The following is a 71,058-nucleotide window of genomic DNA, read 5'->3' as shown; positions in this document are numbered from 1 at the left end:
AGGCCCCAGGAAATGCGTTGCGAGCTCTTTTCGCACATCCAAAAGTGCTCCCAAAGGAAGGTTTGGCATACAAGAGAACTCCCCAGGGGAGCATTTACGCAGCCCCACATGCAACTGGACCCTCCGGGATCGCTGTTCCTGAGCAAACCTAAACGTAGCCCTAGCCGTCATCTTAGACGAGTGAAAAATCAGTCCCCAGGAAATGCGTTGAAGCCCCTTTGGACCATCCAAAAGTGCCCCCAAAGGAAGGCTTTGGGTACAAGAGAACTCTGCAGGGTAGCCTTTACGCAGCCCCACATGCAACTGGACCCTCCGGGTTCGCTTTTTCCGAGCATCATTACACATAGCCCTAGCCAGCATCGAAGATGAGTGAAAAATCAGGCCCCAGGAAATGTGTTGCGAGCCCTTTTCGCCCATCCAAAAGTGCCCCCAAAGGAAGGCTTTGGGTACAAGAGAACTCCCCAGGGGAGCCTTTACGCAGCCCCACATGCAACTGGACCCCCCGGGTTCGCTGTTCATGAGCAAACCTAAAGTTAGCCCTAGCCGTCATCAGAGACGAATGAAAAATCAGGCCCCAGGAAACGGGTTCCGAGCCCCTTTCGACCATCCAAAAGTGCCCTCAAAGGAAAGCTTTGGGTACAAGAGAACTCCGCAGGGTAGCCTTTATGCAGCCCCACATGCCACTGGACCCTCCGGGTTCGCTTTTTCCGAGCAACCATATATATATCCCTAGCCGGCATGGGAGAAGACTGAAAAACCGGGCCCCAGAAAACTCGTTGCAAGCCCCTTTGGACCATCCAAAAGTGCCCTCAAAGGAAGGCTTTGGGTACAAGAGAACTCCGCAGGGTAGCCTTTATGCAGCCCCACATGCAACTGGACCCTCCGGGTTCGATTTTTCCGAGCAAACCTAAATGTAGCCCTAGCCGTCATCGGAGACGACTGAAAAATCAGGCCCCAGGAAATGCGTTCCAAGCCCGTTTTTCCCATCCAAAAGTGCCCCCAAAGGAAGGCTTTGGGTAAAAGTGAACTCCCCAGGGGAGACTTTACGCAGCCCCACATGCAACTGGACCCTCCGCGTTCGCTGTTCCTGAGCAAATTTAAACGTAGCCCTAGCCGTCATCGGAGACGACTGAAAAATCAGGCCCCAGGAAATGCGTTGCGAGCCCCTTTGGACCATGCAAAAGTGCCCCCAAAGGAAGGCTTTGGGTACAAGAGAACTCCCCAGGGGAGCCTTTACGCAGCCCCACATGCAACTGGACCCTCCGGGATCGCTATTCCTGAGCAAACCTAAACGTAGCCCTAGGCGTCATCAGAGACGAGTGAAAAATCAGGCCCCAGGAAATGCGTTGCAAGGTCCTTTGGACCATGCAAACGTGCCCCCAAAGGAAGGCTTTGGGTACAAGAGAACTCCCCAGGGGAGCCTTTACGCAGCCCCACATGCAACTGGACCCTCCGGGTTGGATTTTTCCGAGCATCCCTAAACATATCCCTAGCAGGCATGGGAGAAGACTGAAAAACCGGACACCAGAAAACTCGTTGCAAGCCCCTTTGGACCATGCCAAAGTGCCCCCAAAGGAAGGCTTTGGGTACAAGTGAACTCCCCAGGGGAGCCTTTACGCAGCCCCACATGCAACTGGACCCTCCGGGTTCGCTGTTCCTGAGCAAATCTAAATGTAGCCCTAGCCGTCATCGGAGACGAGTGAAAAATCAGGCCCCAGGAAATGCGTTGCGAGCCCCTTTGGACCATGCAAAAGTGCCCCCAAAGGAAGGCTTTGGGTACAAGTGAACTCCCCAGGGGAGCCTTTACGCAGCCCCACATGCAACTGGACTCTCTGGGTTCGCTGTTCCTGAGCAAACCTAAACGTAGCCCTTGCCGTCATCTGAGACGACTGAAAAATCATGCCCCAGGAAATGCGTTGCACGGTTCTTTGGACCATGCAAAAGTGCCCCCAAAGGAAGGCTTTGGGTACAAGAGAACTCCCCATGGGAGCCTTTACGCAGACCCACATGCAACTGGACCCTCCGGGTTGGATTTTTCCGAGCATCCCTAAACATAACCCTAGGCGTCATGGGAGAAGACGGAAAAACCGGGCACCAGAAAACTCGTTGCAAGCCCCTTTGGACCATGCAAAAGTGCCCCCAAAGGAAGGCTTTGGGTACAAGTGAACTCCCCAGGGGAGTCTTTACGCAGCCCCACATGCAACTGGACCCTCCGGGATCGCTGTTCCTTAGCAAACCTAAACTTAGCCCTAGCCGTCATCAGAGACGAGTGAAAAATCAGGCCCCAGGAAACGGGTTCGGAGCCCCTTTCGACCATCCAAAAGTGCCCTCAAAGGAAGGCTTTGGGTACAAGAGAACTACGCAGGGTAGCCTTTATGCAGACCTACATGCCACTGGACCCTCCGGGTTCGCTTTTCCGAGCAACCATAAATATATCCCTAGCAGGCATGGGAGAAGACTGAAAAACCGGGCCCCAGAAAACGCGTTGCTAGCCCCTTTGGACCATGCAAAAGTGCCCCCAAAGGAAGGCTTTGGGTACAAGTGAACTCCCCAGGGGAGCCTTTACGCAGCCACACATGCAACTGGACCCTCCGAGTTCTCTTTTTCCGGCATCCCTAAACATAGCCCTAGCTGTCATCGAAGACGAATGAAAAATCAGGCCCAGGAAATGCGTTGCGAGCCCTTTTGGACCATCCAAAAGTGTCACCAAAGGAAGGCTTTGGGTACAAGTGAACTCCCCAGGGGAGCCTTTACGCAGCCCCACATGAAACTGGACCCTCCGGGATCGCTGTTCCTGAGCAAACCTAAACGTAACCCTAGCCGTCATCTGAGACGAGTGAAAAATCAGGCCCCAGGAAATGCGTTGCGAGCCCTTTTCGCCCATCCAAAAGTGCCCCCAAAGGAAGGCTTTGGGTACAAGTGAACTCCCCAGGGGAGCCTTTACGCAGCCCCACATGCAACTGGACCCTCCGGGTTCGCTGTTCCTGAGCAAACTTAAACGTAGCCCTAGTCGTCATCGGAGACGGGTGAAAAATCAGGCCCCAGGAAATGCGTTGCGAGCTCTTTTCGCACATCCAAAAGTGCCCCCAAAGGAAGGTTTGGCGTACAAGAGAACTCCCCAGGGGAGCATTTACGCAGCCCCACATGCAACTGGACCCTCCGGGATCGCTGTTCCTGAGCAAACCTAAACGTAGCCCTAGCCGTCATCGGAGACGAGTGAAAAATCAGGCCCCAGGAAATGGGTTCCGAGCCCCTTTGGACCATCCAAAAGTGCCCTCAAAGGAAGGCTTTGGGTACAAGAGAACTCCGCAGGGCAGCCTTTATGCAGCCCCACATGCCACTGGACCCTCCGGGTTCGCTTTTTCCGAGCAAACAAATATATATCCCTAGCCGGCATGGGAGAAGACTGAAAAACCGGGCCCCAGAAAACTCGTTGCAAGCCCCTTTGGACCATCCAAAAGTGCCCTCAAAGGAAGGCTTTGGGTACAAGAGAACTCCGCAGGGTAGCCTTTATGCAGCCCCACATGCAACTGGACCCTCCGGGTTCGATTTTTCCGAGCAAACCTAAATGTAGCCCTAGCCGTCATCGGAGACGACTGAAAAATCAGGCCCCAGGAAATGCGTTCCAAGCCCGTTTTTCCCATCCAAATGTGCCCCCAATGGAAGGCTTTGGGTACAAGTGAACTCCCCAGGGGAGCCTTTACGCAGCCCCACATGCAACTGGACCCTCCGGGTTCGCTGTTCCTGAGCAAAACTAAACATAGCCCTAGCCGTCATCGGAGACGACTGAAAAATCAGGCCCCAGGAAATGCGTTGCGAGCCCCTTTGGACCATGCAAAAGTGCCCCCAAAGGAAGGCTTTGGGTACAAGAGAACTCCCCAGGGGAGCCTTTACGCAGCCCCACATGCAACTGGACCCTCCGGGATCGCTATTCCTGAGCAAACCTAAACGTAGCCCTAGGCGTCATCAGAGACGAGTGAAAAATCAGGCCCCAGGAAATGCGTTGCAAGGTCCTTTGGACCATGCAAACGTGCCCCCAAAGGAAGGCTTTGGGTACAAGTGAACTCCCCAGGGGAGACATTACGCAGCCCCACATGCAACTGGACCCTCCGGGTTCGCTGTTCCTGAGCAAACATAAACTTAGCCCTAGCCATCATCAGAGACGAGTGAAAAATCAGGCCCCAGGAAACGGGATCCGAGCCCCTTTGGACCATCCAAAAGTGCCCCCAAAGGAAGGCTTTGGGTACAAGAGAACTCCGCAGGGCAGCCTTTATGCAGCCCCACATGCAACTGGACCCTCCGGGTTCGCTTTTTCCGAGCAAACCTAAATGTAGCCCTAGCCGTCATCGGAGACGAGTGAAAAATCAGGCCCCAGGAAATGCGTTTCGAGCCCTTTTCGCCCATCCAAAAGTGCCCCCAAAGGAAGGCTTTGCGTACAAGTGAACTCCCCAGGGGAGCCTTTACGCAGCCCCACATGCAACTGGACCCTCTGGGTTCGCTGTTCCTGATCAAATCTAAATGTAACCCTAGCCGTCATCGGAGACTAGTGAAAAATCAGGCCCCAGGAAATGCGTTCCAAGCCCCTTTGGACCATGCAAAAGTGCCCCCAAAGGAAGGCTTTGGGTACAAGTGAACTCCCCAGGGGAGCCTTTACGCAGCCCCACATGCAACGGGACCCTCCGGGTTCGCTGTTCCTGAGCAAACTTAAACGTAGCCCTAGCCGTCATCGGAGACGGGTGAAAAATCAGGCCCCAGGAAACGCGTTGCGAGCCCCTTTGGACAATCCAAAAGTGTCACCAAAGGAAGGCTTTGGGTACAAGTGAACTCCCCAGGGGAGCCTTTACGCAGCCCCACATGCAACTGGACCCTCCGGGTTCGCTGTTTCCGAACATACCTAAACATAGGCCTAGCCGGCATCGAAGACGACTGAAAAATCAGGCCCCAGGAAATGCGTTGCGAGCTCTTTTCGCACATCCAAAAGTGCTCCCAAAGGAAGGTTTGGCGTACAAGAGAACTCCCCAGGGGAGCATTTACGCAGCCCCACATGCAACTGGACCCTCCGGGATCGCTGTTCCTGAGCAAACCTAAACGTAGCCCTAGCCGTCATCGGAGACGAGTGAAAAATCAGTCCCCAGGAAATGCGTTGAAGCCCCTTTGGACCATCCAAAAGTGCCCCCAAAGGAAGGCTTTGGGTACAAGAGAACTCTGCAGGGTAGCCTTTACGCAGCCCCACATGCAACTGGACCCTCCGGGATCTCTGTTCCTGAGCAAACCTAAACGTAGCCCTAGCCGTCATCGGAGACGACTGAAAAATCATGCCCCAGGAAATGCGTTGCAAGCCCGTTTGGACCATGCAAACGTGCCCCCAAACGAGGCTTTGGGTACAAGTGAACTCCCCAGGGGAGCCTTTACGCAGCCCCACATGCAACTGGACCCTCCGGGTTCGCTTTTTCCGAGCATCACTACACATAGCCCTAGCCAGCATCGAAGACGAGTGAAAAATCAGGCCCCAGGAAATGCGTTGCGAGCCCTTTTCGCCCATCCAAAAGTGCCCCCAAAGGAAGGCTTTGGGTACAAGAGAACTCCGCAGGGTAGCCTTTACGCAGCCCCACATGCAACTGGACCCCCCGGGTTCGCTTTTTCCGAGCAACAATATATATATCCCTAGCCGGCATGGGAGAAGACTGAAAAACCGGGCCCCAGAAAACGCGTTGCTAGCCCCTTTGGACCATGCAAAAGTGCCCCCAAAGGAAGGCTTTGGGTACAAGTGAACTCCCCAGGGGAGCCTTTACGCAGCCACACATGCAACTGGACCCTCCGCGTTCGCTGTTCCTGAGCAAACCTAAATGTAGCCCTAGCCGTCATCGGAGACGAGTGAAAAATCAGGCCCCAGGAAATGCGTTGCGAGCCCCTTTGGACCATGCAAAAGTGCCCCCAAAGGAAAGCTTTGGGTACAAGTGAACTCCCCCGGGGAGCCTTTACGCAGCCCCACATGCAACTGGACCCTCCGAGTTCTCTTTTTCCGGCATCCCTAAACATAGCCCTAGCTGTCATCGAAGACGAATGAAAAATCAGGCCCAGGAAATGCGTTGCGAGCCCTTTTGGACCATCCAAAAGTGTCACCAAAGGAAGGCTTTGGGTACAAGTGAACTCCCCAGGGGAGCCTTTACGCAGCCCCACATGAAACTGGACCCTCCGGGATCGCTGTTCCTGAGCAAACCTAAACGTAACCCTAGCCGTCATCTGAGACGACTGAAAAATCAGGCCCCAGGAAATGCGTTGCGAGCCCCTTTGGACCATCCAAAAGTGCCCCCAAAGGAAGGCTTTGGGTACAACTGAACTCCCCAGGGAAGCCTTTACGCAGCCCCACATGCAACTAGACCTTCCGTGTTCAATTTTTCCGAGCATCCCTAAACATAGCCCTAGCCGGCATCGAAGACGAATGAAAAATCAGGCCCCAGGAAATGCGTTGCGAGACCTTTGGACCATCCAAAAGTGTCACCAAAGGAAGGCTTTGGGTACAAGAGAACTCCCCAGGGGAGCCTTTACGCAGCCCCACATGCAACTGGACCCTCCGGGTTCGCTGTTCCTGAGCAAATCTAAATGTAGCCCTAGCCGTCATCGGAGACGACTGAAAAATCAGGCCCCAGGAAATGCGTTGCGAGCCCCTTTGGACCATCCAAAAGTGCCCCCAAAGGAAGGCTTTGGGTGCAAGTGAACTCCCCAGGGGAGCCTTTACGCAGCCCCACATGCAACTGGACTCTCTGGGTTCGCTGTTCCTGAGCAAACCTAAACGTAGCCCTTGCCGTCATCTGAGACGACTGAAAAATCATGCCCCAGGAAATGCGTTGCACGGTCCTTTGGACCATGCAAACGTGCCCCCAAAGGAAGGCTTTGGGTACAAGAGAACTCCCCATGGGAGCCTTTACGCAGCCCCACATGCAACTGGACCCTCCGGGTTGGATTTTTCCGAGCATCCCTAAACATAGCCCTAGACGTCATGGGAGAAGACGGAAAAACCGGGCCCCAGAAAACGCGTTGCAAGCCCCTTTGGACCATGCAAAAGTGCCCCCAAAGGAAGGCTTTGGGTACAAGTGAACTCCCCAGGGGAGCCTTTACGCAGCCCCACATGCAACTGGACCCTCCGCGTTCGCTGTTCCTGAGCAAACCTAAACGTAGCCCTAGCCGTCATCGGAGACGAGTGAAAAATCAGGCCCCAGGAAATGCGTTGCGAGCCCCTTTGGACTATCCAAAAGTGCCCCCAAAGGAAGGCTTTGGGTACAAGTGAACTCCCCAGGGGAGCCTTTTCGCAGCCCCACATGCAACTGGACTCTCTGGGTTCACTGTTCCTGAGCAAACCTAAACGTATCCCTAGCCGTCATCGGAGACGACTGAAAAATCAGGCCCCAGGAAATGCGTTCCAAGCCCCTTTGGACCATCCAAAAGTGCCCCCAAAGGAAGGCTTTGGGTACAAGTGAACTCCCCAGGGGAACCTTTACGCAGCCCCATATTCAACTGGACCCTCCGGGTTCGCTGTTCCTGAGCAAAGCTAAACGTAGCCCTAGTCGTCATCGGAGACGAGTGAAAAATCAGGCCCCAGGAAATGCGTTGCGAGCCCCTTCGGACTATCCAAAAGTGCCCCAAAAGGAAGGCTTTGGGTACAAGTGAACTCCCCAGGGGAGCCTTTACGCAGCCCCACATGCAACTGGACCCTCCGGTTTCACTTTTTCGGAGCATCCCTAAACATAGCCCTAGCCGTCATCGAAGACGAGTGAAAAATCAGGCCCCAGGAAATGCGTTGCGAGCCCCTTTTGACAATCCAAAAGTGTCACCAAAGGAAGGCTTTGGATACAAGTGAACTCCCCAGGGGAGCCTTTACGCAGCCCCACATGCCACTTGACCCTCCGGGTTCACTCTTTCCGAACATACCTAAACATATCCCTAGCCGGCATGGGAGAAGACTGAAAAATCAGGCCCCAGGAAATGCGTAGCGAGCCCCTTTGGACCATGCAAATGTGCCCCCAAAGGAAGGCTTTGGGTACAAGTGAACTCCCCCGGGGAGCCTTTACGCAGCCCCACATGCAACTGGACCCTCCGGGTTCTCTTTTTCCGGCATCCCTAAACATAGCCCTAGCTGTCATCGAAGACGAATGAAAAATTAGGCCCCAGGAAATGCGTTGCGAGCCCCTTTGGACCATCCAAAAGTGCCCCCAAAGGAAGGCTTTGGGTACAAGTGAACTCCCCAGGGGAGCCTTTACGCAGCACCACAGGCCACTGGACCCTCCGGGATCGATGTTCCTGAGCAAACCTAAACGTAACCCTAGGCGTCATCGGAGACGAGTGAAAAATCAGGCCCCAGGAAATGCGTTCCAAGCCCCTTTGGACCATCCAAAAGTGCCCCCAAAGGAAGGCTTTGGGTACAACTGAACTCCCCAGGGGAGACTTTACGCAGCCCCACATGCAACTGGACCCTCCGGGTTCGCTGTTCCTGAGCAAACCTAAACTTAGCCCTAGCCATCATCAGAGACGAGTGAAAAAACAGGCCCCAGGAAACGGGTTCCGAGCCCCTTTAAACCATCCAAAAGTGCCCCCAAAGGAAGGCTTTGGGTACAAGTGAACTCCCCAGGGGAGCCTTTACGCAGCCCCACATGCAACTGGACCCTCCGGGTTCGATTTTTACAAGCAACCCTAAATATATCCCTAGCCTGCATGGGAGAAGACTGAAAAACCGGGCCCCAGAAAACGCGTTCCAAGCCCCTTTGGACCATGCAAAAGTGCCCCCAAAGGAAGGCTTTGGGTACAAGAGAACTCCCCAGGGGAGCCTTTACGAAGCCCCACATGCAACTGGACCCTCTGTGTTCGCTGTTCCTGAGCAAACCTAAATGTAGCCCTAGCCGTCATCGGAGACGACTGAAAAATCAGTCCCCAGGAAATGCGTTGCGAGCCCCTTTGGACCATCCAAAAGTGCCCCCTAAGGAAGGCTTTGGGTACAAGTGAACTCCCCAGGGGAGCCTTTACGCAGCCCCACATGCAACTGGACCCTCCGGGTTCTCTTTTTCCGGCACCCCTAAACATAGCCCTAGCTGTCATCGAAGACGAGTGAAAAATCAGGCCCAGGAAATGCGTTGCGAGCCCTTTTGGACCATCCAAAAGTGTCACCAAAGGAATGCTTTGGGTACAAGTGAACTCCCCAGGGGAGCCTTTACGCAGCCCCACATGCCACTGGACCCTCCGGGTTCGCTGTTTCCGAACATACCTAAACATATCCCTAGCAGGCATCGAAGACGACTGAAAAATCAGGCCCCAGGAAATGCGTTGCGAGCCCTTTTCGCCGATCAAAAAGTGCCCCCAAAGGAAGGCTTTGGGTACAACTGAACTCCCCAGGGGAGCCTTTACGCAGCCCCACATGCAACTGGACCTTCCGTGTTCAATTTTTCCGAGCATCCCTAAACATAGCCCTAGCCGGCATCGAAGACGAATGAAAAATCAGGCCCCAGGAAATGCGTTGCGAGCCCTTTTGGACCATCCAACAGTGTCACCAAAGGAAGGCTTTGGGTACAAGAGAACTCCCCATCGGAGCCTTTACGCAGCCCCACATGCAACTGGACCCTCCGGGTTCGCTGTTCCTGAGCAAATCGAAACGTAGCCCTAGCCGTCATCGGAGACTAGTGGAAAATCAGGCCCCAGGAACTGCGTTCCAAGCCCCTTTGGACCATGCAAAAGTGCCCCCAAAGGAAGGCTTTGGGTACAACTGAACTCCCCAGGGGAGCCTTTACGCAGCCCCACATGCAACTGGACCCTCCGGGTTCGCTGTTCATGAGCAAACCTAAACTTAGCCCTAGCCGTCATCAGAGACGAATGAAAAATCAGGCCCCAGGAAACGGGTTCAGAGCCCCTTTGGAACATCCAAAAGTGCCCCCAAAGGAAGGCTTTGGGCACAAGTGAACTCCGCAGGGTAGCCTTTATGTAGCCCCACATGCCACTGAACCCTCCGGGTTCGCTTTTTCCGAGCAACCATATATATATCCCTAGCCGGCATGGGAGAAGACTGAAAAACCGGGCCCCAGAAAACGCGTTGCAAGGCCCTTTGGACCATCCAAAAGTGCCCTCAAAGGAAGGCTTTGGGTACAAGAGAACTCCCCAGGGGAGCCTTTATGCAGCCCCACATGCAACTGGACCCTCCGGGTTCGCTGTTCCTGAGCAAATCTAAACGTAGCCCTAGCCGTCATCAGAGACTAGTGAAAAATCAGGCCCCAGGAAATGCGTTGCAAGCCCCTTTGGACCATGCAAAAGTGCCCCCAAAGGAAGGCTTTGGGTACAACTGAACTCCCCAGGGGAGCCTTTACGCAGCCCCACATGCAACTGGACCTTCCGTGTTCAATTTTTCCGAGCATCCCTAAACATAGCCCTAGCCGTCATCGAAGACGAATGAAAAATCAGGCCCCAGGAAATGCGTTGCGAGCCCCTTTGGACCATCCAAAAGTGTCACCAAAGGAATGCTTTGGGTACAAGAGAACTCCCCAGGGGAGCCTTTACGCAGCCCCACATGCAACTGGACCCTCCGGGTTCGCTGTTTCCGAACATTACTAAACATAAGCCTAGCCGTCATTGAAGACGACTGAAAAATCAGGCCCCAGGAAATGCGTTGCGAGCCCCTTTGGACCATCCAAAAGTGCCCCCAAAGGAAGGCTTTGGATACAAGAGAACTCCCCAGGGGAGCCTTTACGCAGCCCCACATGCAACCGGACTCTCCGGGTTCGCTTTTTCCGAGCATCACAAAACATAGCCCGAGCCGGCACCGAAGACGAGTGAAAAATCAGGCCCCAGGAAATGCGTTTCGAGCCCTTATCGCCCATCCAAAAGTGCCCCCAAAGGAAGGCTTTGGGTACAAGAGAACTCCCCAGGGGAGTCTTTACGCAGCCCCACATGCAACTGGACCCTCCGGGTTCACTGTTCCTTAGGAAACCTAAACTTAGCCCTAGCCGTCATCAGAGACGAGTGAAAAATCAGGCCCCAGGAAAAGGGTTCGGAGCCCCTTTCGACCATCCAAAAGTGCCCCCATAGGAAGGCTTTGGGTACAAGAGAACTCCGCAGGGTAGCCTTTATGCAGCCCCACATGCCACAGGACCCTCCGGGTTCGCTTTTTCTAGCAACCCTAAATATATCCCTAGCCGGCATGGGAGAAGACTGAAAAACCGGGCCCCAGAAAACGCGTTGCAAGCCCCTTTGGACCATCCAAAAGTGCCCCCAAAGGAAGGCTTTGGGTACAAGTGAACTCCCCAGGGGAGCCTTTACGCAGCCCCACATGCAACTGGACCCTCCGGGTTCGCTGTTCCTGAGCAAACCTAAATGTAGCCCTAGCCGTCATCGGAGACGAGTGAAAAATCAGGCCCCAGGAAATGCGTTCCAAGCACCTTTGGACCATGCAAAAGTGCCCCCAAAGGAAGGCTTTGGGTACAAGTGAACTCCCCAGGGGAGCCTTTACGCAGCCCCACATGCAACTGGACCCTCCGGGTTCTCTTTTTCCGGCATCCCTAAACATAGAACTAGCCAGCATCGAAGACGAATGAAAAATCAGGCCCCAGGAAATGCGTTGCGAGCCCTTTTGGACCATCCAAAAGTGTCACCAAAGGAAGGCTTTGGGTACAAGTGAACTCCCCAGGGGAGCCTTTACGCAGCCCCACATGCAACTGGACCCTCCGGGATCGCTGTTCCTGAGCAAACCTTAACGTAGCCCTAGCCGTCATCTGAGACGAGTGAAAAATCAGGCCCCAGGAAATGCGTTGCGAGCCCCTTTGGACCATCCAAAAGTGCCCCCAAAGGAAGGCTTTGGGTACAAGAGAACTCCCCAGGGGAGCCTTTACGGAGCCCCAGATGCAACTGGACCTTCCGTGTTCAATTTTTCCGAGCATCCCTAAACATAGCCCTAGCCGTCATCGAAGACGACTGAAAAATCAGGCCCCAGGAAATGCGTTTCGAGCCCCTTTGGACCATCCAAAAGTGTCACCAAAGGAAGGCTTTGGGTACAAGAGAACTCCCCAGGGGAGCCTTTACGCAGCCCCACATGCAACTGGACCCTCCGGGTTCGCTGTTCCTGAGGAAACCTAAACTTAGCCCTAGCCGTCATTAGAGACGAGTGAAAAATGAGGCCCCAGGAAACGGGTTCCGAGCCGCTTTGGACCATCCAGTAGTGCCCTCAAAGGAAGGCTTTGGGTACAAGAGAACTCCGCAGGGTAGCCATTACGCAGCCCCACATGCCACTGGACCCTCCGGGTTTGCTTTTTCCGAGCAACCATATATATATCCCTAGCCGGCATGGGAGAAGACTGAAAAACCGGGCCCCAGAAAACTCGTTGCAAGCCCCTTTGGACCATCCAAAAGTGCCCTCAAAGGAAGGCTTTGGGTACAAGAGAACTCCCCAGGGGAGCCTTTACGCAGCCCCACATGAAATTGGACCCTCCGTGTTCGCTGTTCCTGAGCAAACCTAAACTTACCCCTAGCCGTCATCAGAGACGAATGAAAAATCAGGCCCCAGGAAACGGGTTCGGAGCCCCTTTCGACCATCCAAAAGTGCCCCCAAAGGAAGGCTTTGGGTACAACAGAACTACGCAGGGTAGCCTTTATGCAGCCCCACATGCCACTGGACCCTCCGGGTTCGCTTTTTCGAGCAACCATAAATATATCCCTAGCCGGCATGGGAGAAGACTGAAAAACCGGGCCTCAGAAAACGCGTTGCAAGCCCCTTTGGACCATGCAAAAGTGCCCCCAAAGGAAGGCTTTGGGTACAAGTGAACTCCCCAGGGGAGCCTTTACGCAGCCCCACATGCAACTGGACCCTCCGGGTTCTCTTTTTCCGGCATCCCTAAACATAGCCCTAGCTGTCATCGAAGACGAATGAAAAATCAGGCCCCAGGAAATGCGTTGCGAACCCTTTTGGACCATCCAAAAGTGTCACCAAAGGAATGCTTTGGGTACAAATGAACTCCCCAGGGGAGCCTTTACGCAGCCCCACATGCAACTGGACCCTCCGGGTTCGCTGTTCCTGAGCAAACCTAAACGTAGCACTAGCCGTCATCGGAGACGACTGAAAAATCAGGCCCCAGGAAATGCGTTCCAAGCCCCTTTAGACCATGCAAAGGTGCCCCCAAAGGAAGGCTTTGGGTACAAGTGAACTCCCCAGGGGAGCCTTTACGCAGCCCCACATGCAACTGGACCCTCCAGGTTCAATTTTTCCGAGCATCCCTAAACATAGCCCTAGCCGGCATCGAAGACGAATGAAAAATCAGGCCCCAGGAAATGCGTTGCGAGACCTTTGGACCATCCAAAAGTGTCACCAAAGGAAGGCTTTGGGTACAAGAGAACTCCCCAGGGGAGCCTTTACGCAGCCCCACATGCAACTGGACCCTCCGGGTTCGCTCTTTCCGAACATACCTAAACATAAGCCTAGCCGTCATCGAAGACGACTGAAAAATCAGGCCCCAGGAAATGCGTTGCGAGCCCCTTTGGACCATCCAAAAGTGCCCCCAAAGGAAGGCTTTGGGTACAAGAGAACTCCCCAGGGGAGCCTTTACGCAGCCCCACATGCAACTGGACCCTCCGGGTTCGATTTTTCCAAGCAACCCTAAATATATCCCTACCCGGCATGGGAGAAGACTGAAAAACCGGGCCCCAGAAAACGCGTTGCAAGCCCCTTTGGACCATGCAAAAGTGCCCCCAAAGGAAGGCTTTGGGTACAAGAGAACTCCCCAGGGGAGCCTTTACGCAGCCCCACATGCAACTGGAACCTCTGGGTTCGCTGTTCCTGAGCAAATCGAAAGGTAGCCCTAGCCGTCATCGGAGACGACTGAAAAATCAGGCCCCAGGAAATGCGTTCCAAGACCCTTTGGACCATCCAAAAGTGCCCCCAAAGGAAGGCTTTGGGTACAAGTGAACTCCCCAGGGGAGCCTTTACGCAGCCCCACATGCAACTGGACCCTCCGGGATCGATGTTCCTGAGCAAACCTAAACGTAACCCTAAGCGTCATCGGAGACGAGTGAAAAATCAGGCCCCAGGAAATGCGTTCCAAGCACCTTTGGACCATGCAAAAGTGCCCCCAAAGGAAGGCTTTGGGTACAAGTGAACTCCCCAGGGGAGACTTTACGCAGCCCCACATGCAACTGGACCCTCCAGGTTCGCTGTTCCTGAGCAAACCTAAACTTAGCCCTAGCCATCATCAGAGACGAGTGAAAAATCAGGCCCCAGGAAACGGGTTCCGAGCCCCTTTGGACCATCCAAAAGTGCCCTCAAAAAAAGGCTTTGGGTACAAGAGAACTCCGCAGGGCAGCCTTTATGCAGCCCCACATGCAACTGGACCCTCCGGGTTCGCTTTTTCCGAGCAAACCTAAATGTAGCCCTAGCCGTCATCGGAGACGAGTGAAAAATCAGTCCCCAGGAAATGCGTTGCGAGCCCTTTTCGCCCATCCAAAAGTGCCCCCAAAGGAAGGCTTTGGGTACAAGAGAACTACGCAGGGTAGCCTTTATGCAGCCCCACATGCCACTGGACCCTCCGGGTTCGCTTTTTCGAGCAACCATAAATATATCCCTAGCCCGCATGGGAGAAGACTGAAAAACCGGACGTCAGAAAACGCGTTGCAAGCCCCTTTGGACCATGCAAAAGTGCCCCCAAAGGAAGGCTTTGGGTAAAAGTGAACTCCCCAGGGGAGCCTTTACGCAGCCCCACATGCAACTGGACCCTCTGGGTTCGCTGTTCCTGAGCAAACCTAAATGTAGCCCTAGCCGTCATCGGAGACGAGTGAAAAATCAGGCCCAAGGAAATGCGTTGCGAGCCCCTTTGGACCATCCAAAAGTGCCCCCAAAGGAAGGCTTTGGGTACAAGAGAACTCCCCATGGGAGCCTTTACGCAGTCCCACATGCAACTGGACCCTCCGGGTTCGATTTTTCCAAGCAACCCTAAATATATCCCTAGCCGGAATGGGAGAAGACTGAAAAACCGGGCCCCAGAAAACGCGTTGCAAGCCCCTTTGGACCATGCAAAAGTGCCCCCAAAAGAAGACTTTGGGTACAAGTGAACCCCGCAGGGGACCCTTTACGCAGCCCCACATGCAACTGGACCCTCCAGGTTCGCTATTCCTGAGCAAAGCTAAACGTAGCCCTAGCCGTCATCGGAGACGAGTGAAAAATCAGGCCCAAGGAAATGCGTTGCGAGCCCATTTGGACCATCCAAAAGTGCCCCCAAAGGAAGGCTTTGGGTACAAGTGAACTCCCCAGGGGAGGATTTACGCAGCCCCACATGCAACTGGACCCTCCGGGTTCGATTTTTCCGGCATCCCTAAACATAGCCCTAGCCGTCATCGAAGACGAGTGAAAAATCAGGCCCCAGGAAATGCGTTGCGAGCCCCTTTTGACAATCCAAAAGTGTCACCAAAGGAAGGCTTTGGGTACAAGTGAACTCCCCAGGGGAGCCTTTACGCAGCCCCACATGCCACTGGACCCTCCGGGTTCGCTGTTCATGAGCAAACCTAAACTTAGCCCTAGCCGTCATCAGAGACGAGTGAAAAATCAGGCCCCAGGAAACGGGTTCCGAGCCCCTTTGGACCATCCAAAAGTGCCCTCAAATGAAGGCTTTGGGTACAAGAGAACTCCGCAGGGTAGCCTTTATGCAGCCCCACATGCCACTGGACCCTCCGGGTTCGCTTTTTCCGAGCAACCATATATATATCCCTAGCCGGCATGGGAGAAGACTGAAAAACCGGGCCCCAGAAAACTCGTTGCAAGCCCCTTTGGACCATCCAAAAGTGCCCTCAAAGGAAGGCTTTGGTTACAAGAGAACTCCGCAGGGTAGCCTTTATGCAGCCCCACATGCAACTGGACCCTCCGGGTTCGCTGTTCCTGAGCAAATCTAAACGTAGCCCTAGCCGTCATCGGAGACGACTGAAAAATCAGGCCCCAGGAAATGCGTTCCAAGCCCCTTTGGACCATCCAAAAGTGCCCCCAAAGGAAGGCTTTGGGTACAAGTGAACTCCCCAGGGGAGCCTTTACGCAGCCCCACATGCAACTGGACCCTCCGGGTTCTCTTTTTCCGGCATCCCTAAACATAGCCCTAGCTGTCATCGAAGACGAATGAAAAATTAGGCCCCAGGAAATGCGTTGCGAGCCCCTTTGGACCATCCAAAAGTGCCCCCAAAGGAAGGCTTTGGGTACAAGTGAACTCCCCAGGGGAGCCTTTACGCAGCCCCACATGCAACTGGACCCTCCGGGATCGATGTTCCTGAGCAAACCTAAACGTAACCCTAGGCGTCATCGGAGACAAGTGAAAAATCAGGCCCCAGGAAATGCGTTCCAAGCACCTTTGGACCATGCAAACGTGCCCCCAAAGGAAGGCTTTGGGTACAAGTGAACTCCCCAGGGGAGACTTTACGCAGCCCCACATGCAACTGGACCCTCCGGGTTCAATGTTCCTGAGCAAACCTAAACTTAGCCCTAGCCATCATCAGAGACGACTGAAAAATCAGGCCCCAGGAAACGGGTTCCGAGCCCCTTTGGACAATCCAAAAGTGCCCTCAAAGGAAGGCTTTGGGTACAAGAGAACTCCACAGGGCAGCCTTTATGCAGCCCCACATGCAACTGTACCCTCCGGGTTCGCTTTTTCCGAGCAAACCTAAATGTAGCCCTAGCCGTCATCGGAGACGAGTGAAAAATCAGGCCCCAGGAAATGCGTTGCGAGCCCTTTTCGCCCATCCAAAAGTGCCCCCAAAGGAAGGCTTTGGGTACAAGTGAACTCCCCCGGGGAGCCTTTACGCAGCCCCACATGCAACTGGACCCTCTGGGTTCGCTGTTCCTGAGCAAATCGAAACGTAGCCCTAGCCGTCATCGGAGACGACTGAAAAATCAGTCCCCAGGAAATGCGTTGCGAGCCCCTTTTGACAATCCAAAAGTGTCACCAAAGGAAGGCTTTGGGTACAAGTGAACTCCCCAGGGGAGCCTTTACGCAGCCCCACATGCCACTGGACCCTCCGGGTTCGCTGTTTCCGAACATACCTAAACATATCCCTAGCCGGCATCGAAGACGACTGAAAAATCAGGCCCCAGGAAATGCGTTGCGATCCCTTTTCGCCCATCCAAAAGTGCCCCCAAAGGAAGGCTTTGGGTACAAGTGAACTCCCCAGGGGAGCCTTTACGCAGCCCCACATGCAACTGGACCCTCCGGGTTCGCTGTTCCTGAGCAAACCTAAACTTAGCCCTAGCCGTCATCAGAGACGAGTGAAAAATCAGGCCCAAGGAAACGGGTTCGGAGCCCCTTTGGACCATCCAAAAGTGCCCCCAAAGGAAGGCTTTGGGTACAAGAGAACTCCCCAGGGGAGCCTTTACGCAGCCCCACATGCAACTGGACCCTCCGGGTTCTCTTTTTCCGGCATCCCTAAACATAGCCCTAGCTGTCATCGAAGACGAATGAAAAATTAGGCCCAGGAAATGCGTTGCGAGCCCCTTTGGACCATCCAAAAGTGTCACCAAAGGAAGGCTTTGGGTACAAGTGAACTCCCCAGGGGAGCCTTTACGCAGCCCCACATGAAACTGGACCCTCCAGGATCGCTGTTCCTGAGCAAACCTAAACGTAACCCTAGCCGTCATCTGAGACGACTGAAAAATCAGACCCCAGGAAATGCGTTGCGAGCCCCTTTGGACCATCCAAAAGTGCCCCCAAAGGAAGGCTTTGGGTACAAGTGAACTCCCCAGGGGAGACTTTACGCAGCCCCACATGCAACTGGACCTTCCGTGTTCAATTTTTCCGGCATCCCTAAACATAGCCCTAGCCGTCATCGAAGACGAGTGAAAAATCAGGCCCCAGGAAATGCGTTGTGAGCCCCTTTTGACAATCCAAAAGTGTCACCAAAGGAAGGCTTTGGGTACAAGTGAACTCCCCAGGGGAGCCTTTACGCAGCCCCACATGCCACTGGACCCTCCGGGTTCGCTGTTTCTGAACATACCTAAACATATCCCTGGCCGGCATCGAAGACGACTGAAAAATCAGGCCCCAGGAAATGCGTTGCGATCCCTTTTCGCCCATCCAAAAGTGCCCCCAAAGGAAGGCTTTGGGTACAAGTGAACTCCCCAGGGGAGCCTTTACGCAGCCCCACATGCAACTGGACCCTCAGGGTTCGCTGTTCATGAGCAAACCTAAACTTAGCCCTAGCCGTCATCAGAGACGAGTGAAAAATCAGGCCCCAGGAAACGGGTTCGGAGCCCCTTTGGACCATCCAAAAGTGCCCCCAAAGGAAGGCTTTGGGTACAAGTGAACTCCCCAGGGGAGCCTTTATGCAGCCCCACATGCCACTGGACCCTCCGGGTTCGCTTTTTCCGAGCAACCATATATATATCCCTAGCCGGCATGGGAGAAGACTGAAAAACCGGGCCCCAGAAAACGCGTTGCAAGCCCCTTTGGACCATCCAAAAGTGCCCTCAAAGGAAGGCTTTGGGTACAAGAGAACTCCGCAGGGTAGCCTTTATGCAGCCCCACATGCAACTGGACCCTCCGGGTTCGCTGTTCCTGAGCAAATCTAAACGTAGCCCTAGCCGTCATCAGAGACTAGTGAAAAATCAGGCCCCAGGAAATGCGTTCCAAGCCCCTTTTCGCCCATCCAAAAGTGCCCCCAAAGGAAGGCTTTGGGTACAAGTGAACTCCCCAGGGGAGCCTTTACGCAGCCCCACATGCAACTGGACCCTCCGGGTTCTCTTTTTCCGGCATCCCTAAACATAGCCCTAGCTGTCATCGAAGACGAATGAAAAATTAGGCCCCAGGAAATGCGTTGCGAGCCCCTTTGGACCATCCAAAAGTGCCCCCAAAGGAAGGCTTTGGGTACAAGTGAACTCCCCAGGGGAGCCTTTACGCAGCCCCACATGCAACTGGACCCTCCGGGATCGATGTTCCTGAGCAAACCTAAACGTAACCCTAGGCGTCATCCGAGACAAGTGAAAAATCAGGCCCCAGGAAATGCGTTCCAAGCACCTTTGGACCATGCAAACGTGCCCCCAAAGGAAGGCTTTGGGTACAAGTGAACTCCCCAGGGGAGACTTTACGCAGCCCCACATGCAACTGGACCCTCCGGGTTCGCTGTTCCTGAGCAAACCTAAACTTAGCCCTAGCCATCATCAGAGACGACTGAAAAATCAGGCCCCAGGAAACGGGTTCCGAGCCCCTTTGGACAATCCAAAAGTGCCCTCAAAGGAAGGCTTTGGGTACAAGAGAACTCCACAGGGCAGCCTTTATGCAGCCCCACATGCAACTGTACCCTCCGGGTTCGCTTTTTCCGAGCAAACCTAAATGTAGCACTAGCCGTCATCGGAGACGAGTGAAAAATCAGGCCCCAGGAAATGCGTTGCGAGCCCTTTTCGCCCATCCAAAAGTGCCCCCAAAGGAAGGCTTTGGGTACAAGTGAACTCCCCAGGGGAGCCTTTACGCAGCCCCACATGCAACTGGACCCTCTGGGTTCGCTGTTCCTGAGCAAATCGAAACGTAGCCCTAGCCGTCATCGGAGACGACTGAAAAATCAGTCCCCAGGAAATGCGTTGCGAGCCCCTTTTGACAATCCAAAAGTGTCACCAAAGGAAGGCTTTGGGTACAAGTGAACTCCCCAGGGGAGCCTTTACGCAGCCCCACATGCCACTGGACCCTCCGGGTTCGCTGTTTCCGAACATACCTAAACATATCCCTAGCCGGCATCGAAGACGACTGAAAAATCAGGCCCCAGGAAATGCGTTGCGATCCCTTTTCGCCCATCCAAAAGTGCCCCCAAAGGAAGGCTTTGGGTACAAGTGAACTCCCCAGGGGAGCCTTTACGCAGCCCCACATGCAACTGGACCCTCCGGGTTCGCTGTTCATGAGCAAACCTAAACTTAGCCCTAGCCGTCATCAGAGACGAGTGAAAAATCAGGCCCCAGGAAACGGGTTCGGAGCCCCTTTGGACCATCCAAAAGTGCCCCCAAAGGAAGGCTTTGGGTACAAGAGAACTCCCCAGGGGAGCCTTTACGCAGCCCCACATGCAACTGGACCCTCCGGGTTCTCTTTTTCCGGCATCCCTAAACATAGCCCTAGCTGTCATCGAAGACGAATGAAAAATTAGGCCCAGGAAATGCGTTGCGAGCCCTTTTGGACCATCCAAAAGTGTCACCAAAGGAAGGCTTTGGGTACAAGTGAACTCCCCAGGGGAGCCTTTACGCAGCCCCACATGAAACTGGACCCTCCAGGATCGCTGTTCCTGAGCAAACCTAAACGTAACCCTAGCCGTCATCTGAGACGACTGAAAAATCAGACCCCAGGAAATGCGTTGCGAGCCCCTTTGGACCATCCAAAAGTGCCCCCAAAGGAAGGCTTTGGGTACAACTGAACTCCCCAGGGGAGCCTTTACGCAGCCCCACATGCAACTGGACCTTCCGTGTTCAATTTTTCCGGCATCCCTAAACATAGCCCTAGCCGTCATCGAAGACGAGTGAAAAATCAGGCCCCAGGAAATGCGTTGTGAGCCCCTTTTGACAATCCAAAAGTGTCACCAAAGGAAGGCTTTGGGTACAAGTGAACTCCCCAGGGGAGCCTTTACGCAGCCCCACATGCCACTGGACCCTCCGGGTTCGCTGTTTCTGAACATACCTAAACATATCCCTAGCCGGCATCGAAGACGACTGAAAAATCAGGCCCCAGGAAATGCGTTGCGATCCCTTTTCGCCCATCCAAAAGTGCCCCCAAAGGAAGGCTTTGGGTACAAGTGAACTCCCCAGGGGAGCCTTTACGCAGCCCCACATGCAACTGGACCCTCAGGGTTCGCTGTTCATGAGCAAACCTAAACTTAGCCCTAGCCGTCATCAGAGACGAGTGAAAAATCAGGCCCCAGGAAACGGGTTCGGAGCCCCTTTGGACCATCCAAAAGTGCCCCCAAAGGAAGGCTTTGGGTACAAGTGAACTCCCCAGGGGAGCCTTTATGCAGCCCCACATGCCACTGGACCCTCCGGGTTCGCTTTTTCCGAGCAACCATATATATATCCCTAGCCGGCATGGGAGAAGACTGAAAAACCGGGCCCCAGAAAACGCGTTGCAAGCCCCTTTGGACCATCCAAAAGTGCCCTCAAAGGAAGGCTTTGGGTACAAGAGAACTCCGCAGGGTAGCATTTATGCAGCCCCACATGCAACTGGACCCTCCGGGTTCGCTGTTCCTGAGCAAATCTAAACGTAGCCCTAGCCGTCATCAGAGACTAGTGAAAAATCAGGCCCCAGGAAATGCGTTCCAAGCCCCTTTGGAACATCCAAAAGTGCCCCCAAAGGAAGGCTTTGGGTACAAGTGAACTCCCCAGGGGAGCCTTTACGCAGCCCCACATGCAACTGGACCCTCCGGGTTCTCTTTTTCCGGCATCCCTAAACATAGCCCTAGCTGTCATCGAAGACGAATGAAAAATTAGGCCCCAGGAAATGCGTTGCGAGCCCCTTTGGACCATCCAAAAGTGCCCCCAAAGGAAGGCTTTGGGTACAAGTGAACTCCCCAGGGGAGCCTTTACGCAGCCCCACATGCAACTGGACCCTCCGGGATCGATGTTCCTGAGCAAACCTAAACGTAACCCTAGGCGTCATCGGAGACAAGTGAAAAATCAGGCCCCAGGAAATGCGTTCCAAGCACCTTTGGACCATGCAAACGTGCCCCCAAAGGAAGGCTTTGGGTACAAGTGAACTCCCCAGGGGAGCCTTTACGCAGCCCCACATGCAACTGGACCCTCCGGGTTCGCTGTTCCTGAGCAAACCTAAACTTAGCCCTAGCCATCATCAGAGACGACTGAAAAATCAGGCCCCAGGAAACGGGTTCCGAGCCCCTTTGGACAATCCAAAAGTGCCCTCAAAGGAAGGCTTTGGGTACAAGAGAACTCCACAGGGCAGCCTTTATGCAGCCCCACATGCAACTGTACCCTCCGGGTTCGCTTTTTCCGAGCAAACCTAAATGTAGCCCTAGCCGTCATCGGAGACGAGTGAAAAATCAGGCCCCAGGAAATGCGTTGCGAGCCCTTTTCGCCCATCCAAAAGTGCCCCCAAAGGAAGGCTTTGGGTACAAGTGAACTCCCCAGGGGAGCCTTTACGCAGCCCCACATGCAACTGGACCCTCTGGGTTCGCTGTTCCTGAGCAAATCGAAACGTAGCCCTAGCCGTCATCGGAGACGACTGAAAAATCAGTCCCCAGGAAATGCGTTGCGAGCCCCTTTTGACAATCCAAAAGTGTCACCAAAGGAAGGCTTTGGGTACAAGTGAACTCCCCAGGGGAGCCTTTACGCAGCCCCACATGCCACTGGACCCTCCGGGTTCGCTGTTTCCGAACATACCTAAACATATCCCTAGCCGGCATCGAAGACGACTGAAAAATCAGGCCCCAGGAAATGCGTTGCGATCCCTTATCGCCCATCCAAAAGTGCCCCCAAAGGAAGGCTTTGGGTACAAGTGAACTCCCCAGGGGAGCCTTTACGCAGCCCCACATGCAACTGGACCCTCCGGGTTCGCTGTTCATGAGCAAACCTAAACTTAGCCCTAGCCGTCATCAGAGACGAGTGAAAAATCAGGCCCCAGGAAACGGGTTCGGAGCCCCTTTGGACCATCCAAAAGTGCCCCCAAAGGAAGGCTTTGGGTACAAGAGAACTCCCCAGGGGAGCCTTTACGCAGCCCCACATGCAACTGGACCCTCCGGGTTCTCTTTTTCCGGCATCCCTAAACATAGCCCTAGCTGTCATCGAAGACGAATGAAAAATTAGGCCCAGGAAATGCGTTGCGAGCCCTTTTGGACCATCCAAAAGTGTCACCAAAGGAAGGCTTTGGGTACAAGTGAACTCCCCAGGGGAGCCTTTACGCAGCCCCACATGAAACTGGACCCTCCAGGATCGCTGTTCCTGAGCAAACCTAAACGTAACCCTAGCCGTCATCTGAGACGACTGAAAAATCAGACCCCAGGAAATGCATTGCGAGCCCCTTTGGACCATCCAAAAGTGCCCCCAAAGGAAGGCTTTGGGTACAACTGAACTCCCCAGGGGAGCCTTTACGAAGCCCCACATGCAACTGGACCTTCCGTGTTCAATTTTTCCGGCATCCCTATACATAGCCCTAGCCGTCATCGAAGACGAGTGAAAAATCAGGCCCCAGGAAATGCGTTGTGAGCCCCTTTTGACAATCCAAAAGTGCCCCCAAAGGAAGGCTTTGGGTACAAGTGAACTCCCCAGGGGAGCCTTTATGCAGCCCCACATGCCACTGGACCCTCCGGGTTCGCTTTTTCCGAGCAACCATATATATATCCCTAGCCGGCATGGGAGAAGACTGAAAAACCGGGCCCCAGAAAACGCGTTGCAAGCCCCTTTGGACCATCCAAAAGTGCCCTCAAAGGAAGGCTTTGGGTACAAGAGAACTCCGCAGGGTAGCCTTTATGCAGCCCCACATGCAACTGGACCCTCCGGGTTCGCTGTTCCTGAGCAAATCTAAACGTAGCCCTAGCCGTCATCAGAGACTAGTGAAAAATCAGGCCCCAGGAAATGCGTTCCAAGCCCCTTTGGAACATCCAAAAGTGCCCCCAAAGGAAGGCTTTGGGTACAAGTGAACTCCCCAGGGGAGCCTTTACGCAGCCCCACATGCAACTGGACCCTCCGGGTTCTCTTTTTCCGGCATCCCTAAACATAGCCCTAGCTGTCATCGAAGACAAATGAAAAATTAGGCCCCAGGAAATGCGTTGCGAGCCCCTTTGGACCATGCAAAAGTGCCCCCAAAGGAAGGCTTTGGGTACAAGTGAACTCCCCAGGGGAGCCTTTACGCAGCCCCACATGCAACTGGACCCTCCGGGTTCGCTGTTCCTGAGCAAACCTAAACTTAGCCCTAGGCATCATCAGAGACGAGTGAAAAATCAGGCCCCAGGAAACGGGTTCCGAGCCCCTTTGGACCATCCAAAAGTGCCCTCAAAGGAAGGCTTTGGGTACAAGAGAACTCCGCAGAGCAGCCTTTATGCAGCCCCACATGCAACTGGACCCTCCGGGTTCGCTTTTTCCGAGCAAACCTAAATGTAGCCCTAGCCGTCATCGGAGACGAGTGAAAAATCAGGCCCCAGGAAATGCGTTCCAAGCCCCTTTGGACCATGCAAAAGTGCCCCCAAAGGAAGGCTTTGGGTACAAGTGAACTCCCCAGGGGAGCCTTTACGCAGCCCCACATGCTACTGGACCCTCCGGGTTCGATTTTTCCAAGCAACCCTAAATATATCCCTAGCCTGCATGGGAGAAGACTGAAAAACCGGGCCCCAGAAAATGCGTTGCAAGACGCTTTGGACCATGCAAAAGTGCCCCCAAAGGAAGGCTTTGGGTACAAGAGAACTCCCCAGGGGAGCCTTTACGCAGCCCCACATGCAACTGGAACCTCTGGGTTCGCTGTTCCTGAGCAAATCGAAACGTAGCCCTAGCCGTCATCGGAGACGACTGAAAAATCAGTCCCCAGGAAATGCGTTGCGAGCCCCTTTTGACAATCCAAAAGTGTCACCAAAGGAAGGCTTTGGGTACAAGTGAACTCCCCAGGGGAGCCTTTACGCAGCCCCACATGCCACTGGACCCTCCGGGTTCGCTGTTTCCGAACATACCTAAACATATCCCTAGCCGGCATCGAAGACGACTGAAAAATCAGGCCCCAGGAAATGCGTTGCGATCCCTTATCGCCCATCCAAAAGTGCCCCCAAAGGAAGGCTTTGGGTACAAGTGAACTCCCCAGGGGAGCCTTTACGCAGCCCCACATGCAACTGGACCCTCCGGGTTCGCTGTTCATGAGCAAACCTAAACTTAGCCCTAGCCGTCATCAGAGACGAGTGAAAAATCAGGCCCCAGGAAACGGGTTCGGAGCCCCTTTGGACCATCCAAAAGTGCCCCCAAAGGAAGGCTTTGGGTACAAGAGAACTCCCCAGGGGAGCCTTTACGCAGCCCCACATGCAACTGGACCCTCCGGGTTCTCTTTTTCCGGCATCCCTAAACATAGCCCTAGCTGTCATCGAAGACGAATGAAAAATTAGGCCCAGGAAATGCGTTGCGAGCCCTTTTGGACCATCCAAAAGTGTCACCAAAGGAAGGCTTTGGGTACAAGTGAACTCCCCAGGGGAGCCTTTACGCAGCCCCACATGAAACTGGACCCTCCAGGATCGCTGTTCCTGAGCAAACCTAAACGTAACCCTAGCCGTCATCTGAGACGACTGAAAAATCAGACCCCAGGAAATGCATTGCGAGCCCCTTTGGACCATCCAAAAGTGCCCCCAAAGGAAGGCTTTGGGTACAACTGAACTCCCCAGGGGAGCCTTTACGAAGCCCCACATGCAACTGGACCTTCCGTGTTCAATTTTTCCGGCATCCCTATACATAGCCCTAGCCGTCATCGAAGACGAGTGAAAAATCAGGCCCCAGGAAATGCGTTGTGAGCCCCTTTTGACAATCCAAAAGTGCCCCCAAAGGAAGGCTTTGGGTACAAGTGAACTCCCCAGGGGAGCCTTTATGCAGCCCCACATGCCACTGGACCCTCCGGGTTCGCTTTTTCCGAGCAACCATATATATATCCCTAGCCGGCATGGGAGAAGACTGAAAAACCGGGCCCCAGAAAACGCGTTGCAAGCCCCTTTGGACCATCCAAAAGTGCCCTCAAAGGAAGGCTTTGGGTACAAGAGAACTCCGCAGGGTAGCCTTTATGCAGCCCCACATGCAACTGGACCCTCCGGGTTCGCTGTTCCTGAGCAAATCTAAACGTAGCCCTAGCCGTCATCAGAGACTAGTGAAAAATCAGGCCCCAGGAAATGCGTTCCAAGCCCCTTTGGAACATCCAAAAGTGCCCCCAAAGGAAGGCTTTGGGTACAAGTGAACTCCCCAGGGGAGCCTTTACGCAGCCCCACATGCAACTGGACCCTCCGGGTTCTCTTTTTCCGGCATCCCTAAACATAGCCCTAGCTGTCATCGAAGACAAATGAAAAATTAGGCCCCAGGAAATGCGTTGCGAGCCCCTTTGGACCATGCAAAAGTGCCCCCAAAGGAAGGCTTTGGGTACAAGTGAACTCCCCAGGGGAGCCTTTACGCAGCCCCACATGCAACTGGACCCTCCGGGTTCGCTGTTCCTGAGCAAACCTAAACTTAGCCCTAGGCATCATCAGAGACGAGTGAAAAATCAGGCCCCAGGAAACGGGTTCCGAGCCCCTTTGGACCATCCAAAAGTGCCCTCAAAGGAAGGCTTTGGGTACAAGAGAACTCCGCAGAGCAGCCTTTATGCAGCCCCACATGCAACTGGACCCTCCGGGTTCGCTTTTTCCGAGCAAACCTAAATGTAGCCCTAGCCGTCATCGGAGACGAGTGAAAAATCAGGCCCCAGGAAATGCGTTCCAAGCCCCTTTGGACCATGCAAAAGTGCCCCCAAAGGAAGGCTTTGGGTACAAGTGAACTCCCCAGGGGAGCCTTTACGCAGCCCCACATGCTACTGGACCCTCCGGGTTCGATTTTTCCAAGCAACCCTAAATATATCCCTAGCCTGCATGGGAGAAGACTGAAAAACCGGGCCCCAGAAAATGCGTTGCAAGACGCTTTGGACCATGCAAAAGTGCCCCCAAAGGAAGGCTTTGGGTACAAGAGAACTCCCCAGGGGAGCCTTTACGCAGCCCCACATGCAACTGGAACCTCTGGGTTCGCTGTTCCTGAGCAAATCGAAACGTAGCCCTAGCCGTCATCGGAGACGACTGAAAAATCAGGCCCCAGGAAATGCGTTCCAAGCCCCTTTGCACCATGCAAAAGTGCCCCCAAAGGAAGGCTTTGGGTACAAGAGAACTCCCCAGGGGAGCCTTTACGCAGCCCCACATGCAACTGGACCCTCCGCGTTCGCTGTTCCTGAGCAAACCTAAATGTAGCCCTAGCCGTCATCAGAGACGAGTGAAAAATCAGTCCCCAGGAAATGCGTTGCGAGCCCCTTTGGACCATCCAAAAGTGCCCCCAAAGGAAGGCTTTGGGTACAAGTGAACTCCCCAGGGGAGCCTTTACGCAGCCCCACATGCAACTGGATCTTCCGTGTTCAATTTTTCCGGCATCCCTAAACATAGCCCTAGCCGTCATCGAAGACGAGTGAAAAATCAGGCCCCAGGAAATGCGTTGCGAGCCCCTTTTGACAATCCAAAAGTGTCACCAATGGAAGGCTTTGGGTACAAGTGAACTCCCCAGGGGAGCCTTTACGCAGCCCCACATGCCACTGGACCCTCCGGGTTCGCTGTTTCCGAACATACCTAAACATATCCCTAGCTGGCATCGAAGACGACTGAAAAATCAGGCCCCAGGAAATGCGTTGCGATCCCTTTTCGCCCATCCAAAAGTGCCCCCAAAGGAAGGCTTTGGGTACAAGTGAACTCCCCAGGGGAGCCTTTACGCAGCCCCACATGCAACTGGACCCTCCGGGTTCGCTGTTCATGAGCAAACCTAAACTTAGCCCTAGCCGTCATCAGAGACGAGTGAAAAATCAGGCCCCAGGAAACGGGTTCCGAGCCCCTTTGGACCATCCAAAAGTGCCCCCAAAGGAAGGCTTTGGGTACAAGAGAACTCCGCAGGGTAGCCTTTATGCAGCCCCACATGCCACTGGACCCTCCGGGTTCGCTTTTTCCGAGCAACCATATATATATCCCTAGCCGGCATGGGAGAAGACTGAAAAACCGGGCCCCAGAAAACGCGTTGCAAGCCCCTTTGGACCATCCAAAAGTGCCCTCAAAGGAAGGCTTTGGGTACAAGAGAACTCCGCAGGGTAGCCTTTATGCAGCCCCACATGCAACTGGACCCTCCGGGTTCGCTGTTCCTGAGCAAATCTAAACGTAGCCCTAGCCGTCATCAGAGACTAGTGAAAAATCAGGCCCCAGGAAATGCGTTCCAAGCCCCTTTGGACCATGCAAAAGTGCCCCCAAAGGAAGGCTTTGGGTACAAGTGAACTCCCCAGGGGAGCCTTTACGCAGCCCCACATGCAACTGGACCCTCCGGGTTCTCTTTTTCCGGCATCCCTAAACATAGCCCTAGCTGTCATCGAAGACGAATGAAAAATTAGGCCCCAGGAAATGCGTTGCGAGCCCATTTGGACCATGCAAAAGTGCCCCCAAAGGAAGGCTTTGGGTACAAGTGAACTCCCCAGGGGAGCCTTTACGCAGCCCCACATGCAACTGGACCCTCCGGGTTCGCTGTTCCTGAGCAAACCTAAACTTAGCCCTAGGCATCATGAGAGACGACTGAAAAATTAGGCCCAAGGAAACGGGTTCCGAGCCCCTTTGGACCATCCAAAAGTGCCCTCAAATGAAGGCTTTGGGTACAAGAGAACTCCGCAGGGCAGCCTTTATGCAGCCCCACATGCAACTGGACCCTCCGGGTTCGCTTTTTCCGAGCAAACCTAAATGTAGCCCTAGCCGTCATCGGAGACGACTGAAAAATCAGGCCCCAGGAAATTCGTTCCAAGCCCCTTTGGACCATGCAAAAGTGCACCCAAAAGAAGGCTTTGGGTACAAGTGAACTCCCCAGGGGAGCCTTTACGCAGCCCCACATGCAACTGGACCCTCCGCGTTCGCTGTTCCTGAGCAAACCTAAAGGTAGCCCTAGCCGTCATCAGAGACGAGTGAAAAATCAGTCCCCAGGAAATGCGTTGCGAGCCCCTTTGGACCATCCAAAAGTGCCCCCAAAGGAAGGCTTTGGGTACAAGTGAACTCCCCAGGGGAGCCTTTACGCAGCCCCACATGCAACTGGACCATCCGGGTTCTCTTTTTCCGGCATCCCTAAACATAGCCCTAGCTGCCATCGAAGACGAATGAAAAATCAGGCCCAGGAAATGCGTGGCGAGCCCTTTTGGACCATCCAAAAGTGTCACCAAAGGAAGGCTTTGGGTACAAGTGAACTCCCCAGGGGAGCCTTTACGCAGCCCCACATGAAACTGGACCCTCCAGGATCGCTGTTCCTGAGCAATCCTAAACGTAGCCCTAGCCGTCATCTGAGACGGGTGAAAATTCAGGCCCCAGGAAATGCGTTGCGAGCCCCTTTGGACCATCCAAAAGTGCCCCCAAAGGAAGGCTTTGGGTACAAGTGAACTCCCCAGGGGAGCCTTTACGCAGCCCCACATGCAACTGGACCCTCCGGGTTCGCTGTTTCCGAACATACCTAAACATAACCCTAGCCGGCATCGAAGACGACTGAAAAATCAGGCCCCAGGAAATGCGTTGCCTGCCCCTTTGGACCATCCAAAAGTGTCACCAAAGGAAGGCTTTGGGTACAAGAGAACTCCCCAGGGGAGCCTTTACGCAGCCCCACATGCAACTGGACCCTCCGGGTTCGCTGTTTCCGAACATACCTAAACATAAGCCTAGCCGTCATCGAAGACGAGTGAAAAATCAGGCCCCAGGAAATGCGTTGCGAGCCCCTTTGGACCATCCAAAAGTGCCCCCAAAGGAAGGCTTTGGGTACAAGTGAACTCCCCAGGGGAGCCTTTACGCAGCCCCACATGCAACTGGACCCTCCGGGTTCGCTGTTTCCGAACATACCTAAACATAACCCTAGCCGGCATCGAAGACGACTGAAAAATCAGGCCCCAGGAAATGCGTTGCAAGCCCCTTTGGACCATCCAAAAGTGCCCCCAAAGGAAGGCTTTGGGTACAAGAGAACTCCCCAGGGGAGCCTTTACGCAGCCCCACATGCAACTGGACCCTCCGGGTTCGCTGTTCCTGAGCAAACCTAAACGTAGCCCTAGCCGTCATTGGAGACGAGTGAAAAATAAGGCCCCAGGAAATGCGTTGCGAGCCCCTTTGGACCATCCAAAAGTGCCCCCAAAGGAAGGCTTTAGGTACAAGTGAAATCCCCAGGGGAGCCTTTACGCAGCCCCACATGCAACTGGCCCCTCCGGGTTCGCTGTTCCTGAGCAAAACTAAAATTAGCCATAGCCGTCATCTGAGACAACTGAAAAATCAGGCCCCAGGAAATGCGTTGCGAGCCCCTTTGGACCATCCAAAAGTGCCCCCAAAGGAAGGCTTTGGGTACAAGTGAACTCCCCAGGGGAGCCTTTACGCAGCCCCACATGCAACTGGACCATCCAGGTTCGATTTTTCCGAGCAACCCTAAATATGTCCCTAGCCGGCATGGGAGAAGACTGAAAAACGGGGCCCCAGAAAACGCGTTGCAAGCCCCTATCGCCCATGCAAAAGTGCCCCCAAAGGAAAGCTTTGGGTACAAGTGAACTCCCCACGGGAGCCTTTACGCAGCCCCACATGCAACTGGACCCTCCTGGTTCGATTTTTTCGAGCAACCCTAAATATGTCCCTAGCCGGCATGGGAGAAGACTGAAAAATCAGTCCCCAGGAAATGCGTTGCGAGCCCCTTTGGACCATCCAAAAGTGCCCCCAAAGGAAGGCTTTGGGTACAAGAGAACTCCCCAGGGGAGCCTTTACGCAGTCCCACATGCAACTGGACCCTCCGGGTTCGATTTTTCCAAGCAACCATAAATATATCCCTTGCCGGCATGGGAGAAGACTGAAAAACTGCGCCCCAGAAAACGCGTTGCAAGCCCCTATCGCCCATCGAAAACTGACACCAAAGGAAGGCTTTGGGTACAAGTGAACTCCCCAGGGGAGCCTTTACGCAGCCCCACATGCAACTGGACTCTCCCGGTTCGCTGTTCCTGAGCAAACCTAAATGTAGCCCTAGCCGTCATCGGAGACGAGTGAAAAATCAGGCCCCAGGAAATGCGTTGCGAGCCCCTTTGGACCATCCAAAAGTGCCCCCAAAGGAAGGCTTTGGGTACAAGTGAACTCCCCAGGGGAGCCTTTACGCAGCCCCACATGCAACTGGACCCTCCGGGTTCGCTGTTTCCGAGTATCCCTAAACATAGCCCTAGGTGTCATCGGAGACGACTGAAAAATCAGGCCCCAGGAAATGCGTTCCAAGCCCCTTTGGACCATGCAAAAGTGCCCCCAAAGGAAGGCTTTGGGTACAAGTGAACTCCCCAGGGGAGCCTTTACGCAGCGCCACATGCAACTGGACCCTCCTGGTTCGATTTTTCCGAGCAACCCTAAATATGTCCCTAGCCGGCATGGGAGAAGACTGAAAAACCGGGCACCAGAAAACGCGTTGCAAGCCCCTATCGCCCATGCAAAAGTGCCCCCAAAGGAAAGCTTTGGGTACAAGCGAACTCCCCAGGGGAGCCTTTACGCAGCCCCACATGCAACTGGACCCTCCTGGTTCGATTTTTTCGAGCAACCCTAAATATGTCCCTTGCCGGCATGGGAGTAGACTGAAAAATCAGTCCCCAGGAAATGCGTTGCGAGCCCCTTTGGACCATGCAAAAGTGCCCCCAAAGGAAGGCTTTGGGTACAAGTGAACTCCCCAGGGGAGCCTTTACGCAGTCCCACATGCAACTGGACCCTCCGGGTTGGATTTTTCCAAGCAACCCTAAATATATCCCTTGCCGGCATGGGAGAAGACTGAAAAACTGCGCCCCAGAAAACGCGTTGCAAGCCCCTATCGCCCATCGAAAACTGACACCAAAGGAAGGCTTTGGGTACAAGTGAACTCCCCAGGGGAGCCTTTACGCAGCCCCACATGCAACTGGACTCTCCCGGTTCGCTGTTCCTGAGCAAACCTAAATGTAGCCCTAGCCGTCATCGGAGACGAGTGAAAAATCAGGCCCCAGGAAATGCGTTGCGAGCCCCTTTGGACCATCCAAAAGTGCCCCCAAAGGAAGGCTTTGGGTACAAGAGAACTCCCCAGGGGAGCCTTTACGCAGCCCCACATGCAACTGGACCCTCCGGGTTCGCTGTTTCCGAGTATCCCTAAACGTAGCCCTAAGTGTCATCGGAGACGACAGAAAAATCAGGCCCCAGGAAATGCGTTCCAAGCCCCTTTGGACCATGCAAAAGTGCCCCCAAAGGAAGGCTTTGGGTACAAGAGAACTCCCCAGGGGAGCCTTTACGCAGCCCCACATGCAACTGGACCCTCCGGGTTGGATTTTTCCAAGCAACCCAAATATATCCCTAGCCGGCATGGGAGAAGACTGAAAAACCGGGCACAAGAAAACTCGTTGCGAGCCCCTTTGGACCATGCAAAAGTGCCCCCAAAGGAAGGCTTTGGGTACAAGTGAACTCCCCAGGGGAGCCTTTACGCAGCCCCACATGCAACTGGACCCTCTGGGTTCGCTGTTCCTGAGCAAACCTAAACGTAGCCCTAGCCGTCATCGGAGACGAGTGAAAAATCAGGCCCCAGGAAATGCGTTGCGAGCCCCTTTGGACCATCCAAAAGTGCCCCCAAAGGAAGGCTTTGGGTACAAGTGAACTCCCCAGGGGAGCCTTTACGCAGCCCCACATGCAACTGGACCCTCCGGGTTCGCTGTTCCTGAGCAAACATAAATGTAGCCCTAGCCGTCATCGGAGACGAGTGAAAAATCAGGCCCCAGGAAATGCGTTGCGAGCCCCTTTGGACCATCCAAAAGTGCCCCCAAAGGAAGGCTTTGGGTACAAGTGAACTCCCCAGGGGAGCCTTTACGCAGCCCCACATGCAACTGGACCCTCCTGGTTCGATTTTTTCGAGCAACCCTAAATATTTCCCTTGCCGGCATGGGAGAAGACTGAAAAATCAGTCCCCAGAAAATGCGTTGCGAGCCCCTTTGGACCATCCAAAAGTGCCCCCAAAGGAAGGCTTTGGGTACAAGAGAACTCCCCAGGGGAGCCTTTACGCAGCCCCACATGCAACTGGACCCTCCGGGTTCGCTGTTTCCGAGTATCCCTAAACGTAGCCCTAGGTGTCATCGGAGACGACTGAAAAATCAGGCCCCAGGAAATGCGTTCCAAGCCCCTTTGGACCATGCAAAAGTGCCCCCAAAGGAAGGCTTTGGGTACAAGAGAACTCCCCAGGGGAGCATTTACGCAGCCCCACATGCAACTGGACCCTCCGGGTTCGCTGTTCCTGAGCATCCTTAAACATAGCCCTAGCCGGCATCGAAGACGACTGCAAAATCAGGCCCCAGGAAATGCGTTCCAAGCCCTTTTCGCCCATCCAAAAGTGCCCCCTAAGGAAGGCTTTGGGTACAAGAGAACTCCCCAGGGGAGCCTTTACACAGCCCCACATGCAACTGGACCCTCCAGGTTCGATTTTTCCGAGCAACCCTAAATATATCCCTAGCCAGCATGGGAGAAGACTGAAAAACTGGGCCCCAGAAAACGCGTTGCAAGCCCCTATCACCCATCCAAAAGTGTCACCAAAGGAAGGCTTTGGGTACAAGTGAACTCCCCAGGGGAGCCTTTACGCAGCCCCACATGCAACTGGACCCTCCGGGTTTGCTGTTTCCGAGCATCCCTAAACATAGCCCTAGCCGGCATCAAAGACGACTGAAAAATAAGGCCCCAGGAAATGCGTTGCGAGCGCTTTTCGCCCATTCAAAAGTGCCCCCAAAGGAAAGCTTTGGGTACAAGTGAACTCCCCAGGGGAGCCTTTACGCAGCCCCACATGCAACTGGACCCTCCGGGTTCGCTGTTTCCGAACATACCTAAACATAGCACTAGGCGGCATCGAAGACGACTGAAAAATTAGTCCCCGGGATATGCGTTCCAAGCCCTTTTCACCCATCCAAAAGTGACCCCAAAGGAAGGCTTTGGGTACAAGAGAACTCCCCAGGGGAGCCTTTACGCAGCCCCACATGCAACTGGACCCTCTGGGTTCGCTGTTCCTGAGCAAACCTAAACGTAGCCCTAGCCGTCATCAGAGACGAGTGAAAAATCAGGCCCCAGGAAATGCGTTGCGAGCCCCTTTGGACCATCCAAAAGTGCCCCCAAAGGAAGGCTTTGGGTACAAGAGAACTCCCCAGGGGAGCCTTTACGCAGCCCCACATGCAACTGGACCCTCCTGGTTCGATTTTTTCGACCAACCCTAAATATTTCCCTTGCCGGCATGGGAGAAGACTGAAAAATCAGTCCCCAGAAAATGCGTTGCGAGCCCCTTTGGACCATCCAAAAGTGCCCCCAAAGGAAGGCTTTGGGTACAAGTGAACTCCCCAGGGGAGCCTTTACGCAGCCCCACATGCAACTGGACCCTCCGGGTTCGCTGTTTCCGAGTATCCCTAAACGTAGCCCTAGGTGTCATCGGAGACGACTGAAAAATCAGGCCCCAGGAAATGCGTTCCAAGCCCCTTTGGACCATGCAAAAGTGCCCCCAAAGGAAGGCTTTGGGTACAAGAGAACTCCCCAGGGGAGCATTTACGCAGCCCCACATGCAACTGGACCCTCCGGGTTCGCTGTTCCTGAGCATCCTTAAACATAGCCCTAGCCGGCATCGAAGACGACTGCAAAATCAGGCCCCAGGAAATGCGTTCCAAGCCCTTTTCGCCCATCCAAAAGTGCCCCCTAAGGAAGGCTTTGGGTACAAGAGAACTCCCCAGGGGAGCCTTTACACAGCCCCACATGCAACTGGACCCTCCAGGTTCGATTTTTCCGAGCAACCCTAAATATATCCCTAGCCAGCATGGGAGAAGACTGAAAAACTGGGCCCCAGAAAACGCGTTGCAAGCCCCTATCACCCATCCAAAAGTGTCACCAAAGGAAGGCTTTGGGTACAAGTGAACTCCCCAGGGGAGCCTTTACGCAGCCCCACATGCAACTGGACCCTCCGGGTTTGCTGTTTCCGAGCATCCCTAAACATAGCCCTAGCCGGCATCAAAGACGACTGAAAAATAAGGCCCCAGGAAATGCGTTGCGAGCGCTTTTCGCCCATTCAAAAGTGCCCCCAAAGGAAAGCTTTGGGTACAAGTGAACTCCCCAGGGGAGCCTTTACGCAGCCCCACATGCAACTGGACCCTCCGGGTTCGCTGTTTCCGAACATACCTAAACATAGCACTAGGCGGCATCGAAGACGACTGAAAAATTAGTCCCCGGGATATGCGTTCCAAGCCCTTTTCACCCATCCAAAAGTGACCCCAAAGGAAGGCTTTGGGTACAAGAGAACTCCCCAGGGGAGCCTTTAGGCAGCCCCACATGCAACTGGACCCTCTGGGTTCGCTGTTCCTGAGCAAACCTAAACGTAGCCCTAGCCGTCATCAGAGACGAGTGAAAAATCAGTCCCCAGGAAATGCGTTGCGAGCCCCTTTTGCCCATGCAAAAGTGCCCCCAAAGGAAAGCTTTGGGTACAATTGAACTCCCCAGGGGAGCCTTTACGCAGCCCCACATGCAACTGGACCCTCCAGGTTCGATGTTTCCGAGTATCACTAAACATAGCCCTAGCCGGCATCGAAGACGACTGAAAAATCAGGCCCCAGGAAATGTGTTCCAAACCCCTTTGGACCATCCAAAAGTGCCCCCAAAGGAAGGCTTTGGGTACAAGAGAACTCCCCAGGGGAGCCTTAACGCAGCCCCACATGCAACTGGACCCTCTGAATTCGATTTTTCCGAGCATCCCTAAACATATCCCTAGCCGGCATGGGAGAAGACTGAAAAACCGGGCCCCAGAAAACGCGTTGCAAGCCCTTTTGGACCAGGCAAAAGTGCCCCCAAAGGAAGGCTTTGGGTACAAGTGAACTCCCCAGGGGAGCCTTTACGCAGCCCCACATGCAACTGGACTCTCCCGGTTCTCTGTTCCTGAGCAAACTTAAATGTAGCACTAGACGTCATCGGAGACGACTGAAAAATCAGGCCCCAGGAAATGCGTTGTGAGCCCCTTTGGACCATCCAAAAGTGCCCCCAAAGGAAGGCTTTGGGTACAAGTGAACTCCCCAGGGGAGCCTTTACGCAGCCCCACATGCAACTGGACCCTCCGGGTTCGCTGTTTCCGAGTATCCCTAAACGTAGCCCTAGGTGTCATCGGAGACGACAGAAAAATCAGGCCCCAGGAAATGCGTTCCAAGCCCCTTTGGACCATGCAAAAGTGCCCCCAAAGGAAGGCTTTGGGTACAAGAGAACTCCCCAGGGGAGCCTTTACGCAGCCCCACATGCAACTGGACCCTCCGGGTTCGCTGTTTCCGAGTATCCCTAAACGTAGCCCTAGGTGTCATCGGAGACGACTGAAAAATCAGGCCCCAGGAAATGCGTTCCAAGCCCCTTTGGACCATGCAAAAGTGCCCCCAAAGGAAGGCTTTGGGTACAAGAGAACTCCCCAGGGGAGCATTTACGCAGCCCCACATGCAACTGGACCCTCCGGGTTCGCTGTTCCTGAGCATCCTTAAACATAGCCCTAGCCGGCATCGAAGACGACTGCAAAATCAGGCCCCAGGAAATGCGTTCCAAGCCCTTTTCGCCCATCCAAAAGTGCCCCCTAAGGAAGGCTTTGGGTACAAGAGAACTCCCCAGGGGAGCCTTTACACAGCCCCACATGCAACTGGACCCTCCAGGTTCGATTTTTCCGAGCAACCCTAAATATATCCCTAGCCAGCATGGGAGAAGACTGAAAAACTGGGCCCCAGAAAACGCGTTGCAAGCCCCTATCACCCATCCAAAAGTGTCACCAAAGGAAGGCTTTGGGTACAAGTGAACTCCCCAGGGGAGCCTTTACGCAGCCCCACATGCAACTGGACCCTCCGGGTTTGCTGTTTCCGAGCATCCCTAAACATAGCCCTAGCCGGCATCAAAGACGACTGAAAAATAAGGCCCCAGGAAATGCGTTGCGAGCGCTTTTCGCCCATTCAAAAGTGCCCCCAAAGGAAAGCTTTGGGTACAAGTGAACTCCCCAGGGGAGCCTTTACGCAGCCCCACATGCAACTGGACCCTCCGGGTTCGCTGTTTCCGAACATACCTAAACATAGCACTAGGCGGCATCGAAGACGACTGAAAAATTAGTCCCCGGGATATGCGTTCCAAGCCCTTTTCACCCATCCAAAAGTGACCCCAAAGGAAGGCTTTGGGTACAAGAGAACTCCCCAGGGGAGCCTTTAGGCAGCCCCACATGCAACTGGACCCTCTGGGTTCGCTGTTCCTGAGCAAACCTAAACGTAGCCCTAGCCGTCATCAGAGACGAGTGAAAAATCAGTCCCCAGGAAATGCGTTGCGAGCCCCTTTTGCCCATGCAAAAGTGCCCCCAAAGGAAAGCTTTGGGTACAATTGAACTCCCCAGGGGAGCCTTTACGCAGCCCCACATGCAACTGGACCCTCCAGGTTCGATGTTTCCGAGTATCACTAAACATAGCCCTAGCCGGCATCGAAGACGACTGAAAAATCAGGCCCCAGGAAATGTGTTCCAAACCCCTTTGGACCATCCAAAAGTGCCCCCAAAGGAAGGCTTTGGGTACAAGAGAACTCCCCAGGGGAGCCTTAACGCAGCCCCACATGCAACTGGACCCTCTGAATTCGATTTTTCCGAGCATCCCTAAACATATCCCTAGCCGGCATGGGAGAAGACTGAAAAACCGGGCCCCAGAAAACGCGTTGCAAGCCCTTTTGGACCAGGCAAAAGTGCCCCCAAAGGAAGGCTTTGGGTACAAGTGAACTCCCCAGGGGAGCCTTTACGCAGCCCCACATGCAACTGGACTCTCCCGGTTCTCTGTTCCTGAGCAAACTTAAATGTAGCACTAGACGTCATCGGAGACGACTGAAAAATCAGGCCCCAGGAAATGCGTTGCGAGCCCCTTTGGACCATCCAAAAGTGCCCCCAAAGGAAGGCTTTGGGTACAAGTGAACTCCCCAGGGGAGCCTTTACGCAGCCCCACATGCAACTGGACCCTCCGGGTTCGCTGTTTCCGAGTATCCCTAAACGTAGCCCTAGCCGTCATCGGAGACGAGTGAAAAATCAGGCGCCAGGAAATGCGTTCTAAGCCCTTTTGGACCATGCAAAAGTGCCCCCAAAGGAAGGCTTTGGGTACAAGAGAACTCCCCAGGGGAGCCTTTACGCAGCCCCACATGCAACTGGACACTCCGGGTTCGCTGTTCCTGAGCAAACCTAAACGTAGCCCTAGCCGTCATCGGAGACGAGTGAAAAATCAGGCCCCAGGAAATGCGTTGCGAGCCTCTTTGGACCATCCAAAAGTGCCCCCAAAAGAAGGCTTTGGGTACAAGAGAACTCCCCAGGGGAGCCTTTACGCAGCCCCACATGCAACTGGACCCTCCAGGTTCGATTTTTCCGAGCAACCCTAAATATGTCCCTAGCCGGCATGGGAGAAGACTGAAAAACTGGGCCCCAGAAAACGCGTTGCAAGCCCCTATCGCCCATGCAAATGTGCCCCCAAAGGAAGGCTTGGGGTACAAGAGAACTCCCCAGGGGAGCCTTTACGCAGCCCCACATGCAACTGGACCCTCCGGGTTTGCTGTTCCTGAGCAAACCTAAACGTAGCCCTAGCCGTCATCGGAGACGAGTGAAAAATCAGGCCCCAGGAAATGCGTTGCGAGCCCCTTTGGACCATCCAAAAGTGCCCCCAAAAGAAGGCTTTGGGTACAAGTGAACTCTCCAGGGGAGCCTTTACGCAGCCCCACATGCAACTGGACCCTCCGGGTTCGCTGTTTCCGAGTATCCCTAAACGTAGCCCTAGGTGTCATCGGAGACGACTGAAAAATCAGGCCCCAGGAAATGCGTTCCAAGCCCCTTTGGACCATGCAAAAGTGCCCCCAAAGGAAGGCTTTGGGTACAAGAGAACTCCCCAGGGGAGCCTTTACGCAGCCCCACATGCAACTGTACCCTCCGGGTTGGATTTTTCCAAGCAACCCAAATATATCCCTAGCTGGCATGGGAGAAGACTGAAAAACCGGGCACAAGAAAACTCGTTGCGAGCCCCTTTGGACCATGCAAAAGTGCCCCCAAAGGAAGGCTTTGGGTACAAGTGAACTCCCCAGGGGAGCCTTTACGCAGCCCCACATGCAACTGGACCCTCTGGGTTCGCTGTTCCTGAGCAAACCTAAACGTAGCCCTAGCCGTCATCGGAGACGAGTGAAAAATCAGGCCCCAGGAAATGCGTTGCGAGCCCCTTTGGACCATCCAAAAGTGCCCCCAAAGGAAGGCTTTGGGTACAAGTGAACTCCCCAGGGGAGCCTTTACGCAGCCCCACATGCAACTGGACCCTCCGGGTTCGCTGTTCCTGAGCAAACATAAATGTAGCCCTAGCCGTCATCGGAGACGAGTGAAAAATCAGGCCCCAGGAAATGCGTTGCGAGCCCCTTTGGACCATCCAAAAGTGCCCCCAAAGGAAGGCTTTGGGTACAAGTGAACTCCCCAGGGGAGCCTTTACGCAGCCCCACATGCAACTGGACCCTCCTGGTTCGATTTTTTCGAGCAACCCTAAATATGTCCCTTGCCGGCATGGGAGAAGACTGAAAAATCAGTCCCCAGAAAATGCGTTGCGAGCCCCTTTGGACCATCCAAAAGTGCCCCCAAAGGAAGGCTTTGGGTACAAGTGAACTCCCCAGGGGAGCCTTTACGCAGCCCCACATGCAACTGGACCCTCCGGGTTCGCTGTTTCCGAGTATCCCTAAACGTAGCCCTAGGTGTCATCGGAGACGACTGAAAAATCAGGCCCCAGGAAATGCGTTCCAAGCCCCTTTGGACCATGCAAAAGTGCCCCCAAAGGAAGGCTTTGGGTACAAGAGAACTCCCCAGGGGAGCCTTTACGCAGCCCCACATGCAACTGGACCCTCCGGGTTGGATTTTTCAAAGCAACCCTAAATATATCCCTAGCCGGCATGGGAGAAGACTGAAAAACTGGGCACAAGAAAACTCGTTGCAAGCCCCTTTGGACCATGCAAAAGTGCCCCCAAAGGAAGGCTTTGGGTACAAGTGAACTCCGCAGGGGAGCCTTTACGCAGCCCCACATTCAACTGGACCCTCCGGGTTCGCTGTTCCTGAGCAAACTTAAACGTAGCCCTAGCCGTCATCGGAGACGAGTGAAAAATCAGGTCCCAGGAAATGCGTTGCGAGCCCCTTTGGACCATGCAAAAGTGCCCCCAAAGGAAGGCTTTGGGTACAAGAGAACTCCCCAGGGGAGCCTTTACGCAGCCCCACATGCAACTGGACCCTCCAGGTTCGCTGTTCCTGAGCAAACCTAAACGTAGCCCTAGCCGTCATCGGAGACGAGTGAAAAATCAGGCATCAGGAAATGCGTTGCGAGCCCCTTTGGACCATCCAAAAGTGCACCCAAAAGAAGGCTTTGGGAACAAGTGAACTCCCCAGGGGAGCCTTTACGCAGCCCCACATGCAACTGGACCCTCCAGGTTCGATTTTTCCGAGCAACCCTAAATATGTCCCTAGCCGGCATGGGAGAAGACTGAAAAACCGGGCCCCAGAAAACGCGTTGCAAGCCCCTATCGCCCATGCAAAAGTGCCCCCATAGGAAGGCTTTGGGTACAAGTGAACTCCCCAGGAAAGCCTTTACGCAGCCCCACATGCAACTGGACCCTCCGGGTTCGCTGTTCCTTAGCAAACCTAAACGTAGCCCTAGGTGTCATCGGAGACGACTGAAAAATCAGGCCCCAGGAAATGCATTCCAAGACTCTTTGGACCATGCAAAAGTGCCCCCAAAGGAAGGCTTTGGGTACAAGAGAACTCCCCAGGGGAGCCTTTACGCAGCCCCACATGCAACTGGACCCTCCGGGTTGGATTTTTCCAAGCAACCCTAAATATATCCGTAGCCGGCATGGGAGAAGACTGAAAAACCGGGCACAAGAAAACTCGTTGCGAGCCCCTTTGGACCATGCAAAAGTGCCCCCAAAGGAAGGCTTTGGGTACAAGTGAACTCCCCAGGGGAGCCTTTACGCAGCCCCACATGCAACTGGACCCTCCGGGTTCGCTGTTCCTGAGCAAACTTTAACGTAGCCCTAGCCGTCATCGGAGACGGGTGAAAAATCAGGCCCCAGGAAATGCGTTGCGAGCCCCTTTGGACCATCCAAAAGTGCCCCAAAGGAAGGCTTTGGGTACAAGAGAACTCCCCAGGGGAGCCTTTACGCAGCCCCACATGCAACTGGACCCTCCGGGTTCGCTGTTCCTGAGCAAACCTAAACGTAGCCCTAGCCGTCATCGGAGACGAGTGAAAAATCAGGCCCCAGGAAATGCGTTGCGAGCCTCTTTGGACCATCCAAAAGAGTCACCAGAGGAAGGCTTTGGGTACAAGTGAACTCCCCAGGGGAGCCTTTACGCAGCCCCACATGCAACTGGACCCTCCGGGTTCGCTGTTTCCGAACATCCCTAAACATACCCCTAGCCGTCATCGAAGACGAGTGAAAAATCAGGCCCCAGGAAATGCGTTCCGAGCCCCTTTGGACCATCCAAAAGATTCACCAAAGGAAGGCTTTGGGTACAAGAGAACTCCCCAGGGGAGCCTTTACGCAGCCCCACATGCAACTGGCCCTTCCAGGTTCGAATTTTCCTAGTAACCCTAAATATATCCCTAGCCGGCATGGGAGAAAACTGAAAAACCGGGCCCCAGAAAATGCGTTGCAAGCCCCTTTGGACCATCCAAAAGTGCCCCCAAAGGAAGGCTTTTGGTACAAGTGAACTCCCCAGGGGAGCCTTTATGCAGCCCCACATGCAACTGGACCCTCCGGGTTTGCTATTTCCGAGCATCCCTAAACATATCCCTAGCCGGCATCGAAGACGACTGAAAAATCAGGCCAAGGAAATGCGTTCCGAGCCCTTTTCGCCCATCCAAAACTGACCCCAATTGAAGTCTTTGGGTACAAGTGAACTCCCCAAGGGAGCCTTTACACAGTCCCACATGCAACTGGACCCTCCGGGTTCGCTGTTCCTGAGCAAACCTAAACGTAGCCCTAGCCGTCATCCTAGAGTAGTGGAAAATCAGGCCCCATGAAATGTGTTGACAGCCCCTTAGGACCATGCAAAAGTGCCCCCAAAGGAAGGCTTTGGGTACAAGAGAACTCCCCAGGGGAGCCTTTACACAGCCCCACATGCAACTGGACCCTCCAGGTTCGATTTTTCCGAGCAACCCTAAATATATCCCTAGCCAGCATGGGAGAAGACTGAAAAACTGGGCCCCAGAAAACGCGTTGCAAGCCCCTATCACCCATCGAAAACTGTCACCAAAGGAAGGCTTTGGGTACAAGTGAACTCCCCAGGGGAGCCTTTACGCAGCCCCACATGCAACTGGACCCTCCGGGTTTGCTGTTTCCGAGCATCCCTAAACATAGCCCTAGCCGGCATCAAAGACGACTGAAAAATAAGGCCCCAGGAAATGCGTTGCGAGCGCTTTTCGCCCATTCAAAGTGCCCCCAAAGGAAAGCTTTGGGTACAAGTGAACTCCCCAGGGGAGCCTTTACGCAGCCCCACATGCAACTGGACCCTCCGGGTTCGCTGTTTCCGAACATACCTAAACATAGCACTAGGCGGCATCGAAGACGACTGAAAAATTAGTCCCCGGGATATGCGTTCCAAGCCCTTTTCACCCATCCAAAAGTGACCCCAAAGGAAGGCTTTGGGTACAAGAGAACTCCCCAGGGGAGCCTTTAGGCAGCCCCACATGCAACTGGACCTTCTGGGTTCGCTGTTCCTGAGCAAACCTAAACGTAGCACTAGCCGTCATCAGAGACGAGTGAAAAATCAGTCCCCAGGAAATGCGTTGCGAGACCCTTTTGCCCATGCAAAAGTGCCCCCAAAGGAAAGCTTTGGGTACAATTGAACTCCCCAGGGGAGCCTTTACGCAGCCCCACATGCAACTGGACCCTCCAGGTTCGATGTTTCCTGGTATCACTAAACATAGCCCTAGCCGGCATCGAAGACGACTGAAAAATCAGGCCCCAGGAAATGTGTTCCAAGCCCCTTTGGACCATCCAAAAGTGCCCCCAAAGGAAGGCTTTGGGTACAAGAGAACTCCCCAGGGGAGCCTTTACGCAGCCCCACATGCAACTGGACCCTCTGAATTCGATTTTTCCGAGCATCCCTAAACATAGCCCGAGCCGGCATGGGAGAAGACTGAAAAACCGGGCACCAGAAAACTCGTTGCAAGCCCCTTTGGACCATGCAAAAGTGCCCGCAAAGGAAGGCTTTGGGTACAAGTGAACTCCCCAGGGGAGCCTTTACGCAGCCCCACATGCAACTGGACCCTCCGGGTTCGCTGTTCCTGAGCAAACCTAAACGTAGCCCTAGCCGTCATCGGAGACGAGTGAAAAATCAGGCCCCAGGAAATGCGTTGCGAGCCCCTTTGGACCATCCAAAAGTGCCCCCAAAAGAAGGCTTTGGGTACAAGTGAACTCTCCAGGGGAGCCTATATGCAGCCCCACATGCAACTGGACCCTCCTGGTTCGATTTTTCCGAGCAACCCTGAATATGTCCCTAGCCGGCATGGGAGAAGACTGAAAAACCGGGCCCCAGAAAACGCGTTGCAAGCCCCTATCGCCCATGCAAAAGTGCGCCCAAAGGAAAGCTTTGGGTACAAGTGATCTCCCCAGGGGAGCCTTTACGCAGCCCCACATGCAACTGGACCCTCCTAGTTCGATTTTTCCGAGCAACCCTAAATATGTCCCTAGCCGGCATGGGAGAAAACTGAAAAACCGGGCCCCAGAAAACACGATGCAAGCCCCTATCGCCCATGCAAAAGTGCCCCCAAAGGAAGGCTTTGGGTACAAGTGAACTCCCCAGGAAAGCCTTTACGCAGCCCCACATGCAACTGGACCCTCCGGGTTCGCTGTTCCTTAGCAAAACTAAACGTAGCCCTAGGTGTCATCGGAGACGACTGCAAAATCAGGCCCCAGGAAATGCGTTGCGAGCCTCTTTGGACCATCCAAAAAGTCACCAAAGGAAGGCTTTGGGTACAAGAGAACTCCCCAGGGGAGCCTTTACGCAGCCCCACATGCAACTGGACCCTCCGGGTTCGATTTTTCCAAGCAACCCTAAATATATCCCTTGCCGGCATGGGAGAAGACTGAAAAACTGCGCCCCAGAAAACGCGTTGCAAGCCCCTATCGCCCATCCAAAAGTGTCACCAAAGGAAGGCTTTGGGTACAAGTGAACTCCCCAGGGGAGCCTTTACGCAGCCCCACAAGCAACTGGACCCTCCGGGTTCGCTGTTTCCGAGTATCCCTAAACGTAGCCCTAGGTGTCATCGGAGACGACTGAAAAATCAGGCCCCAGGAAATGCGTTCCAAGCCCCTTTGGACCATGCAAAAGTGCCCCCAAAGGAAGGCTTTGGGTACAAGAGAACTCCCCAGGGGAGCCTTTACGCAGCCCCACATGCAACTGGACCCTCCGGGTTGGATTTTTCCAAGCAACCCTAAACATAGCCCTAGCCGGCATGGGAGAAGACTGAAAAACCGGGCACAAGAAAACTCGTTGCAAGCCCCTTTGGACCATGCAAAAGTGCCCCCAAAGGAAGGCTTTGGGTACAAGTGAACTCCCCAGGGGAGCCTTTACGCAGCCCCACATGCAACTGGACCCTCCGGGTTCGCTGTTCCTGAGCAAACCTAAACGTAGTCCTAGCCGTCATCGGAGACGACTGAAAAATCAGGCCCCAGGAAATGCGTTGCGAGCCCCTTTGGACCATCCAAAAGTGCCCCCAAAGGAAGGCTTTGGGTACAAGTGAACTCCCCAGGGGAGCCTTTACGCAGCCCCACATGCAACTGGACCCTCCGGGTTCGACTTTTCCGAGCAACCCTAAATATGTCCCTAGCCGGCATGGGAGAAGACTGAAAAACTGCGCCCCAGAAAACGCGTTGCAAGCCCCTATCGCCCATCGAAAACTGACACCAAAGGAAGGCTTTGGGTACAAGTGAACTCCCCAGGGGAGCCTTTACGCAGCCCCACATGCAACTGGACTCTCCCGGTTCGCTGTTCCTGAGCAAACATAAATGTAGCCCTAGCCGTCATCGGAGACGAGTGAAAAATCAGGCCCCAGGAAATGCGTTGCGAGCCCCTTTGGACCATCCAAAAGTGCCCCCAAAGGAAGGCTTTGGGTACAAGTGAACTCCCCAGGGGAGCCTTTACGCAGCCCCACATGCAACTGGACCCTCCGGGTTCGCTGTTTCCGAGTATCCCTAAACGTAGCCCTAGCCGTCATCGGAGACGAGTGAAAAATCAGGCCCCAGGAAATGCGTTGCGAGCCCCTTTGGACCATCCAAAAGTGCCCCCAAAGGAAGGCTTTGGGTACAAGAGAACTCCCCAGGGGAGCCTTTACGCAGCCCCACATGCAACTGGACCCTCTGAATTCGATTTTTCCGAGCATCCCTAAACATAGCCCGAGCCGGCATGGGAGAAGACTGAAAAACCGGGCACCAGAAAACTCGTTGCAAGCCCCTTTGGACCATGCAAAAGTGCCCGCAAAGGAAGGCTTTGGGTACAAGTGAACTCCCCAGGGGAGCCTTTACGCAGCCCCACATGCAACTGGACCCTCCGGGTTCGCTGTTCCTGAGCAAACCTAAACGTAGCCCTAGCCGTCATCGGAGACGAGTGAAAAATCAGGCCCCAGGAAATGCGTTGCGAGCCCCTTTGGACCATCCAAAAGTGCCCCCAAAAGAAGGCTTTGGGTACAAGTGAACTCTCCAGGGGAGCCTATATGCAGCCCCACATGCAACTGGACCCTCCTGGTTCGATTTTTCCGAGCAACCCTGAATATGTCCCTAGCCGGCATGGGAGAAGACTGAAAAACCGGGCCCCAGAAAACGCGTTGCAAGCCCCTATCGCCCATGCAAAAGTGCGCCCAAAGGAAAGCTTTGGGTACAAGTGATCTCCCCAGGGGAGCCTTTACGCAGCCCCACATGCAACTGGACCCTCCTAGTTCGATTTTTCCGAGCAACCCTAAATATGTCCCTAGCCGGCATGGGAGAAAACTGAAAAACCGGGCCCCAGAAAACACGATGCAAGCCCCTATCGCCCATGCAAAAGTGCCCCCAAAGGAAGGCTTTGGGTACAAGTGAACTCCCCAGGAAAGCCTTTACGCAGCCCCACATGCAACTGGACCCTCCGGGTTCGCTGTTCCTTAGCAAAACTAAACGTAGCCCTAGGTGTCATCGGAGACGACTGCAAAATCAGGCCCCAGGAAATGCGTTGCGAGCCTCTTTGGACCATCCAAAAAGTCACCAAAGGAAGGCTTTGGGTACAAGAGAACTCCCCAGGGGAGCCTTTACGCAGCCCCACATGCAACTGGACCCTCCGGGTTCGATTTTTCCAAGCAACCCTAAATATATCCCTTGCCGGCATGGGAGAAGACTGAAAAACTGCGCCCCAGAAAACGCGTTGCAAGCCCCTATCGCCCATCCAAAAGTGTCACCAAAGGAAGGCTTTGGGTACAAGTGAACTCCCCAGGGGAGCCTTTACGCAGCCCCACAAGCAACTGGACCCTCCGGGTTCGCTGTTTCCGAGTATCCCTAAACGTAGCCCTAGGTGTCATCGGAGACGACTGAAAAATCAGGCCCCAGGAAATGCGTTCCAAGCCCCTTTGGACCATGCAAAAGTGCCCCCAAAGGAAGGCTTTGGGTACAAGAGAACTCCCCAGGGGAGCCTTTACGCAGCCCCACATGCAACTGGACCCTCCGGGTTGGATTTTTCCAAGCAACCCTAAACATAGCCCTAGCCGGCATGGGAGAAGACTGAAAAACCGGGCACAAGAAAACTCGTTGCAAGCCCCTTTGGACCATGCAAAAGTGCCCCCAAAGGAAGGCTTTGGGTACAAGTGAACTCCCCAGGGGAGCCTTTACGCAGCCCCACATGCAACTGGACCCTCCGGGTTCGCTGTTCCTGAGCAAACCTAAACGTAGTCCTAGCCGTCATCGGAGACGACTGAAAAATCAGGCCCCAGGAAATGCGTTGCGAGCCCCTTTGGACCATCCAAAAGTGCCCCCAAAGGAAGGCTTTGGGTACAAGTGAACTCCCCAGGGGAGCCTTTACGCAGCCCCACATGCAACTGGACCCTCCGGGTTCGACTTTTCCGAGCAACCCTAAATATGTCCCTAGCCGGCATGGGAGAAGACTGAAAAACTGCGCCCCAGAAAACGCGTTGCAAGCCCCTATCGCCCATCGAAAACTGACACCAAAGGAAGGCTTTGGGTACAAGTGAACTCCCCAGGGGAGCCTTTACGCAGCCCCACATGCAACTGGACTCTCCCGGTTCGCTGTTCCTGAGCAAACATAAATGTAGCCCTAGCCGTCATCGGAGACGAGTGAAAAATCAGGCCCCAGGAAATGCGTTGCGAGCCCCTTTGGACCATCCAAAAGTGCCCCCAAAGGAAGGCTTTGGGTACAAGTGAACTCCCCAGGGGAGCCTTTACGCAGCCCCACATGCAACTGGACCCTCCGGGTTCGCTGTTTCCGAGTATCCCTAAACGTAGCCCTAGCCGTCATCGGAGACGAGTGAAAAATCAGGCCCCAGGAAATGCGTTGCGAGCCCCTTTGGACCATCCAAAAGTGCCCCCAAAGGAAGGCTTTGGGTACAAGAGAACTCCCAAGGGGAGCTTTTACGCAGCCCCACATGCAACTGGACCCTCCGGGTTCGCTGTTCCTGAGCAAACCTAAACGTAGCCCTAGCCGTCATCGGAGACGAGTGAAAAATCAGGCCCCAGGAAATGCGTTGCGAGCCTCTTTGGACCATCCAAAAGTGCCCCCAAAAGAAGGCTTTGGGTACAAGTGAACTCCCCAGGGGAGCCTTTACGCAGCCCCACATGCAACTGGACCCTCCAGGTTCGATTTTTCCGAGCAACCCTAAATATGTACCTAGCCGGCATGGGAGAAGACTGAAAAACCGGGCCCCAGAAAACACGTTGCAAGCCCCTATCGCCCATGCAAAAGTGCCCCCAAAGGAAGGCTTTGGGTACAAGTGAACTCCCCAGGGGAGCCTTTACGCAGCCCCACATGCAACTGGACCCTCCGGGTTCGCTGTTTCCGAGTATCCCTAAACGTAGCCCTAGCCGTCATCGGAGACGAGTGAAAAATCAGTCCCCAGGAAATGCGTTGCGAGCCCCTTTGGACCATCCAAAAGTGCCCCCAAAGGAAGGCTTTGGGTACAAGAGAACTCCCAAGGGGAGCCTTTACGCAGCCCCACATGCAACTGGACCCTCCGGGTTCGCTGTTCCTGAGCAAACCTAAACGTAGCCCTAGCCGTCATCGGAGACGAGTGAAAAATCAGGCCCCAGGAAATGCGTTGCGAGCCTCTTTGGACCATCCAAAAGTGCCCCCAAAAGAAGGCTTTGGGTACAAGTGAACTCCCCAGGGGAGCCTTTACGCAGCCCCACATGCAACTGGACCCTCCAGGTTCGATTTTTCCGAGCATCCCTAAATATGTACCTAGCCGGCATGGGAGAAGACTGAAAAACCGGGCCCCAGAAAACACGTTGCAAGCCCCTATCGCCCATGCAAAAGTGCCCCCAAAGGAAGGCTTTGGGTACAAGTGAACTCCCCAGGAAAGCCTTTACGCAGCCCCACATGCAACTGGACCCTCCGGGTTCGCTGTTCCTTAGCAAACCTAAACGTAGCCCTAGCCGTCATCGGAGACGAGTGAAAAATCAGGCCCCAGGAAATGCGTTGCGAGCCCCTTTGGACCATGCAAAAGTGCCCCCAAAGGAAAGCTTTGGGTACAAGAGAACTCCCCAGGGGAGCCTTTACGCAGCCCCACATGCAACTGGACCCTCCGGGTTCGCTGTTTCCGAACATCCCTAAATATATCCCTATCCGGCATCGAAGACGAGTGAAAAATCAGGCCCAAGGAAATGCGTTGCGAGCCCATTTGAACCATCCAAAAGTGCCCCCAAAGGAAGGCTTTGGGTACAAGTGAACTCCCCAGGGGAGGATTTACGCAGCCCCACATGCAACTGGACCCTCCGGGTTCGATTTTTCCGGCATCCCTAAACATAGCCCTAGCCGTCATCGAAGACGAGTGAAAAATCAGGCCCCAGGAAATGCGTTGCGAGCCCCTTTTGACAATCCAAAAGTGTCACCAAAGGAAGGCTTTGGGTACAAGTGAACTCCCCAGGGGAGCCTTTACGCAGCCCCACATGCCACTGGACCCTCCGGGTTCGCTGTTCATGAGCAAACCTAAACTTAGCCCTAGCCGTCATCAGAGACGAGTGAAAAATCAGGCCCCAGGAAACGGGTTCCGAGCCTCTTTGGACCATCCAAACGTGCCCCCAAAGGAAGGCTTTGGGTACAAGAGAACTCCGCAGGGTAGCCTTTATGCAGCCCCACATGCCACTGGACCCTCCGGGTTCGCTTTTTCCGAGCAACCATATATATATCCCTAGCCGGCATGGGAGAAGACTGAAAAACCGGGCCCCAGAAAACTCGTTGCAATCCCCTTTGGACCATCCAAAAGTGCCCTCAAAGGAAGGCTTTGGTTACAAGAGAACTCCGCAGGGTAGCCTTTATGCAGCCCCACATGCAACTGGACCCTCCGGGTTCGCTGTTCCTGAGCAAATCTAAACGTAGCCCTAGCCGTCATCGGAGACAACTGAAAAATCAGGCCCCAGGAAATGCGTTCCAAGCCCCTTTGGACCATGCAAAAGTGCCCCCAAAGGAAGGCTTTGGGTACAAGTGAACTCCCCAGGGGAGCCTTTACGCAGCCCCACATGCAACTGGACCCTCCGGGTTCTCTTTTTCCGGCATCCCTAAACATAGCCCTAGCTGTCATCGAAGACGAATGAAAAATTAGGCCCCAGGAAATGCGTTGCGAGCCCCTTTGGACCATCCAAAAGTGCCCCCAAAGGAAGGCTTTGGGTACAAGTGAACTCCCCAGGGGAGCCTTTACGCAGCCCCACATGCAACTGGACCCTCCGGGATCGATGTTCCTGAGCAAACCTAAACGTAACCCTAGGCGTCATCGGAGACAAGTGAAAAATCAGGCCCCAGGAAATGCGTTCCAAGCACCTTTGGACCATGCAAACGTGCCCCCAAAGGAAGGCTTTGGGTACAACTGAACTCCCCAGGGGAGACTTTACGCAGCCCCACATGCAACTGGACCCTCCGGGTTCGCTGTTCCTGAGCAAACCTAAACTTAGCCCTAGGCATCATCAGAGACGACTGAAAAATCAGGCCCCAGGAAACGGGTTCCGAGCCCCTTTGGACCATCCAAAAGTGCCCTCAAAGGAAGGCTTTGGGTACAAGAGAACTCCGCAGGGCAGCCTTTATGCAGCCCCACATGCAACTGGACCCTCCGGGTTCGCTTTTTCCGAGCAAACCTAAATGTAGCCCTAGCCGTCATCGGAGACGAGTGAAAAATCAGGCCCCAGGAAATGCGTTGCGAGCCCTTTTCGCCCATCCAAAAGTGCCCCCAAAGGAAGGCTTTGGGTACAAGAGAACTCCCCAGGGGAGCCTTTACGCAGCCCCACATGCAACTGGACCCTCTGGGTTCGCTGTTCCTGAGCAAATCTAAACGTAGCCCTAGCCGTCATCGGAGACGACTGAAAAATCAGTCCCCAGGAAATGCGTTGCAAGCCCATTTGGACCATGCAAAAGTGCCCCCAAAGGAAGGCTTTGGGTACAAGTGAACTCCCAAGGGGAGCCTTTACGCAGCCCCACATGCAACTGGACCCTCCGGGTTCGCTGTTCCTGAGCAAACTTAAACGTAGCCCTAGCCGTCATCGGAGACGAGTGAAAAATCAGGCCCCAGGAAATGCGTTGCGAGCCCCTTTGGACAATCCAAAAGTGACACCAAAGGAAGGCTTTGGGTACAAGTGAACTCCCCAGGGGAGCCTGTATGCAGCCCCACATGCAACTGGACCCTCCGGGTTCGCTGTTTCCGAACATACCTAAACATAGGCCTAGCCGGCATCGAAGACGACTGAAAAATCAGGCCCCAGGAAATGCGTTGCGAGCTCTTTTCGCCCATCCAAAAGTGCTCCCAAAGGAAGGTTTGGCGTACAAGAGAACTCCCCAGGGGAGCATTTACGCAGCCCCACATGCAACTGGACCCTCCGGGATCGCTGTTCCTGAGCAAACCTAAACGTAGCCCTAGCCGTCATCGGAGACGAGTGAAAAATCAGGCCCCAGGAAATGCATTGCGAGCCCCTTTGGACCACCCAAAAGTGCCCCCAAAGGAAGGCTTTGGGTACAAGAGAACTCCCCAGGGGAGACTTTACGCAGCTTCACATTCAACTGGACCCTCCAGGTTCGCTGTTCCTGAGCAAACCTAAACGTATCCCTAGCCGTCATCGGAGACGAGTGAAAAATCAGGCATCAGGAAATGCGTTGCGAGCCCCTTTGGACCATCCAAAAGTGCACCCAAAAGAAGGCTTTGGGAACAAGTGAACTCCCCAGGGGAGCCTTTACGCAGCCCCACATGCAACTGGACCCTCCAGGTTCGATTTTTCCGAGCAACCCTAAATATGTCCCTAGCCGGCATGGGAGAAGACTGAAAAACCGGGCCCCAGAAAACGCGTTGCAAGCCCCTATCGCCCATGCAAAAGTGCCCCCATAGGAAGGCTTTGGGTACAAGTGAACTCCCCAGGAAAGCCTTTACGCAGCCCCACATGCAACTGGACCCTCCGGGTTCGCTGTTCCTTAGCAAACCTAAACGTAGCCCTAGCCGTCATCGGAGACGAGTGAAAAATCAGGCCCCAGGAAATGCATTCCAAGACTCTTTGGACCATGCAAAAGTGCCCCCAAAGGAAGGCTTTGGGTACAAGAGAACTCCCCAGGGGAGCCTTTACGCAGCCCCACATGCAACTGGACCCTCCGGGTTGGATTTTTCCAAGCAACCCTAAATATATCCGTAGCCGGCATGGGAGAAGACTGAAAAACCGGGCACAAGAAAACTCGTTGCGAGCCCCTTTGGACCATGCAAAAGTGCCCCCAAAGGAAGGCTTTGGGTACAAGTGAACTCCCCAGGGGAGCCTTTACGCAGCCCCACATGCAACTGGACCCTCCGGGTTCGCTGTTCCTGAGCAAACTTTAACGTAGCCCTAGCCGTCATCGGTGACGGGTGAAAAATCAGGCCCCAGGAAATGCGTTGCGAGCCCCTTTGGACCATCCAAAAGTGCCCCAAAGGAAGGCTTTGGGTACAAGAGAACTCCCCAGGGGAGCCTTTACGCAGCCCCACATGCAACTGGACCCTCCGGGTTCGCTGTTCCTGAGCAAACCTAAACGTAGCCCTAGCCGTCATCGGAGACGAGTGAAAAATCAGGCCCCAGGAAATGCGTTGCGAGCCTCTTTGGACCATCCAAAAGAGTCACCAAAGGAAGGCTTTGGGTACAAGTGAACTCCCCAGGGGAGCCTTTACGCAGCCCCACATGCAACTGGACCCTCCGGGTTCGCTGTTTCCGAACATCCCTAAACATACCCCTAGCCGTCATCGAAGACGAGTGAAAAATCAGGCCCCAGGAAATGCGTTCCGAGCCCCTTTGGACCATCCAAAAGATTCACCAAAGGAAGGCTTTGGGTACAAGAGAACTCCCCAGGGGAGCCTTTACGCAGCCCCACATGCAACTGGCCCTTCCAGGTTCGAATTTTCCTAGTAACCCTAAATATATCCCTAGCCGGCATGGGAGAAAACTGAAAAACCGGGCCCCAGAAAATGCGTTGCAAGCCCCTTTGGACCATCCAAAAGTGCCCCCAAAGGAAGGCTTTTGGTACAAGTGAACTCCCCAGGGGAGCCTTTATGCAGCCCCACATGCAACTGGACCCTCCGGGTTTGCTATTTCCGAGCATCCCTAAACATATCCCTAGCCGGCATCGAAGACGACTGAAAAATCAGGCCAAGGAAATGCGTTCCGAGCCCTTTTCGCCCATCCAAAACTGACCCCAATTGAAGTCTTTGGGTACAAGTGAACTCCCCAAGGGAGCCTTTACACAGTCCCACATGCAACTGGACCCTCCGGGTTCGCTGTTCCTGAGCAAACCTAAACGTAGCCCTAGCCGTCATCCTAGAGTATTGAAAAATCAGGCCCCATGAAATGTGTTGACAGCCCCTTAGGACCATGCAAAAGTGCCCCCAAAGGAAGGCTTTGGGTACAAGAGAACTCCCCAGGGGAGCCTTTACACAGCCCCACATGCAACTGGACCCTCCAGGTTCGATTTTTCCGAGCAACCCTAAATATATCCCTAGCCAGCATGGGAGAAGACTGAAAAACTGGGCCCCAGAAAACGCGTTGCAAGCCCCTATCACCCATCGAAAACTGTCACCAAAGGAAAGCTTTGGGTACAAGTGAACTCCCCAGGGGAGCCTTTACGCAGCCCCACATGCAACTGGACCCTCCGGGTTCGCTGTTTCCGAACATACCTAAACATAGCACTAGGCGGCATCGAAGACGACTGAAAAATTAGTCCCCGGGATATGCGTTCCAAGCCCTTTTCACCCATCCAAAAGTGACCCCAAAGGAAGGCTTTGGGTACAAGAGAACTCCCCAGGGGAGCCTTTAGGCAGCCCCACATGCAACTGGACCTTCTGGGTTCGCTGTTCCTGAGCAAACCTAAACGTAGCCCTAGCCGTCATCAGAGACGAGTGAAAAATCAGTCCCCAGGAAATGCGTTGCGAGACCCTTTTGCCCATGCAAAAGTGCCCCCAAAGGAAAGCTTTGGGTACAATTGAACTCCCCAGGGGAGCCTTTACGCAGCCCCACATGCAACTGGACCCTCCAGGTTCGATGTTTCCTGGTATCACTAAACATAGCCCTAGCCGGCATCGAAGACGACTGAAAAATCAGGCCCCAGGAAATGTGTTCCAAGCCCCTTTGGACCATCCAAAAGTGCCCCCAAAGGAAGGCTTTGGGTACAAGAGAACTCCCCAGGGGAGCCTTTACGCAGCCCCACATGCAACTGGACCCTCTGAATTCGATTTTTCCGAGCATCCCTAAACATAGCCCTAGCCGGCATGGGAGAAGACTGAAAAACCGGGCACCAGAAAACTCGTTGCAAGCCCCTTTGGACCATGCAAAAGTGCCCGCAAAGGAAGGCTTTGGGTACAAGTGAACTCCCCAGGGGAGCCTTTACGCAGCCCCACATGCAACTGGACCCTCCGGGTTCGCTGTTCCTGAGCAAACCTAAACGTAGCCCTAGCCGTCATCGGAGACGAGTGAAAAATCAGGCCCCAGGAAATGCGTTGCGAGCCCCTTTGGACCATCCAAAAGTGCCCCCAAAAGAAGGCTTTGGGTACAAGTGAACTCTCCAGGGGAGCCTATATGCAGCCCCACATGCAACTGGACCCTCCTGGTTCGATTTTTCCGAGCAACCCTGAATATGTCCCTAGCCGGCATGGGAGAAGACTGAAAAACCGGGCCCCAGAAAACGCGTTGCAAGCCCCTATCGCCCATGCAAAAGTGCGCCCAAAGGAAAGCTTTGGGTACAAGTGATCTCCCCAGGGGAGCCTTTACGCAGCCCCACATGCAACTGGACCCTCCTAGTTCGATTTTTCCGAGCAACCCTAAATATGTCCCTAGCCGGCATGGGAGAAAACTGAAAAACCGGGCCCCAGAAAACACGATGCAAGCCCCTATCGCCCATGCAAAAGTGCCCCCAAAGGAAGGCTTTGGGTACAAGTGAACTCCCCAGGAAAGCCTTTACGCAGCCCCACATGCAACTGGACCCTCCGGGTTCGCTGTTCCTTAGCAAAACTAAACGTAGCCCTAGGTGTCATCGGAGACGACTGCAAAATCAGGCCCCAGGAAATGCGTTGCGAGCCTCTTTGGACCATCCAAAAAGTCACCAAAGGAAGGCTTTGGGTACAAGAGAACTCCCCAGGGGAGCCTTTACGCAGCCCCACATGCAACTGGACCCTCCGGGTTCGATTTTTCCAAGCAACCCTAAATATATCCCTTGCCGGCATGGGAGAAGACTGAAAAACTGCGCCCCAGAAAACGCGTTGCAAGCCCCTATCGCCCATCCAAAAGTGTCACCAAAGGAAGGCTTTGGGTACAAGTGAACTCCCCAGGGGAGCCTTTACGCAGCCCCACAAGCAACTGGACCCTCCGGGTTCGCTGTTTCCGAGTATCCCTAAACGTAGCCCTAGGTGTCATCGGAGACGACTGAAAAATCAGGCCCCAGGAAATGCGTTCCAAGCCCCTTTGGACCATGCAAAAGTGCCCCCAAAGGAAGGCTTTGGGTACAAGAGAACTCCCCAGGGGAGCCTTTACGCAGCCCCACATGCAACTGGACCCTCCGGGTTGGATTTTTCCAAGCAACCCTAAACATAGCCCTAGCCGGCATGGGAGAAGACTGAAAAACCGGGCACAAGAAAACTCGTTGCAAGCCCCTTTGGACCATGCAAAAGTGCCCCCAAAGGAAGGCTTTGGGTACAAGTGAACTCCCCAGGGGAGCCTTTACGCAGCCCCACATGCAACTGGACCCTCCGGGTTCGCTGTTCCTGAGCAAACCTAAACGTAGTCCTAGCCGTCATCGGAGACGACTGAAAAATCAGGCCCCAGGAAATGCGTTGCGAGCCCCTTTGGACCATCCAAAAGTGCCCCCAAAGGAAGGCTTTGGGTACAAGTGAACTCCCCAGGGGAGCCTTTACGCAGCCCCACATGCAACTGGACCCTCCGGGTTCGACTTTTCCGAGCAACCCTAAATATGTCCCTAGCCGGCATGGGAGAAGACTGAAAAACTGCGCCCCAGAAAACGCGTTGCAAGCCCCTATCGCCCATCGAAAACTGACACCAAAGGAAGGCTTTGGGTACAAGTGAACTCCCCAGGGGAGCCTTTACGCAGCCCCACATGCAACTGGACTCTCCCGGTTCGCTGTTCCTGAGCAAACATAAATGTAGCCCTAGCCGTCATCGGAGACGAGTGAAAAATCAGGCCCCAGGAAATGCGTTGCGAGCCCCTTTGGACCATCCAAAAGTGCCCCCAAAGGAAGGCTTTGGGTACAAGTGAACTCCCCAGGGGAGCCTTTACGCAGCCCCACATGCAACTGGACCCTCCGGGTTCGCTGTTTCCGAGTATCCCTAAACGTAGCCCTAGCCGTCATCGGAGACGAGTGAAAAATCAGGCCCCAGGAAATGCGTTGCGAGCCCCTTTGGACCATCCAAAAGTGCCCCCAAAGGAAGGCTTTGGGTACAAGAGAACTCCCAAGGGGAGCCTTTACGCAGCCCCACATGCAACTGGACCCTCCGGGTTCGCTGTTCCTGAGCAAACCTAAACGTAGCCCTAGCCGTCATCGGAGACGAGTGAAAAATCAGGCCCCAGGAAATGCGTTGCGAGCCTCTTTGGACCATCCAAAAGTGCCCCCAAAAGAAGGCTTTGGGTACAAGTGAACTCCCCAGGGGAGCCTTTACGCAGCCCCACATGCAACTGGACCCTCCAGGTTCGATTTTTCCGAGCAACCCTAAATATGTACCTAGCCGGCATGGGAGAAGACTGAAAAACCGGGCCCCAGAAAACACGTTGCAAGCCCCTATCGCCCATGCAAAAGTGCCCCCAAAGGAAGGCTTTGGGTACAAGTGAACTCCCCAGGAAAGCCTTTACGCAGCCCCACATGCAACTGGACCCTCCGGGTTCGCTGTTCCTTAGCAAACCTAAACGTAGCCCTAGCCGTCATCGGAGACGAGTGAAAAATCAGGCCCCAGGAAATGCGTTGCGAGCCCCTTTGGACCATGCAAAAGTGCCCCCAAAGGAAAGCTTTGGGTACAAGAGAACTCCCCAGGGGAGCCTTTACGCAGCCCCACATGCAACTGGACCCTCCGGGTTCGCTGTTTCCGAACATCCCTAAATATATCCCTATCCGGCATCGAAGACGAGTGAAAAATCAGGCCCAAGGAAATGCGTTGCGAGCCCATTTGAACCATCCAAAAGTGCCCCCAAAGGAAGGCTTTGGGTACAAGTGAACTCCCCAGGGGAGGATTTACGCAGCCCCACATGCAACTGGACCCTCCGGGTTCGATTTTTCCGGCATCCCTAAACATATCCCTAGCCGTCATCGAAGACGAGTGAAAAATCAGGCCCCAGGAAATGCGTTGCGAGCCCCTTTTGACAATCCAAAAGTGTCACCAAAGGAAGGCTTTGGGTACAAGTGAACTCCCCAGGGGAGCCTTTACGCAGCCCCACATGCCACTGGACCCTCCGGGTTCGCTGTTCATGAGCAAACCTAAACTTAGCCCTAGCCGTCATCAGAGACGAGTGAAAAATCAGGCCCCAGGAAACGGGTTCCGAGCCTCTTTGGACCATCCAAACGTGCCCCCAAAGGAAGGCTTTGGGTACAAGAGAACTCCGCAGGGTAGCCTTTATGCAGCCCCACATGCCACTGGACCCTCCGGGTTCGCTTTTTCCGAGCAACCATATATATATCCCTAGCCGGCATGGGAGAAGACTGAAAAACCGGGCCCCAGAAAACTCGTTGCAAGCCCCTTTGGACCATCCAAAAGAGCCCTCAAAGGAAGGCTTTGGTTACAAGAGAACTCCGCAGGGTAGCCTTTATGCAGCCCCACATGCAACTGGACCCTCCGGGTTCGCTGTTCCTGAGCAAATCTAAACGTAGCCCTAGCCGTCATCGGAGACAACTGAAAAATCAGGCCCCAGGAAATGCGTTCCAAGCCCCTTTGGACCATGCAAAAGTGCCCCCAAAGGAAGGCTTTGGGTACAAGTGAACTCCCCAGGGGAGCCTTTACGCAGCCCCACATGCAACTGGACCCTCCGGGTTCTCTTTTTCCGGCATCCCTAAACATAGCCCTAGCTGTCATCGAAGACGAATGAAAAATTAGGCCCCAGGAAATGCGTTGCGAGCCCCTTTGGACCATCCAAAAGTGCCCCCAAAGGAAGGCTTTGGGTACAAGTGAACTCCCCAGGGGAGCCTTTACGCAGCCCCACATGCAACTGGACCCTCCGGGATCGATGTTCCTGAGCAAACCTAAACGTAACCCTAGGCGTCATCGGAGACAAGTGAAAAATCAGGCCCCAGGAAATGCGTTCCAAGCACCTTTGGACCATGCAAACGTGCCCCCAAAGGAAGGCTTTGGGTACAACTGAACTCCCCAGGGGAGACTTTACGCAGCCCCACATGCAACTGGACCCTCCGGGTTCGCTGTTCCTGAGCAAACCTAAACTTAGCCCTAGGCATCATCAGAGACGACTGAAAAATCAGGCCCCAGGAAACGGGTTCCGAGCCCCTTTGGACCATCCAAAAGTGCCCTCAAAGGAAGGCTTTGGGTACAAGAGAACTCCGCAGGGCAGCCTTTATGCAGCCCCACATGCAACTGGACCCTCCGGGTTCGCTTTTTCCGAGCAAACCTAAATGTAGCCCTAGCCGTCATCGGAGACGAGTGAAAAATCAGGCCCCAGGAAATGCGTTGCGAGCCCTTTTCGCCCATCCAAAAGTGCCCCCAAAGGAAGGCTTTGGGTACAATTGAACTCCCCAGGGGAGCCTTTACGCAGCCCCACATGCAACTGGACCCTCTGGGTTCGCTGTTCCTGAGCAAATCTAAACGTAGCCCTAGCCGTCATCGGAGACGAGTGAAAAATCAGTCCCCAGGAAATGCGTTGCAAGCCCATTTGGACCATGCAAAAGTGCCCCCAAAGGAAGGCTTTGGGTACAAGTGAACTCCCAAGGGGAGCCTTTACGCAGCCCCACATGCAACTGGACCCTCCGGGTTCGCTGTTCCTTAGCAAACTTAAACGTAGCCCTAGCCGTCATCGGAGACGAGTGAAAAATCAGGCCCCAGGAAATGCGTTGCGAGCCCCTTTGGACAATCCAAAAGTGACACCAAAGGAAGGCTTTGGGTACAAGTGAACTCCCCAGGGGAGCCTGTATGCAGCCCCACATGCAACTGGACCCTCCGGGTTCGCTGTTTCCGAACATACCTAAACATAGGCCTAGCCGGCATCGAAGACGACTGAAAAATCAGGCCCCAGGAAATGCGTTGCGAGCTCTTTTCGCCCATCCAAAAGTGCTCCCAAAGGAAGGTTTGGCGTACAAGAGAACTCCCCAGGGGAGCATTTACGCAGCCCCACATGCAACTGGACCCTCCGGGATCGCTGTTCCTGAGCAAACCTAAACGTAGCCCTAGCCGTCATCGGAGACGAGTGAAAAATCAGGCCCCAGGAAATGCATTGCGAGCCCCTTTGGACCATCCAAAAGTGCCCCCAAAGGAAGGCTTTGGGTACAAGAGAACTCCGCAGGGTAGCCTTTAGGCAGCCCCACATGCAACTGGACCCTCCGGGATCTCTGTTCCTGAGCAAACCTAAACGTAGCCCTAGCCGTCATCGGAGACGACTGAAAAATCAGGCCCCATTAAATGCGTTGCAAGCCCCTTTGGACCATGCAAACGTGCCCCCAAAGGAAGGCTTTGGGTACAAGTGAAATCCCCAGGGGAGCCTTTACGCAGCCCCACATGCAACTGGACCCCCCGGGTTCGCTGTTCATGAGCAAACCTAAACTTAGCCCTAGCTGTCATCAGAGACGAATGAAAAATCAGGCCCCAGGAAACGGGTTCGGAGCCCCTTTCGACCATCCAAAAGTGCCCTCAAAGGAAGGCCTTGGGTACAAGAGAACTCCGCAGGGTAGCCTTTATGCAGCCCCACATGCAACTGGACCCTCCTGGTTCGCTTTTTCCGAGCAAACCTAAATGTAGCCCTAGCCGTCATCGGAGACGAGTGAAAAATCAGTCCCCAGGAAATGCGTTGCGAGCCCCTTTGGACCATCCAAAAGTGCCCCCAAAGGAAGGCTTTGGGTACAAGAGAACTCCCCAGGGGAGCCTTTATGCAGCCCAACATGCAACTGGACCCTCCTGGTTCGCTTTTTCCGAGCAAACCTAAATGTAGCCCTAGCCGGCATGGGAGAAGACTGAAAAACCGGGCCCCAGAAAACGCGTTGCAAGCCCCTTTGGACCATCCAAAACTGCCCTCAAAGGAAGGCTTTGGGTACAAGAGAACTCCGCAGGGTAGCCTTTATGCAGCCCAACATGCAACTGGACCCTCCGGGTTCGCTGTTCCTGAGCAAATCTAAACGTAGCCCTAGCCGTCATCAGAGACTAGTGAAAAATCAGGACCCAGGAAATGCGTTCCAAGCCCCTTTGGACCATGCAAAAGTGCCCCCAAAGGAAGGCTTTGGGTACAAGTGAACTCCCCAGGGGAGCCTTTACGCAGCCCCACATGCAACTGGACCCTCCGGGTTCGCTGTTCCTGAGCAAACCTAAACTTAGCCCTAGGCATCATCAGAGACTAGTGAAAAATCAGGCCCCAGGAAACGGGTTCCGAGCCCCTTTGGACCATCCAAAAGTGCCCTCAAAGGAAGGCTTTGGGTACAAGAGAACTCCGCAGGGCAGCCTTTATGCAGCCCCACATGCAACTGGACCCTCCGGGTTCGCTTTTTCCGAGCAAACCTAAATGTAGCCCTACCCGTCATCGGAGACGAGTGAAAAATCAGGCCCCAGGAAATGCGTTGCGAGCCCCTTTGGACCATCCAAAAGTGCCCCCAAAGGAAGGCTTTGGGTACAAGAGAACTCCCAAGGGGAGCCTTTACGCAGCCCCACATGCAACTGGACCCTCCGGGTTCGATTTTTCCAAGCAACCCTAAATATATCCCTAGCCTGCATGGGAGAAGACTGAAAAACCGGGCCCCAGAAAATGCGTTGCAAGCCGCTTTGGACCATGCAAAAGTGCCCCCAAAGGAAGGCTTTGGGTACAAGAGAACTCCCCAGGGGAGTCTTTACGCAGCCCCACATGCAACTGGAACCTCTGGGTTCGCTGTTCCTGACCAAATCGAAACGTAGCCCTAGCCGTCATCGGAGACGACTGAAAAATCAGGCCCCAGGAAATGCGTTCCAAGCCCCTTTGGACCATGCAAAAGTGCCCCCAAAGGAAGGCTTTGGGTACAAGTGAACTCCCCAGGGGAGCCTTTACGCAGCCCCACATGCAACTGGACCCTCCGCGTTCGCTGTTCCTGAGCAAACCTAAATGTAGCCCTAGCCGTCATAAGAGACGAGTGAAAAATCAGTCCCCAGGAAATGCGTTGCGAGCCCCTTTGGACCATCCAAAAGTGCCCCCAAAGGAAGGCTTTGGGTACAAGTGAACTCCCCAGGGGAGCCTTTACGCAGCCCCACATGCAACTGGACCCTCCGGGTTCTCTTTTTCCGGCATCCCTAAACATAGCCCTAGATGTCATCGAAGACGAATGAAAAATCAGGCCCAGGAAATGCGTTGCGAGCCCTTTTGGACCATCCAAAAGTGCCCCCTAAGGAAGGCTTTGGGTACAAGAGAACTCCCCAGGGGAGCATTTACGCAGCCCCACATGCAACTGGCCCCTCCGGGTTCGCTGTTCCTGAGCAAACCTAAATGTAACCCTAGCCGTCATCAGAAATGAGTGAAAAATCAGGCCCCAGGAAATGCGTTGCGAGCCCCTTTGGACCATGCAAAAGTGCCCCCAAAGGAAGGCTTTGGGTACAAGTGAACTCCCCAGGGGAGCCTTTACGCAGCCCCACATGCTACTGGACTCTCTGGGTTCGCTGTTCCTGAGCAAACCTAAACGTAGCACTAGCCGTCATCGGAGACGACTGAAAAATCAGGCCCCAGGAAATGCGTTCCAAGCCCCTTTGGACCATGCAAAAGTGCCCCCAAAGGAAGGCTTTGGGTACAAGTGAACTCCCCAGGGGAGCCTTTACGCAGCCCCACATGCAACTGGACCCTCCGGGTTCGCTGTTCCTGAGCAAACCTAAATGTAGCCCTAGCCGTCATCGGAGACGACTGAAAAACCGGGCCCCAGGAAATGCGTTGCGAGCCCCTTCGGACCATCCAAAAGTGCCCCCAAAGGAAGGCTTTAGGTACAGGTGAACTCCCCAGGGGAGCCTTTACGCAGCCCCACATGCAACTGGACCCTCCAGGTTCGATTTTTCCGAGCAACCCTAAATATGTCCCTAGCCGGCATGGGAGAAGACTGAAAAACCGGGCACCAGAAAACGCGTTGCAAGCCCCTATCGCCCATGCAAAAGTGCCCCCAAAGGAAGGCTTTGGGTACAAGTGAACTCCCCAGGGGAGCCTTTACGCAGCCCCACATGCAACTGGACCCTCCTGGTTCGATTTTTTCGAGCAACCCTAAATATGTCCCTAGCCGGCATGGGAGAAGACTGAAAAATCAGTCCCCAGGAAATGCGTTGCGAGCCCCTTTGGACCATCCAAAAGTGCCCCCAAAGGAAGGCTTTGGGTACAAGAGAACTCCCCAGGGGAGCCTTTACGCAGTCCCACATGCAACTGGACCCTCCGGGTTCGATTTTTCCGAGCAACCATAAATATATCCCTTGCCGGCATGGGAGAACACTGAAAAACTGCGCCCCAGAAAACGCGTTGCAAGCCCCTATCGCCCATCGAAAACTGACACCAAAGGAAGGCTTTGGGTACAAGTGAACTCCCCAGGGGAGCCTTTACGCAGCCCCACATGCAACTGGACTCTCCCGGTTCGCTGTTCCTGAGCAAACCTAAATGTAGCCCTAGCCGTCATCGGAGACGAGTGAAAAATCAGGTCCCAGGAAATGCGTTGCGAGCCCCTTTGGACCATGCAAAAGTGCCCCCAAAGGAAGGCTTTGGGTACAAGAGAACTCCCCAGGGGAGCCTTTACGCAGCCCCACATGCAACTGGACCCTCCGGGTTCGCTGTTTCCGAGTATCCCTAAACGTAGCCCTAGGTGTCATCGGAGACGACTGAAAAATCAGGCCCCAGGAAATGCGTTCCAAGCCCCTTTGGACCATGCAAAAGTGCCCCCAAAGGAAGGCTTTGGGTACAAGAGAACTCGCCAGGGGAGACTTTACGCAGCCCCACATGCAACTGGACCCTCCGGGTTGGATTTTTCAAAGCAACCCTAAATATATCCCTAGCCGGCATGGGTGAAGACTGAAAAACCGGGCACAAGAAAACTCGTTGCAAGCCCCTTTGGACCATGCAAAAGTGCCCCCAAAGGAAGGCTTTGGGTACAAGTGAACTCCGCAGGGGAGCCTTTACGCAGCCCCACATTCAACTGGACCCTCCGGGTTCGCTGTTCCTGAGGAAACTTAAACGTATCCCTAGCCGTCATCGGAGACGAGTGAAAAATCAGGCCCCAGGAAATGCGTTGCGAGCCCCTTTTGACCATCCAAAAGTGCCCCCAAAAGAAGACTTTGGGTACAAGAGAACTCCCCAGGGGAGCCTTTACGCAGCCCCACATGCAACTGGACCCTCCGGGTTGGATTTTTCCGAGCATCCCTAAACATAGCCCTAGCCGGCATGGGAGAAGACTGAAAAACCGGGCACCAGAAAACTCGTTGCAAGCCCCTTTGGACCATGCAAAAGTGCCCCCAAAGGAAGGCTTTGGGTACAAGTGAACTCCCCAGGGGAGCCTTTACGCAGCCCCACATGCAACTGGACCTTCCGTGTTCAATTTTTCCGAGCATCCCTAAACATAGACCTAGCCGGCATCGAAGACGAATGAAAAATCAGGCCCCACGAAATGCATTGTGAGACCTTTGGACCATCCAAAAGTGTCACCAAAGGAAGGCTTTGGGTACAAGAGAACTCCCCAGGGGAGCCTTTACGCAGCCCCACATGCAACTGGACCCTCCGGGTTCGCTGTTTCCGAACATACCTAAACATAAGCCTAGCCGTCATCGAAGACGACTGAAAAATCAGGCCCCAGGAAATGCGTTGCGAGCCCATTTGGACCATCCAAAAGTGCCCCCAAAGGAAGGCTTTGGGTACAAGTGAACTCCCCAGGGGAGCCTTTACGCAGCCCCACATGCAACTGGACCCTCCGGGTTCGCTGTTTCCGAACATACCTAAACATAACCCTAGCCGGCATCGAAGACGACTGAAAAATCAGGCCCCAGGAAAAGCGTTGCAAGCCCCTTTGGACCATGCAAAAGTGCCCCCAAAGGAAGGCTTTGGGTACAAGAGAACTCCCCAGGGGAGCCTTTACGCAGCCCCACATGCAACTGGACCCTCCGGGTTCGCTGTTCCTGAGCAAACCTAAACGTAGCCCTAGCCGTCATCGGAGACGAGTGAAAAATCAGGCCCCAGGAAATGCGTTCCGAGCCCCTTTGGACCACCCAAAAGTGCCCCCAAAGGAAGACTTTGGGTACAAGTGAACTCCCCAGGGGACCCTTTACGCAGCCCAACATGCAACTGGACCCTCCGGGTTCGCTGTTCCTTAGCAAACTTAAACGTAGTCCTAGCCGTCTTCGGAGACGGGTGAAAAATCAGGCCCCAGGAAATGCGTTGCGAGCCCCTTTGGACAATCCAAAAGTGTCACCAAAGGAAGGCTTTGGGTACAAGTAAACTCCCCAGGGGAGCCTTTACGCAGCCCCACATGCAACTGGACCCTCCGGGTTCGCTGTTTCCGAACATACCTAAACATAGGCCTAGCCGGCATTGAAGACGACTGAAAAATCAGGCCCCAGGAAATGCGTTGCGAGCTCTTTTCGCCCATCCAAAAGTGCTCCCAAAGGAAGGTTTGGCGTACAAGAAAACTCCCCAGGGGAGCATTTACGCAGCCCCACATGCAACTGGACCCTCAGGGTTCGCTGTTCCTGAGCAAACCTAAACGTAACCCTAGCCGTCATCAGAAACGAGTGAAAAATCAGGCCCCAGGAAATGCGTTGCGAGCCCCTTTGGACCATCCAAAAGTGCCCCCAAAGGAAGGCTTTGGGTACAAGTGAACTCCCCAGGGGAGCCTTTACGCAGCCCCACATGCAACTGGACTCTCTGGGTTCGCTGTTCCTGAGCAAACCTAAACGTAGCACTAGCCGTCATCGGAGACGACTGAAAAATCAGGCCCCAGGAAATGCGTTCCAAGCCCCTTTGGACCATGCAAAAGTGCCCCCAAAGGAAGGCTTTGGGTACAAGTGAACTCCCCAGGGGAGCCTTTACGCAGCCCCACATGCAACTGGACCCTCTGGGTTCGCTGTTCCTGAGCAAAGCTAAACGTAGCCCTAGCCGTCATCGGAGACGACTGAAAAATCAGGCCCCAGGAAATGCGTTGCGAGCCCCTTCGGACCATCCAAAAGTGCCCCCAAAGGAAGGCTTTGGGTACAAGTGAACTCCCCAGGGGAGCCTTTACGCAGCCCCACATGCAACTGGACCCTCCAGGTTCGATTTTTCCGAGCAACCCTAAATATGTCCCTAGCCGGCATGGGAGAAGACTGAAAAACCGGGCACCAGAAAACGCGTTGCAAGCCCCTATCGCCCATGCAAAAGTGCCCCCAAAGGAAAGCTTTGGGTACAAGTGAACTCCCCAGGGGAGCCTTTACGCAGCCCCACATGCAACTGGACCCTCCTGGTTCGATTTTTTCGAGCAACCCTAAATATGTCCCTAGCCGGCATGGGAGAAGACTGAAAAATCAGTCCCCAGGAAATGCGTTGCGAGCCCCTTTGGACCATCCAAAAGTGCCCCCAAAGGAAGGCTTTGGGTACAAGAGAACTCCCCAGGGGAGCCTTTACGCAGTCCCACATGCAACTGGACCCTCCGGGTTCGATTTTTCCAAGCAACCATAAATATATCCCTTGCCGGCATGTAAGAAGACTGAAAAACTGCGCCCCAGAAAACGCGTTGCAAGCCACTATCGCCCATCGAAAACTGACACCAAAGGAAGGCTTTGGGTACAAGTGAACTCCCCAGGGGAGCCTTTACGCAGCCCCACATGCAACTGGACTCTCCCGGTTCGCTGTTCCTGAGCAAACCTAAATGTAGCCCTAGCCGTCATCGGAGACGAGTGAAAAATCAGGCCCCAGGAAATGCGTTGCGAGTCCCTTTGGACCATCCAAAAGTGCCCCCAAAGGAAGGCTTTGGGTACAAGTGAACTCCCCAGGGGAGCCTTTACGCAGCCCCACATGCAACTGGACCCTCCGGGTTCGCTGTTCCTGAGCAAACTTAAACGTAGCCCTAGCCGTCATCGGAGACGAGTGAAAAATCAGGTCCCAGGAAATGCGTTGCAAGCCCCTATCGCCCATGCAAAAGTGCCCCCAAAGGAAAGCTTTGGGTACAAGTGAACTCCCCAGGGGAGCCTTTACGCAGCCCCACATGCAACTGGACCCTCCTGGTTCGATTTTTTCGAGCAACCCTAAATATGTCCCTAGCCGGCATGGGAGAAGACTGAAAAATCAGTCCCCAGGAAATGCGTTGCGAGCCCCTTTGGACCATCCAAAAGTGCCCCCAAAGGAAGGCTTTGGGTACAAGAGAACTCCCCAGGGGAGCCTTTACGCAGCCCCACATGCAACTGGACACTCCGGGTTGGATTTTTCCGAGCATCCCTAAACATAGCCCTAGCCGGCATGGGAGAAGACTGAAAAACCGGGCACCAGAAAACTCGTTGCAAGCCCCTTTGGACCATGCAAAAGTGCCCCCAAAGGAAGGCTTTGGGTACAAGTGAACTCCCCAGGGGTGCCTTTACGCAGCCCCACATGCAACTGGACCCTCCGGGTTCGCTGTTCCTGAGCAAACCTAAACGTAGCCCTAGCCGTCATCGGAGACGATTGAAAAATCAGGCCCCAGGAAATGCGTTGCGAGCCCCTTTGGACCATCCAAAAGTGCCCCCAAAGGAAGGCTTTGGGTACAAGTGAACTCCCCAGGGGAGCCTTTACGCAGCCCCACATGCAACTGGACCCTCCGGGTTCGCTGTTCCTGAGCAAACATAAACGTAGCCCTAGCCGTCATCGGAGACGAGTGAAAAATAAGGCCCCAGGAAATGCGTTGCGAGCCCCTTTGGACCATCCAAAAGTGCCCCCAAAAGAAGGCTTTGGGTACAAGTGAACTCTCCAGGGGAGCCTTTACGCAGCCCCACATGCAACTGGACCCTCCAGGTTCGATTTTTCCGAGCAACCCTAAATATGTCCCTAGCCGGCATGGGAGAAGACTGAAAAACCGGGCACCAGAAAACGCGTTGCAAGCCCCTATCGCCCATGCAAAAGTGCCCCCAAAGGAAAGCTTTGGGTACAAGTGAACTCCCCAGGGGAGCCTTTACGCAGCCCCACATGCAACTGGACCCTCCTGGTTCGATTTTTTCGAGCAACCCTAAATATGTCCCTTGCCGGCATGGGAGAAGACTGAAAAATCAGTCCCCAGGAAATGGGTTGCGAGCCCCTTTGGACCATCCAAAAGTGCCCCCAAAAGAAGGCTTTGGGTACAAGTGAACTCCCCAGGGGAGCCTTTACGCAGTCCCACATGCAACTGGACCCTCCGGGTTTGATTTTTCCAAGCAACCATAAATATATCCCTTGCCGGCATGGGAGAAGACTGAAAAACTGCGCCCCAGAAAACGCGTTGCAAGCCCCTATCGCCCATCGAAAACTGACACCAAAGGAAGGCTTTGGGTACAAGTGAACTCCCCAGGGGAGCCTTTACGCAGCCCCACATGCAACTGGACCCTCCGGGTTTGCTGTTTCCGAGTATCCCTAAACGTAGCCCTAGGTGTCATCGGAGACGAGTGAAAAATCAGGCCCCAGGAAATGCGTTCCAAGCCCCTTTGGACCATGCAAAAGTGCCCCCAAAGGAAGGCTTTGGGTACAAGAGAACTCCCCAGGGGAGCCTTTACGCAGCCCCACATGCAACTGGACCCTCTGGGTTGGATTTTTCCAAGCAACCCTAAATATATCCCTAGCCGGCATGGGAGAAGACTGAAAAACCGGGCACCAGAAAACTCGTTGCAAGCCCCTTTGGACCATGCAAAAGTGCCCCCAAAGGAAGGCTTTGGGTACAAGTGAACTCCCCAGGGGTGCCTTTACGCAGCCCCACATGCAACTGGACCCTCCGGGTTCGCTGTTCCTGAGCAAACCTAAACGTAGCCCTAGCCGTCATCGGAGACGATTGAAAAATCAGGCCCCAGGAAATGCGTTGCGAGCCCCTTTGGACCATCCAAAAGTGCCCCCAAAGGAAGGCTTTGGGTACAAGTGAACTCCCCAGGGGAGCCTTTACGCAGCCCCACATGCAACTGGACCCTCCGGGTTCGCTGTTCCTGAGCAAACATAAACGTAGCCCTAGCCGTCATCGGAGACGAGTGAAAAATAAGGCCCCAGGAAATGCGTTGCGAGCCCCTTTGGACCATCCAAAAGTGCCCCCAAAAGAAGGCTTTGGGTACAAGTGAACTCTCCAGGGGAGCCTTTACGCAGCCCCACATGCAACTGGACCCTCCAGGTTCGATTTTTCCGAGCAACCCTAAATATGTCCCTAGCCGGCATGGGAGAAGACTGAAAAACCGGGCACCAGAAAACGCGTTGCAAGCCCCTATCGCCCATGCAAAAGTGCCCCCAAAGGAAAGCTTTGGGTACAAGTGAACTCTCCAGGGGAGCCTTTACGCAGCCCCACATGCAACTGGACCCTCCTGGTTCGATTTTTTCGAGCAACCCTAAATATGTCCCTTGCCGGCATGGGAGAAGACTGAAAAATCAGTCCCCAGGAAATGCGTTGCGAGCCCCTTTGGACCATCCAAAAGTACCCCCAAAAGAAGGCTTTGGGTACAAGTGAACTCCCCAGGGGAGCCTTTACGCAGTCCCACATGCAACTGGACCCTCCGGGTTCGATTTTTCCAAGCAACCCTAAATATATCCCTTGCCGGCATGGGAGAAGACTGAAAAACTGCGCCCCAGAAAACGCGTTGCAAGCCCCTATCGCCCATCGAAAACTGACACCAAAGGAAGGCTTTGGGTACAAGTGAACTCCCCAGGGGAGCCTTTACGCAGCCCCACATGCAACTGGACCCTCCGGGTTTGCTGTTTCCGAGTATCCCTAAACGTAGCCCTAGGTGTCATCGGAGACGACTGAAAAATCAGGCCCCAGGAAATGCGTTCCAAGCCCCTTTGGACCATGCAAAAGTGCCCCCAAAGGAAGGCTTTGGGTACAAGAGAACTCCCAAGGGGAGCCTTTACGCAGCCCCACATGCAACTGGACCCTCTGGGTTGGATTTTTCCAAGCAACCCTAAATATATCCCTAGCCGGCATTGGAGAAGACTGAAAAACCGGGCACAAGAAAACTCGTTGCGAGCCCCTTTGGACCATGCAAAAGTGCCCCCAAAGGAAGGCTTTGGGTACAAGTGAACTCCCCAGGGGAGCCTTTACGCAGCCCCACATGCAACTGGACCCTCCGGGTTCGCTGTTCCTGAGCAAACCTAAACGTAGCCCTAGCCTTCATCGGAGACGATTGAAAAATCAGGCCCCAGGAAATGCGATGCGAGCCCCTTTGGACCATCCAAAAGTGCCCCCAAAGGAAGGCTTTGGGTACAAGTGAACTCCCCAGGGGAGCCTTTACGCAGCCCCACATGCAACTGGACCCTCCGGGTTCGCTGTTCCTGAGCAAACATAAACGTAGCCCTAGCCGTCATCGGAGACGAGTGAAAAATCAGGCCCCAGGAAATGCGTTGCGAGCCCCTTTGGACCATGCAAAAGTGCCCCCAAAGGAAGGCTTTGGGTACAAGAGAACTCCCCAGGGGAGCCTTTACGCAGCCCCACATGCAACTGGACCCTCCGGGTTCGCTGTTCCTGAGCAAACCTAAACGTAGCCCTAGCCGTCATCGGAGACGAGTGAAAAATCAGGCCCCAGGAAATGCGTTGCGAGCCCCTTTGGACCATGCAAAAGTGCCCCCAAAGGAAGGCTTTGGGTACAAGAGAACTCCCCAGGGGAGCCTTTACGCAGCCCCACATGCAACTGGACCCTCCGGGTTGGATTTTTCAAAGCAACCCTAAATATATCCCTAGCCGGCATGGGAGAAAACTGAAAAACCGGGCACAAGAAAACTCGTTGCAAGCCCCTTTGGACCATGCAAAAGTGCCGCCAAAGGAAGGCTTTGGGTACAAGTGAACTCCGCAGGGGAGCCTTTACGCAGCCCCACATTCAACTGGACCCTCCGGGTTCGCTGTTCCTGAGCAAACTTAAACGTAGCCCTAGCCGTCATCGGAGACGAGTGAAAAATCAGGTCCCAGGAAATGCGTTGCGAGCCCCTTTGGACCATGCAAAAGTGCCCCCAAAGGAAGGCTTTGGGTACAAGAGAACTCCCCAGGGGAGCCTTTACGCAGCCCCACATGCAACTGGACCCTCCGGGTTCGCTGTTCCTGAGCAAACCTAAACGTAGCCCTAGCCGTCATAGGAGACGAGTGAAAAATCAGGCCCCAGGAAATGCGTTGCGAGCCCCTTTGGACCATGCAAAAGTGCCCCCAAAGGAAGGCTTTGGGTACAAGAGAACTCCCCAGGGGAGCCTTTACGCAGCCCCACATGCAACTGGACCCTCCGGGTTCGCTGTTCCTTAGCAAACCTAAACGTAGCCCTAGGTGTCATCGGAGACGAGTGAAAAATCAGGCCCCAGGAAATGCGTTGCGAGCCCCTTTGGACCATGCAAAAGTGCCCCCAAAGGAAGGCTTTGGGTACAAGAGAACTCCCCAGGGGAGCCTTTACGCAGCCCCACATGCAACTGGACTCTCCCGGTTCGCTGTTCCTGAGGAAACCTAAATGTAGCCCTAGCCGTCATCGGAGACGAGTGAAAAATCAGGCCCCAGGAAATGCGTTGCGAGCCCCTTTGGACCATCCAAAAGTGCCCCCAAAGGAAGGCTTTGGGTACAAGTGAACTCCCCAGGGGAGCCTTTACGCAGCCCCACATGCAACTGGACCCTCCGGGTTGGATTTTTCCAAGCAACCCTAAATATGTCCCTAGCCGGCATGGGAGAAGACTGAAAAACCGGGCACCAGAAAACGCGTTGCAAGCCCCTATCGCCCATGCAAAAGTGCCCCCAAAGGAAAGCTTTGGGTACAAGTGAACTCTCCAGGGGAGCCTTTACGCAGCCCCACATGCAACTGGACCCTCCTGGTTCGATTTTTTCGAGCAACCCTAAATATGTCCCTTGCCGGCATGGGAGAAGACTGAAAAATCAGTCCCCAGGAAATGCGTTGCGAGCCCCTTTGGACCATCCAAAAGTGCCCCCAAAAGAAGGCTTTGGGTACAAGTGAACTCTCCAGGGGAGCCTTTACGCAGCCCCACATGCAACTGGACCCTCCAGGTTCGATTTTTCCGAGCAACCCTAAATATGTCCCTAGCCGGCATGGGAGAAGACTGAAAAACCGGGCACCAGAAAACGCGTTGCAAGCCCCTATCGCCCATGCAAAAGTGCCCCCAAAGGAAAGCTTTGGGTACAAGTGAACTCTCCAGGGGAGCCTTTACGCAGCCCCACATGCAACTGGACCCTCCTGGTTCGATTTTTTCGAGCAACCCTAAATATGTCCCTTGCCGGCATGGGAGAAGACTGAAAAATCAGTCCCCAGGAAATGCGTTGCGAGCCCCTTTGGACCATCCAAAAGTGCCCCCAA

This window comes from Anas platyrhynchos, chromosome 35 (genome assembly GCF_047663525.1).
Source record: "Anas platyrhynchos isolate ZD024472 breed Pekin duck chromosome 35, IASCAAS_PekinDuck_T2T, whole genome shotgun sequence".
NCBI classification, from domain to species: domain Eukaryota; kingdom Metazoa; phylum Chordata; class Aves; order Anseriformes; family Anatidae; genus Anas; species Anas platyrhynchos.
Note: the sequence above shows the minus strand (reverse complement) of the source record.